Raw genomic sequence first — 72089 nt, 5'->3', positions numbered from 1 at the left:
TTTGGGATCCAGAAGAAGAATATGTGTACCAGGATGAGGAAGAAAGATGGGAAGATTATGCTGGTGACCAGCTGGATGATGTCTATCATAGTTGGAAATCTGACAAGCACACTGGATCCTCTGAGGATGAATTCTAAAGTCATAGCCAGATGCTACAAAAAAAAAATCACCTCCCCAGTTGGCTGAGCTGATTGATTTTTTTAGGCATTCTTGGCTTTTTCTTCCTCCATAAACCTCAGACTCTGTCTGTCATAGGTCCAATCCTTCAACTTTTGGTTTCTGGGACTTTAATAGTTTTTAAGAAAGGCATATGGTGAAAATAAAAATTAAATGCTCTATAATAGTCTTAAATAACCTGTGATTTTAATATCAATAAATCATAACTATCTCTAGGCTCTTCTGAAAGGTATTTCAAATTGTAAAGTCAAATTATAAACCTTACAAAAAGTACAAGAAACAGTTACTAAGCACTAATTTCTCCTTGGTCTTCTAGTCTCAGATTAAAAACTGAGATAAAGCATCATCGTCATGGCCTCTGGAACATTGCTTATTTTTCACTCATAAAACGTATTTTTTATCCATTCACTCAATAATATTCATGTTTACCTATTAGAGCCCACAAAAAGCAAAAACAAATCCTGCTTTGTGCTGCTGTGAAAGACACCTCTAAAACAAAATTTCTCCAGTTAAAAGTCAAAGGAGGGACAAAATAGATTACACAAATGCAAGCAAACTAATACAGCAGAGGTTACAATATTAAGTTCTAACCAGTAGAATTCAACATAAAAGCAATAAATGAATCCATTCTAATTATCAAACAGTACAATCCACCAGAATGATAAAACTGTCATTCAGTCATTCTACAGCTATTTATTGAGCAACTACTATGTGTCAGGCACTATCCTAGGTGTTGAGGATAAGCTACAAACAAGACAAAGCCTCCCCACCATGGAGTTTACAGTTAGGTGGACAGTCGTGTGTCAAATATGCCCAAGAATACAGGATCCAAATGAAAAACAATCAAGCTAGAAATACAAGGAGAGACTCACAGAAAAATAATAGAAGAGGGGACATACGTCTCCATCTTTAGCAGGAAAATAGAAAATAAATAAGTTCAAGAAAATTTGTTTAACATTGTCAAGAAGAACATGGGCTTTGCGGGCAAACCAACCCAGCTTCGATTTGTGGCTTCATCACACTCCTTTTATGAGGTTGGGCACGAAAACTTTTTTTTTTTTTTTTTTTTTTTTTTTTTTTTTTTTGAGACGGAGTTTTGCTCTTGATACCCAGGCTGGAGTGCAATGGCGCGATCTCGGCTCACCGCAACCTCCGCCTCCTGGGTTCAGGCAATTCTCCTGCCTCAGCCTCCTGAGTAGCTGGGATTACAGGCACGCGCCACCATGCCCAGCTAATTTTTTGTATTAGTAGAGACGGGGTTTCACCATGTTGACCAGGATGGTCTCGATCTCTTGACCTCGTGATCCACCCGCCTCGGCCTCCCAAAGTGCTGGGATTACAGGCTTGAGCCACCGCGCCCGGCCACGAAAACCTTTTAAATACTAATTTTCTCATCTTCAAAATAAAAGTGATAAAAATAATATTACCTACTGATATAATGCATTAAATGCTTCACACAATGCCTACCGTGTAGGAAGATAACTATCAATATATGTTAGTTAATATCTTGTTAAATATTTTTATCTAATATAACGAACTCCATTCACTTGAGAAAACACATATTTTTAAGTAGAATGAAAGAGTTTAAAAACTGATCATAAGGCAATTAAAACTTCAATAAATTCCAAAAAGCATGTCAGGCACGGTGACACATGTCTGTAATCCCACCACTTTGGGAGGCTGAGACAGGCAGATCACTTGAGGCCACGAATTCGAGACCAGCCTTACCAACATGGTGACACCCTGTCCCTACTAAAAATACAAAAGTTAGCCAAGATCATACCCCTGCACTCCAGCCTAAGAGATGGAGCAAGATTTCTTCTCAAAAATAAATGAACAACAAAAAAAAATTTTTTAATTCCAGAAAGCATACATAATGCAAGTAACATGTTTGATAATAATGCAATAAAATAGAAATTAATAATAGATGAATATATCAAATATATTTGAAATTTTTAAAACACTCCTAAATAACTCAAGTTAAAAAAGAAAGAAAAACTGCAAAATACATTACATTCTTAAAATAACAATTCAAAGTCACTAAATATTAAAATCTATAGCTGCAGCCTTAAACTAACTAAATTTACTAAACTAATTTACTAAACAAGAGGAAGTAAGTAAGGAATAAACTAAGTATTCAATTCAATCAGTTAGAAAACTAAGACACAAACAGACTTAAGAAAAGCAGGAAAATGTAGTATTAGCCAGCTTTTAAAAAGAAGGAAATCTGGTCGGGCTCAGTGGCTCACACTTGTAATCCCAGCACTTTGGGAGGCTGAGGCAGGAGGATCATTTGAGCTCAGGAGTCTGAGACCAGCCTGGGCAACAGAGCAAAACCCGGTCTCTATATAAAATAAATAAGAAGAGAAGGAAATCCTGCCATTTGCAACAACAACATGGATAAAGCTAGAGAACATTACAAATACTGCATGATTCCACCTACACAAAGTATCTAAAAGAATCAAACTCATAGAAGCAGAGAATACAATGATGATTGCCAGGGACTGGGGGGAGGGAAAATGAGTAATTATTTTCAATGAGTATAAAGTTTCTGTTATGGAAGATGAATAAGTTCTAGAGATCTAGGTACAACATAGTACTTAGAGTGAATGATATGGTATTGTACACTTTAAAATACATTAAAAGAACATCTCATGTTAAGTGTTCTTACCAAAAATAAACCACAAAAGAACACAAGGAAATTTTTGGAGTTGATGGATGTGTTCGATGTGGTTATGGTGATGGTTGTGGTGTATGCATATGTCCAAACTCATCAAGATATATACATTAAATATGTGTGTTTTGTCAATATACCAATTATACTTCAATAAAATTTGTTTAAAAAGAAAAGCAAGAAAAAGAATTTGTTTGAAGTAGAAATTCATGAAGTAGAAAACAAGATATTGTGGCCAGGTGGTTAAGGCAATGGACTAAAAAATAGAATAGCCATGAAATTGATGAATAAGCCAAAGAACTCAAGACATTAAATAAACAATTAAAATAATTAAAGAAAAAGATTAGTTACCTAGATAGAAAAAGAAGTGGATAAATAGATGATAGACAAATAGATAGACAGAGGTCTATATATTTACAGATAGATATATAGATACCAAAAACATTTAGCTACAGATACAGAAGAATAGACTTGTAACAATTATTCTTAGAAACATGGAAAACAAGAAAAAGAAAAAGTCTGGAAAAAATGGATTCTTTTAGAAAAATTAATTCAAAAGAAGTGTAATCATAACCAATTTGAAAAAGTTGTCAAATAACTACCCTCTTACCCTTTAGGCAAGACAGTTTCACAGGTGAACATTTTCAGACATTTATGGAACAAATCATTCCTACACTATTTAAACCATGTCAGAGAATACAAATATCAAGAAAGATTTACAGTTTTTTTCCCAAGGTAACACAGCCCTAATATCAAAATTCCAAAGCTCCTCAATACTACAGATCAGTCCTACATGTAAATATAGATGAAAACCCCTGAACAAATACACAAGAGCAGCGTTTCTTTTCACTTGGATTCCATGAGCAACACTCCATGCTACCATGCATGCTTCATTTCAGAAGATCCCAGTTCTCTAAGAGAAACCCATTCATGCAACGCATTCTAAACTTAGCAGAGGAGAAAGCCTGTGCGATCATCTCTATGGAGACATGAAACTTTAAAAATCCATGTTATATGTTTTAATTTAAAATTATGAAAGTGCCAGGTGTGGTGGCTCACACCTATAATCCTAACACTTTGGGAGACCAAAGCAGGCAGATGACTTGAGTCCAGGAGTTCGAGAACAACCTGGGCAACATTGTGAAAACTCTCCTCTACAAAAAATAAAAAATTTAGCTGGGCGTGGTGGTGCAAGCCTGTAGTTCTAGCTACTCAGGAGGCTGAGGTGCGAAGATCACCTGAGCCTGGATAGGTGGAGGCTGCAGTGAGCCGTGATCGCACCACTGCACTCTAGCCTAGGCAACAGAGTGAGACCCTGCTTCAAAAATAAATAAATAAAATTAGGAAAGGAGAACTCTATCTAACATTAACAATGGTAAAACAAAGCACTAATTTTAAAATTAAGAAATTTCCTTCATTCCACAAATATTTTATGCAGCACCTGCCATGTGACAGGTAATGGCAGTGCACAGGCTACACGATGATGGAAGAAGCAGCTTTGCGGCTGGCAGACTAGTAAGGACTGCCATTAAAATTATAAACTATAAGAGTTATGCAAGAAAAAGAGTGGGTGCTATAAAACAGAAAAACAAGGAGAATAAAATGCAGACTGGAAAGGGAGCACGTTTCACGCCCACAGGATTTTTCACTAATGCTGAAAGAACAAGAAGGAAAGAAATTAGGTACACAAATTGGAAAGGAAGAGGCAAAATGGTCATTGTTTAAGACGCCAGTATTTCTACTTAGGACATCTAAGGAATTGACTGAAAAGGTATGAGATCCAGAAAATTTAGTAACATGTAATTATAGAACAAACTTCCCCCCAAAAAACCAGTAACTTTCATATATATCCATAAAAACCTGTTAAATAATATCAGGGGAAGATTCTGTTTATCACAATCATAACGACAATATAATATAATATGCACTTGGGAGTAATTAATGTGAAATGCGCCTCTGATATAAAACTGGTTTAAAGAACATAAAGGAAACTCCGATTTATATTTCCTCTCGTTATGTTCACAGAGCCACCTTTTTCTTGGATGGGAGAATTTACCACCAAAAGAATGTCAATTATCCCCTTTTTAGTCTACACCTTGAACAGGAATGAAGTGTTTGGAACTGTATAAAAATGATTCTAAAAGTTATCAGAAAGCACGTATAGGAAACAGTAGTCAGAACAATTTGGGGAAAGGTGTCAATAAAAGAACTCATCCTTCACGCCTGTAATCCCAGCACTTTGGGAGGCCGAGGCGGGTGGATCACGAGGTCAAGAAATCAAGACCATCCTGGTCAACATGGTGAAACCCCGTCTCTACTAAAAATACAAAAATTAGCTGGGCGTGGTGGCACGTGCCTGTAGTCCCAGCTACTCGGGAGGCTGAGGCAGGAGAATTGCTTGAACCCAGGAGGCGGAGGTTGCGGTGAGCCAAGATCGTGCCATTGCACTCCAGCCTGGGTAACAAGAGCAAAACTCCGTCTCAAAAAAAAAAAAAAAAAAGAACTCATCCTATTGTATATTAAAAGGATCACAAGCTAAAGTCATTAACATAGTGTGATAGCCGTGGTAATATAAACGAGAGAAAAAGTCAGTGGAACAATGAAAAGGCCAGAAACATATCCAAGTCTAGCTGTGAGAATTTAGTATTAAATGATGGAGATATTTCCAAATCTGGAGGCTCAGTCTTCGCAGAAGCTTGGCTGGAAAAGAAGCGGGAGACCCGGACATAGCTAAACAGAGTCGGTAAACAGAGTCGGGGTAGGGAGAGGGCTGATGGGCTGGCTTAGGGCTATTTATTTGGTGAGGAGAAAAATGCAACAGAGAGAAGAAAGCAGAAGATGCAGGAAAGAAAGGGGATAACTGATGAATGAAGACTGAGGAGCTAGGTAGGAGGGCGTGGGGTCCAGGGCCCCGGGGAGGAGCAGGTCCCCTCTGCAGTGGGAGAGCGAGTGCATATGGCGAAGGGAGTGCAGATGACAAGGCTGGATAAATGTGTCGCGCAGGGGCAGGAAAGAGCTGGAGGAGCCGCCTAACAGCTCTGTCTTCCCGGTGGTAGAGCAAACAAGGCCATCTGCTGAGAGACAGAGCAGTGAGGAACACACTGAATCCTGAGGAGAAAAACACCCGAGTCGCCCTGAGACTTGAAACCACACTGGGGGGCAGCTTTGTTTCCTCCTGCCCCTGCCCTCTCGTGCCTCCACCTGAGGAGGAGACCAGTCCCAGACTTTCTGAGTCCCCTCCTAGTTACATGTGTGACAACGGCGTAAACGATACCAACCTGCACTGAACAAAATCCAAGAATACGAATCTATTCTATGTCCATTATTGCAGTAATCTTCTGTAGAAGGCAAGGGAATGACATTAAACTTCAACTCGTTGAAGGAGTTTCTTGGGGGTTTGGTCTGAGTAGCTGGGACCACAGGCGCGTGCCACCACGCCCGCCAGGAGTTTCTAAAACACCCTTCCGGTGCAATCTTCTTTCCCGCGCGGCAGGGGAATTGCAGGCATTCGTTCCGTAGATATCGTTACTCTAGTGAATGAATCCTAACTTCTCTCCCTGTCCGTGCTATACAAACCCTTTCCCAGCTACTCCACGAAATCTGTCTTTAACAGGCCCAGCCAGCTCACCTGCTGTGAGTTAGCCGCTAAATTCCCCATTAGCAGCCATCTGGAAAGAACCCGGTCTTGGAGCTGCGCGGCCCTCAGAACTTCTTGCCCATGGCTTGTGCGCCACCTGGTGGTGACTGACTGCAATGTCTCATGTAGATCCCGTATTAGGCAATAAGGAGTGGAGGAAAAAACCTCACTTCACCACCCTGGCCTGGGCTGACTGTGATGGGTTAAACCCTGTGTTCCTTCTTGGAATTTCTTTTTTTTTTTTTTTTAATTGAGACAGGGTCTCGCTGTGTTGCCCAGGCTGGTCTTGAACTCCTGGGCTCAGGCGATCCTGTTGGCGTGGCCTCCTAAAGTGCTGGGATTACAGGCTTGAGCCACCACACCCAGCCCCTTCTCGGAATTTCAAATGGAAATTCTCTCCTTCTCATATTTATCTGGAACTTAGATTTTAAGGCAAAGAGTGCTGCACAAGCTTAAACTCAGTTCCTTCGGGGATACAGGGTGGTGTTCCTACTGCATTGTTAGATTTTAAAATGATAAGAGGCATCATCAACTAAAAAGGAGCAGTTGAGGGCAGGAGGTGACTATTATATTAAATGAACACTTCAATTCTAAGACACGCCTGGATTTGAGAAACGTTAAAACATATGAATAAATACGTATTAGAATATGGCTTTCATCGGTGAAATCCGAACGGGAGTGCAGAGTCTACTACATGTTTACTTCAGCATCAATGATTCTATATTTTGGCTAGCTCTGGTGGGCAAGTATTTAAAAAATCACTACCCAGAGGAGTCCTCCTGCCAGCTATCCTGCTGAAAAAACAAAAGGACCAAGAGAGAAACTGTAAAAATAGGCTGGGCACAGTCCCTCACACTTGTAATCCCAACACTTTGAGGGGCCGAAGTGGGAGGATCACTTGAGCCCAGGAATTCAAGACCAGCTTAGGCAACATAGGAAGATCTCATCTCTACAAATAATAATAATAATAATTTAGCTGGGCATGGTGGTGCACACCCATCGTCTCAGCTACTCAGGAGGTGGTGGAATCGCTTGAGTCCAGGAGGTCAATTTTCAGTGAGCCATTATTATCATGCCACTGCCCTTCAGACTAGGCAACAAAGCGAGACCCCATCTCAAAAAGGCTGTAAAAATAACTCAACCTTCCATTAATGGAATTGTGCAGAGCTGACAGTTGGCAGTTCATTTGCTAGTGACCAAGATTGTAGACTGAGAATGGGCTACCATCTCCAGCCTGCAGTTTGCTGAGTGGGAACCCACAAGCCAGGAATAAATGCCTCTCCTCCCCACCCCACCCCTGCCACAGGCACAGGCTCAAGCATGTACCTTAGAAAGGAGGAAATGTTATTATAACAAACTGTCTCTTCTTACAGAGTAGGACCGCCCAGAAAAATGTCTCGACATGAGTTCAGGGTGGAGGGTGACACCCAGAGGACTCACACAAGCAGTGAAAGATGACTGATAAACTGCTAGTCATGGGAAGAGAGGAATCTGGGCTGCTGGACAGGGGAGGAAAAGAAGTGAGGAGTCCCACAGGTGGTGGAAGGCTGTGTGAGGCCTGACATGACCATGCCCAAGACCCCCAAGTCCTTAACACACACACACACACACACACACACACACACACATTTGCATGGTTTTTTGGTGGAAATCTAAAAGAAGAGACTTAATTATCCGTGTCAAGCAGGCAGATAGCCTACACTAGGAGGAGACAGCCATGAGAATGTGAACCCTGGGGACCCACTGAGATCACCCAGAAGGACTTGGGACTCCTGCTGGCCATGGATGTAGCAGGATGATTCGTATTAATTTTATTTACTCTTGAAAGTCAGAGAATCTCTAGATCACACATGGGTAATATATAGCATGGGCTTTTGCAAACTCTCATACGCCTTTGACTTGACACCTTTAAGCCAAACTGACCTGCCTATGGATCAAGCACTCACCAGCACTGCTGACACTAATTGACAGATATGGCTGGGACTTCCTTCCTCCCAGCTTCCATCCTATTCCAGTTCCTCCTGTCTGCTGACTTTCAGTTTGATCTCCTTGTTTCAAACACATTCCTGCCTCTTAGATTTGGTATGGTATTTTCCCTAGCTCTGACTCCAACAGTCCTTCATACCAACTTAAGTTCAACCCTCTGATTCATTCTGTAAAGGCTTAGTGTAGCTGAAACCACCTTACCCTGAGGGGGCTCTAACTCCCAAAGCCTTCATGAAGTGGAGCAGAGAGTTGTGACCCTATAAAGTGCTATTCTATAAGTCATACCAAAGAGCCTCACAGTGGGCCCTGGGGACCACCTCCCTCATAATCCCCTGGTTGATGAGTGAGAATTATTAACATGCAGACTCTTGACCAGCTGAATCAGAATCTGAGTGTGGTGTCCAAGGACCTGAACTGTTAAGCTCCCAAGGTGAGACTGGTGCACACTAAGGTTTGACAACCACTACCCTAAATAAGCATGATGTGTTTTAGTTTTGACACTTGCACAGTGAGGTACGGGGTACTCTTGGCCAATTTAAAATTCTGATAAAATAGATTCCAGTGACACCACAAAACCATTAAAAATGACAAGGTAGAAGAATATTTAATGATATGAAAAGGTATTTATGGGCCAGGCATGGTGGCTCACGCCTGTAATCCCAGCACTTTGGGAGGCCAAGGCAGGCGGATCATCCGAAGTCAGCTGTTCAAGACCAGCCTGACCAACATGGCGAAACCGTATCTCTACTAAAAATACAAAATTAGCTGGGTGTGGTGGCGTATGCCTGTAATCCCAGCTACTTGGGAGGCTGAGGCAGGAGAATCGCTTGAACCAGAGAGGTGGAGGTTGCAGTGAGCCGAGATTGTGCCATTGCACTCCAGCCTGGGCAACAAAGAGCGAAACACCCTGTCTCAAACAACAACAAAAAATCAACTTTTATCCCACTTTAGAGTAAAATATGAATGCTTATATGAGCATAGGACACATGTCAGGAAGAACATACCCTGGAAAATTAACCTGCATGATAAAATTGAGGGAGCTTTATTTTTTTTCTATCTACATCTTCTATGTGTGCAACATGTACATAAGTACATGTGCACATTGTAATCTCCACGGGAGCGAGACTTGTTTTACTATTGCTGCTGTTATCAGTTTACTGCAGCACTTTATTTTTCCTTATATTACCACGTGTTGCTGAGGCTTCATGATCTCACATAACAGTAAAAACCAAAGTCTGTTCTCATGTTTAGTCGTGCAACAGGAAGAACTGCTTCACATAATATTTTGCAAGAACCTGAATCATCCCATTTGGCTCAAAAGGTATGACATTATTCTTCATTTCTGACAATGTTTACACACCAAAATTTACTTGATACAGTTCATAAGTGGACTAATGCTAAAAACAGATGTGTGTAACAGGGTGATTAGAAAAAAAATAGATGACAGACATAAAAGCATTCACTGGACCAGCCATTTTAATTAATGTTTATAAATCTACAAATGAAATATTTTGCAACTATGGAACAAAGAATGTGGTCATCATCTCTTTAATAAAATTATAAGTCATTGAGGGTTTTTAAAGTATTGCATTTTAACAATGCAGATGCAACAAGAACCAGAAGTAATGCTAAGCTAGAACCTATTACAGATGTATCTGAAATCTGGAGTCAGCTATTTACAAAATGGATATGTGCCAGGTTCATGCATGACAGCTGATGACCAATTAACTGCATCCAAATACACACAAAATAAGCAAATATGTGTGTAGCTTCAGGTTTGCTATATCTAAATTCTTATTGTTTTTTTTGTTTGTTTTTTTTTTTGGTTTGTTTGTTTGTTTTGAGATGGAGTCTCGCTCTGTCACCCAGGCTGCAGTGCACTGGCACGATCACAGCTCACTGCAACCTCTGCCTCCTGAGTTCAACTGATTCTCCTGCCTCTGCCTCCGGAGAAGCTGGGATTATAGGCGTGCACCACCACAGCTGGCTTAGTAAAAATGGGCTCACCACGTTGGCCAGGCTGGTCTTGAACTCCTGACCTCAATTGATCCCCTAGGCCTCCCAAATTACTGGGATTACAGGCATGAGCCACCACACCCAACCTATTATTTCTAATAAAGTTGTTTTTTTTTTCTATTCTTACTTCTGTAAGTTATTTATAAAATGAATCAAAAGATAGATGATAGACAGGCAGACACAAATAAATAATTAAGGGTCCCATTGGACCTAAACGGTAAAAGGTGATTATTTTTCCTGGTATTCTGAGGGTTAAGGCCTCACATGACTGCTGTAACTCAACAAGTTCCTTATTAGTTAAGTAAACCTGAAAGAGATTAAGAATTTGGTGGACTTTGTGAGGCACGGGCCCAACCTCCCCACCAGGCTCTGCAGCTCTCCGGGACTCCAGCCACCTCCTCCCTCCCCCTGCCCCTAGCTGGTGAAGTCACCGGAACTGCCACCCTCTGGGACTGTGGGGCAATGAAAGTGGGTGGAGGGAATGAGGCACCACAACAGTATTTCCCTCTAGCAGCTTCTGGGACTGGGTTTTCTGGCATTTCTATTGCCCCCAAATATCTGTAACAGGCGGTACTAATAAATCTAATTCAGAGTTCTGGCTACTGAGGTAGCAGGACTGCGACCGGGGCTGGACCCGGACTGAGACCCATGAGCCAGCAGCCTCTAGCGGCTCCACTCGCAGGCACAGCCCAGGAACCCACCCCCACGCCCTCCTGCGAGATAAAGGAAGCAGCAACTCAGACCTCAGGATGGATGAGTCACTTCCTGGGCCGTGGCTCAGGGCCTCCACTCTGCTCCAGACCTAAAACCCCCTTTTCACTCAGATCACAAAAACCACTCATTTCCTGTCCACAGCTAGATTTCTTTACTGGCCAGCCTGGCTTGGAGGGAGGAGCAGAGCAGCCAGCCTTAGAAAGGATACCATCAGGGTTCCAGGCGACCAGCTCCCGAGGCTGCAGGCAGGGTGTGCCTTTCCGCTGCCCAGCACCCCCTTAGGTCCAGCACACACTGTCATCTTCAACCTGCTTTATTTGTGTTTCAAGTTTGCCATTTAAAACTCAAACTTGCTCTAGAAGGGCATTTGCTTTTCTCTCTTCCTCTAGACAGCGCCCACCAAACCACAAGGAGAGGTCCTGAAAAATAACTGGGAAGTCACAGACCGTTCTGGCAAGCGGAGTTGATGAGAAACAGGTAATTCCTGTTCATGGGGCTGACTGGTTTTGTGCTTTGGCTCCCAATCAAGAGGTGACTGAAAACAGAGGAGAATTTTATCAGGCCCCAGAGACTCAGAGTGGAGGGAGAGAGCTCCACGGGCTTAGCTAGGAAATGAGGCACAAGGAGCCAGCCAGGACAGAGACCCCTGCAGAGGTGACAAGCGCCAGAACCGCCTCCCACCACAACATTCAATGCCCTGGCATCTTTTGATGTTTTGTGTCTCAGCCAACTTGCTGACTCACAGACTTGAGAGGTAACTTGCTTTTCCTATCAAAAAGTACTAACCCTTGAGGCGCAATTTCGCAATAGTTGTCAACATCTTCAAGGCTCATATCTGGACACCATAGATTCTGCCTACTTTCAGGGGTTTTTCCTCAGATATGCCCAGACATACACAGGATTTCTCAAACAATAATTAGGGAAAAAATGAAACCCTCTAATTGTATTTCATTAAGAACCCACTATTTGGCCAGGTGCAGTGGTTCACACCTGTAATCCTAGCACTTTGGGAGGTGGAGGCAGGTGGATCACTTGAACTCAGGAATTTGAGACCAGCCTGGGCAACATGTGGAAACCCTGTCTCTACTAAAAATACAAAAAATTAGCCAGGTGTTGTGGTGTACACCTGTGGTCTTGGCTACTCAGAGGCTGAGATGGGAGGATCACTTAAGCCTAGGAGGCAGAGGTTGCAGTGAGCCAAGATCATCCCACTGCACTCCAGCCTACGCAACAGCGTGAGACCCCACCTCAAAAAAAAAAGAAAAAAGAAAAAAAAAACCCAATATTAGATATTTGATATTCCATCTGTATTATAGAATACTACGTAGTCACTAAGAAGAAGGTAGAGAGATATGCACCGGTATACAGATCATTAAGTGAAAACAAAGCAAGTGGCAGATGAATGTATACAGTGTGACTCCATACATGTAAATCAAACAAAACAGTCTTTTAACAACAGAGACACTCTCTGAGAAATGTTGTCATTGTGCGACCATCATAGTGTGCTTACACAAACCTGAATGGTATAGCCTACTACACACCCAGGTTATAGAGTATAGTCTGTGGCTCCTAGGCTACAAACCTGTGCAGCATGTGACTGATGTGACTGTACTGAATACTACAGGCAATTTAACACAATGGTTAGGTATTTGTGTGTCTAAACAGAGAAAGGTACGGTAAAAATATGGTATAAAATATTTAAAATGCTACACCTGACATCACATGGCATCAGCTGGACCAGCTCCACTGAGGCTAAAGTATCCACTTCCAAGACTGCTCACTCATATGGCTGTCACTTTGGTGCTTGCTCTTGATTCCCTTCTACTTGAACTTCCTCACAGCATCATGGATGGGTTCCAAAAGTGAGTATCCTAAGGGAAAACCAGGAAGACAGCATCTCACCTTTGAACATCAAGTCTAAGAAATCATGTAGCATTACTTCTGAAACAGTCACAAGCCTACCCAGGTTCAAGGGGAAGAAACATAGAACCTACTTCTTGATGGAAAGAGTGTGAAGGTCACTTCATAAGAGCATGTGGGAGGCAGATATTGTTTTGCCCATTTGGGGAAAATACAATCTACCAAGTTGCTCAACATTGATTCCATCCCAAACAATTCATCTTAGCTAATTAAGGCAATTTCATCTCTTTGGCCAACAGTTGGTTCAGGGCTAGGCAGGACTGAACAGTTTTGAGCAGTGAGACTCAAAAGAAGCTTCCTCAGGGTTTTTGGGAAAAAGAAGTAAGTTTCTCCCACTTGAACAAGAAAATACATGCTCCTTATATGCCATGTGCCACCTGCATCTGGTGGCCGTCCTATGATTACGAGGGAAACGTGGATCTCAGGATAAAAAGACTGAAGAGCTTCATCCCTGATAACATCACTAAGATGCTGAGTCAACCAGCCCTGGAGACTGCTCTGCCCTAAGACCTACTGTTATGGAGAAAATAAATAGTAATTTTATGAACACTCAACCCTTCTATCTCTTTCATCCAAAATCTCCTTAGCTTATCCAATGTATTCCTAACATTCCTAACATTGCTAAACTAACCTGCCATTGCCAGGCCTTCCAAGAGTGGGAGGTGAGGTATAGGAGCCAGGGAAAGGTGAAACCAGAGGAAGTCTTCTAGCACAAAAATGATAAACCATCTAAAAGACCATAAGAACCTTTAAATTCTTCATCTGTCACATAAAAGTCCTCATGCCTGGTACCAATCCGTCACGTCCTTGTCCTACACCCAAAGTATGAGTAAGAAGGTCTTTGAATGCCCTCTAGAAGGTAGGTGGTGCCACTCACAAAAGACAGGATGAAGGTGCTAGAGCTTGTCCTTAAGGAGCTGACAGCCTAACAGAAAAAAAGGCTATAATTCAAAATTGCCTGTATTACTCAACACAAGAAAAGTGCAGATACAGTGCTATATATCAATGAAGAGACAAATTTTTTTAGTTGGAAGAGATCAGTAAAAGCCTCACAGAGAAGGTGCTTTTTGAGTTGAGTCTTCGTATAGCTGGAATTTAGATATGAGAAGATGGGAAGAACATTCTAGATGGAAGGAAGGATCACAAGAATGAAAACCAATATATGGGAAACTGTGAGATTCCTAAAGGCTGGAAGATATTCAAAATGTGAACCAGCACTGGCCAATTAAGCAGTGACTAGTCTACAGGGCTGAAGCAAGTCCTAGAGACCCTCTGTCAAGACATGCATTAACCCTTATGTTACTTGGTTATGGGAATTGGGTGGACCAGGAGAGAGACTGGGATAGCTGGGGCTTCAGGCAGATGGCACTTAGGGGTTCAAGAGGCTATTTAGCAAGAGATAGAGAAGAATTTCCATATTTTAACAACCAGTGTGGCTGGAGACCAGTGAGAACCAGTTCTTACTAATGAGAACCGGCTAGAAAATCAACCCTACCTACAGGCAACAGTGAAAAGTTCCACTTCACTAGAGTTCACAGTGAGTGAAAGGAAATGATGAAAAAAATAGCTGGAATTAGGCCACAAAGGAGTTTGAATTCCAAGATAACGAATTTGGATTTAAAAATTAAGTAATACAGATCCACTGATAATATTTTGATGATACGTTCAGATCACAACGGATTGAACATGTATCTGACATGGTGTGGCTTCCCTGGAATAGAAATTTAGCATATATGTGACAACTTGCTGTGGGTCATTGTGAAAGAGAAAATTTCTCAGGTCTCCCTAACTACAATGAAGACCTAAAAAAACTATGAGGGAATACTTTAATGGCTTCCAACCATAAGCATGAAAGATGTCTAGAAGAAAATAAAGAGAAATGTAAATGTGTGCAGACAATGGCAGAAAGCAAATGGTTAACTCCCACCAGCAAGACTCCCTGCTCCAAGAAGCCATCCCACAGAACACCTGAGAGAGCCGAGGGCCAGGGATTAGGGCAGAGGCAGCAGAAAGTGAGAGGCACTCAAAGGGATAACAATCATGACCCTCCATATTTGCAAAGTGCCATTTACAAGGCACACTTTCATTTAATCCACACGGCAATACTGTGAGGAGTAATTAACATTTGTATAACACTACACCATTGAAAGAGCACTTTTTATCCATTATCTCCTTAATTCGCCCCCTCTTACACCTGAGAAAACTGAAGCCATTAGAAAACAGCTTATCTAGCAGGGGAGAGAACTCAAACTCAGGCCTTTAGATTCCTTGTCCAGCATTTCCATTTACCCTAGTGTGGCCTCAGGGACTCTGGGGTTATTTGTTAATCTTACAAATGTGGCGTCAGTGCTCCAGGCAGCAGCTGTAGATTGTGAAAGAAACCTAAGTATCTCCCCTTACAGTTCTTCAAGGGGTAAACCTTCTCTCCCAGGACTTAAAAAGAAAGAGGCTCACCCTAGAGATCAGGTGCACACCTCTGGGTGCAGAGGGCTCAAGCAGTTTCTAGAAAGATCCCATCCCAACCCTGTTTTGTTCATCAAATTAGATTTGGGAATCCAGAAAACCAAGAATCATGACTTTTTGAAATCTTCATATCCTTGGACCAGGATCTGGTACTTAGCAAATACTTGTTGAGTAACAATGAATATATAAATGAATATACATGTAATACCCTTGGAAATATCTTGAGATTCCCCCTCTGCCCAGAAAAAGAAAAACAATACAAACAATTCGTGACGCAACAAGTTATCTAATGTTAAGTCATGAGTTTTTATTTTGTTTTTTGAGACAGGGTTTCCGTCTGTTGCCAGGGTGCAGTGGCATGATCACAGCCCATTGCAGCTTCAACCTCCAGTGCTCAAGCGATCCTCCCACCTCAGCCTCCCGAAGAGTTGGAACTGCAGGCGCACTCCACCACATCTGGCTAATTTTTTAATTTTCATAGAGATGAGGTCTCACCATGTTGCCCAGGCTGGTCTTGAACTACTGGGTTCAAGCAATCTGCCCACTTCGGCCCCCGAAAGTACTGGGATTACCGGCGTGAGCCACTGCATCCAGCTTCTTAACCTCCTTAATGCCCTCTCCACTTAAACTGGAATCATTTGTCATATAAAAGTCCTCATGCTAAGATTTTGGCATCATTTATAAGGGCTCTGCCTACAACATGTTAAACTCACTGAAAAATTAGACTATACCAATAATTTCTTATTTCCCAGCTCTCTCCATCCCTCTTTTCCACTTACCTTGTTCCTTGATTTTGTGGAGCCTTCCTGCCCACCCACCTTCTGTGTTCTTGCTCCTTCCTTCTTCGTCCTGTGTGCAGTGCCACTCAAGTGAATTCCTTTCTCACCCACAATCTCAACTCCTTCACCCCTTTGTCCTTGGTTACAGCCATGCAGACACCCCAACCCTAAATTCATTCCACAGCCCGTTCTCTTGGATTGATGACTAAACTCCAAAGCACACCTGGAAGAAGCCATACAGCCACACAATCACACAACCATGTGGACTGGAGTCACCACAAAATGATAGCTTCCTTTCAGCCATTCTGGATCAGATCCTCTTTCCATTTCCTCTGAGACCACACGAACTCCTCAAGTCCCCTACCCAATGCCTATGCCCTCCATGCCCCCTACCCAAAGCCTACACTTACAGATGCCTTACTTCCTGCCTCATGGCATCGAAAACAGCATGAGAAGGGATGCCCCTCTGCAGCTCGCTCAAACCTACAAGTTATCTACAGCCTCCCTCCTGTTCTTCTCCTTCTCCACCTTTGTGGAGTAACTCCCTTTGGGGTCTTGCTTTATTGTTCTTATTCTTTCAATCTGGAATTTTTGACGTCTCATTCTGATAACTCCTTCTCCACAGCTTGTAAACCTATATACTTTTGAATCTACCCTTGACCCTAGATCCCCTCTAGCTGCCACTCTTTTTCTTCATATTCAATTTGATCAAATGACTGATCCACACCCACATCTCTACTCTTCATCTCCCTTTCCTCAGTCCACTGCCATCTTTCTTCCTACCACCACATTAAAACTGCTCCAGCAAAGGTCTCCAAGGATATGACTGCCAATCCCGTGGACACATCTCAGCCTTCATCATACTCTGCCTCGCTGAAGTCTTTCACTTTGTTGACCACTCCCTCTATCTTGGAAGTGTCTCTTCAAGGGCTTTGATGACACCAGAGAAGCCTCCTCCTGCTTCCCTGATCATCTCTTCTTTCTTCTATGCTGGATCATCTTCCTCCACTTGCTCTGTAAATATTGTTTATTCACCCAGGTTGAGCTGGTCGAGCAGCGTCTGAACAGAGACTTCATCTGTCTCATTAACTACCACAGCCTCCATGCTTAGATAGCTCTACACACATGAAGACTCTTCTTACGTGTTGTCTGCTGAATGAATGAGTGGATGTTGGAAATACTAGAGTGAACAGGGCACCATCTCCGCCCTCAAGCAGCTTACAGTCCAGTGAGGAGGACGATTAAATAGACATAAAATAACAGTAGAGTATCATAGGAATTATGATACAAGCAGCTATGGGAGAAGATGAGATAGATACTGGACATGCTTAATTCCTCCAGCACCAAATTGTCCTGCTTACCTCAGACTTAATTTGATCAATATCGAAACATCATCTTCCTTTAAGCCCCCCAAAATGTTATTCAGTTTATGTTCTCTACCTTGGGGAAGGTACCACCACCACGGGGCCATCAAGCTAGAGTCCTAGGATTCACCCTAATGCCTCCTTTTCTCTGATGCTCCACAACTGAACAGTGGCCAAGTTAGGTTGGTTTTGCCTTTTCAGTATTTGGCAATTCCCTCTTCCCATCTCCATGGCCATCTCTCCTTGGTTATTGCAATAATATTGTAATATTTTTTGCTTCTAGTCTTTCTTCTTTCTAGAACATGTTTTCTACACTTCCAAAAGTGAAGGGGATCACATCACTGTTCTGCTTAAAAATCTTCAGTGTTCCTTGATCTATAACCCTCAGGTTACAATCCAGACTTCCAAGTATATATCCTAATGAGCTGACCCTTGTCTCTCCCATCGATATCCCACATCTTCTGCCTCACATTTACCATCACCCCATACCCTAAAGTCTGGTTCTACTGAACCACCTGCAAGTAATGAGAACACACACAATGTTTCATCCCATCTTACTTCTGCACAAGCCACTCTGTAAAACTTCCTCTTACTGCTGTAAGTCCTAAGCGTTTTACATGAATTAACTCTTACTCCTCACAACAACTACTATTCTCTCCATTCTACAGATGAGGAAACTGAGACACAGAGCCAGCAAATAACTTGCTAGATTTCATATAGCTAATATGTTGTGACACTGGGATTTGAACCCCAGTCTTTTGGCAGAGTCTGTGGCTGTAAATACTGTGCTATCCTGCCCGAGTTCACCTTGTTTCACTACCATGCTCATCCACCTGGTGAATTCTTATTTACCCTTCAATACCCACCTCAAGCAGCACTTTCCCTGCTCTCCCGGAGTTCACCTCTCATTTTTTTTTTCCCAGCATTGTCACTGTGTCTTGGTGACACACCTACTATTGCATTTGTCACACTCTACTGTGTCCATTTCAGAATCAACCCAACCCTACACAGAGATCAGATTGCACATTTACCTTGAGCCATGGGAGTTCCTACATTTATTACCTGATAGCCCTTTTGCTCATCTGTGTATCATTTTTGTCTCTTGCCGTCAGTTTACCAGCTCTCACTCATCCTCAGCTCCTTGCTGGCTCTAGCCCTTCAGTTTGACTCATTGTTTGCCTACTTTGCCAAATCTACCCTGCTTGCTACCTTTCCTGAACTCTTCCTTTTTTGACTGATAACCTAGAAATGAACCCCTTTCAGCGTGAACCTGGGGAGCGGCTGCCAGGCAGCCCTAACTGGGTGGGGCTGATCCCCCAACCTAGCTCTGGACAAGTCATACTTATTTAGTTTAGCTTTTTTATTTGGTTTCATTCAAGCTACTTCATGGGGATAGAGTTATTGAAAGAATAAATGTCTTAGAGAAAATAAGAAAAACTAACACCTAGGTCTAGGAAGAACAAAAGCACTAATGGAGTCAGACTGCAGGCTCTGGCTCTTCACTCCCAGTGCTTCGCCGTTTTCACAACTCAGCAAACACCCAAGTAGCCCTTTCTTTAATTTACAGTTAGCAATTGGCTTATATTCTCCTCTGTATATGTCTTCCAAATTTCATAGCTTCCACTTACTCTCGATGTCTTCTCTATAATTTTTATTTGCTATGACTTCATGGTTCTGTCTATGCAAATGTTCAGCTTCAGCTCTTCTAAATGCCTAATTCTCTATGTGCTTCTAATTTCAGCTTCCCAAGAACAGAAAGCTTTTTGGCCCTAGTTCGTCTTTCCACGTCACATCATGAAACATCCACTACTGGCCATCCTATAGATTGGCAGTGCTTGCGTCCAGAGCTAACCTCAACCCAATCCACTCTAACAGGGTCACAGTGTGTCAAAACACGCAAAACTTGGCCACCTGGGCTGCCCCTTGAACTGAGCAGAGGCTCTAAGTGAGGCATTTTCTCTTAAAAAGAACTGTAGTGGCTGGGTGCGGTGGCTCACGCCTGTAATCCCAGCACTTTGGGAGGCCAAGGCAGGCAGATCACGAGGTCAGGAGTTTGAGACCAGCCTGGCCAACATGATGAAATACCATCTTTACTAAAAATACACAAAAAATTAGCCAGGCATAGTGGCGAAATCCCAGCTACTCAGGAGGCTGAGGCAGGAGAGTCACTTGAACCCAGGAGATGGAGATTGGAATGAGCTGAGATCGCACCACTGCACCACTCTAGCCTAGGCAACAGAGTGAGACTCTGTCTCAAAAAAAAAAAAAAAAAAAAAAAATATGGTGTGAAAGGCCCCATGATTGAGCTACAGAGTAATTCAGACAAATTATTCTGTAATATTTTGGGATCATAAATTTTTCTGAGAATCAGATGAAAGATATGGATTCTTCCCCAGAAAAACTTCTCTGATGCAGAAAATTTACATATAACTTTAAGGTATTAAGGAACCCCAGCAGCCGTCCATGTAACACCCAAACCTCTGGTGGTGACCAGAGGTTTGAAGTCTATTACCTAGCACTTGATAAGAATTGCGAGTAAGAAAGGCATTTATACTCAGTGGCTCCAATGCTCTCAAGCTGGGAAAATGGAAGAGTGATAGTACCCTTAGCAGAGAAGAAGAGAGAAACAGGTTTGGGAAAATTAGTTATTCTTGAATTACTGATTCTGAAATGCAGGCAGGACTCTCAAGTGGATTCATAAACAAGCAACTGAAAATGTGGGTCTGTAGTAGCTGTGAACTGAGATGGAGATTTGTCTCACGTGCTCAGGGCACCTGTGAGAGCAGGTGCAGGGAAGCAGTTCACACAATGCCCACAGCCCGTTATCTTTCATTCGCATCTACTCTGCAGATTTTGGAGACCTTTCGAAGCCCTTACTTCATCTGACAGTCCTAACAATCTTATGAAACAGGAAAGGCCTATCTCAAGACCTATTACAAATAAGGAAATGGAAGCTCAAAGGGGTGGGTGACAAGTCTTGTCAAAAGTATTGCAATGAAGAGCTGGGCGCGGTGGCTCATGCCTGTAATCCCAGTACTTTGGGAGGCTGAGGCAGTGGATTACCTGAAGTCAGGAATTTGAGATCAGCCTGACCATGACAAATATGGTGAAACCCTGTCTCTACTAAAAATACACACACACACAAAAATTAGCCGGGTGTGGTGGTGTGCACCAGTAGTCCCAGCTACTCAGAAGGCTGAGACAGGAGAATTGCTTGAACCCGGGAGGTGGAGGTTGCAGTGAGCCAAGATTGTGCCACTGCACTCCAGCCTGGGTGAAAGAGTGAGACTTCCTCTAAAAAATATATAAATAAATAAAAATAAAAAGTATTGCAATGAAGTAACAGACACAGGACTGGAACCCAGGGCTTCTGATTCTTAATACAACTACCAATTTCATTGCAAACTGCACACAGATAAATGCCTTATTAGCACGAATCAATTTTTAAGTGTAGTAGTTTGGTTTCCGGTTTTTGTCTTTTTGGCCGTCCTCAGTTTATAGAAAAGTTTGAGAGAGAGGAGTGGCAATGATCCCTTGACAATAATCCCCAATAATCCCGTGGCAATTGATTTGGCAATACTCACCACTATTTACTGTTAAATATCTTCCGCGTGGAGCAATAGACAGCCCCGGCTCCTAGGAACTTGTCTACAATTCTGATACATACTCTGTCCTAACACTCTTGGTTTTATTTTTTGTTCTTGTTTGTTTTTTGAGACGTTGTTTCGCTCTTGTTGCCAGGCAGCTGGAGAGCAACGGTGCAATCTCGGCTCACTGCAACCTCTGCCTCCCGGGTTCTAGTGATACTCCTGCCTCAGCCTCCCAAGTAGTTGGTATTACAGGCATGTGCCACCACGCCCGGCTAATTTTGTATTCTTAGTAGAGACAAGGGTTTCACCATGTTGGTCAGGCTGGTCTTGAACTCCTGGCCTCAAGTGATCCACCCGCCTCGGCCTACCAAAGTGCTGAGATTACAGGCGTGAGCCACCGTGCCTGGCCCACTCTTGTTTTTAAAAGGGACCTTTCTGCCTATCTAACCTAAAGGCCCAGAATGAGCTCATACATGGGAAAGACCCACAGACATGAACAGACTTCCCGAAGACTACTGGGCAAAACTTGTAATTCTGAAAAGTCAAAAATCTTCAATATTTACAGGACTTTGGGGAGGGGAGGGCGCCAGGCGAAGAGGAGGAAGAGGAGGGAAAGGAGGGAGAGGGAGACTGGTTAAACCTCTGGAGAGGAAGGTGGGTTTCTGTGAGTCTTGAGGCGCAGCTCTGCGGTTACTGCAGGCCTCAGTCCCAGGCCCAGCCCGGGAGGCGAGGCGGGGCGAGGAGGCGAGGCGGGGCAGGGCGGCGCTGAGGCCGTCTGAGTAAGGCTGGGCCAGGCTGGGCCCGGAAGGGCGTGGGTCGGGGAGAGGCTCCAGACCCGCACGCTGCGCCCCAGAGCTCTCAGCGCCACTCCCAGCCACAGCCTCCCGCGCGCCTCGCTCAGCTCCAACATGGTAAGCCTCACTTTTCTTCTTCTTCTTCTATGAAAAGAAAAAGAAAAAAACCCCACATACTTTCCGGCAGACTTTATCTTTGACTTACGTGTGGACGTGGCAGGAAACAGCAGGAAAAATCAGCCTCGAGGGAGGGAACTGGGGAAGAAGGGATGGAAGGAACAAGCCCTAAAATCATCCCTGTGGTGACCGCCTAGGGTGGCAGCGGAGGTTCTCTGGCTTTCCCCAGTCACGGCGAGGCCTGGGGCCGGGAAGCGCTGGCCGCTCTCCGAGCGGGGGCGGGGGCGGAGGAGGGGGAAGGGGGCGCGTCCTGGGTCGGAGCCTGCAGCCCCCTCGCCCATGGTCTCCCGGGAGCCCGAGGACGCCTGGGAGCAAGTTGAAGGCCGGGGGCTGGAAAGCTGCGAGGGGTCATTAGTTATTTCTATAGTCCAGAAAAAGGACATTTCTGAACTTGGTCGTCTAGCAACGGGGAAAAATCAAAGTTTCAATAAGCAGCCGGCAGACGGCCAAGACCCAACGGGACTGAAACTTTAGCGCGTCGCCGCCTGCAGCGCCGCGGCCAGGAATGTGGGAGGAACCCGGTCCCAGCTGAGCCCCCTCCTCCTTCCTCTTTTACCCCACCATCTTTGTAGGCACCCACGGCATAATTTACTTTTCTCTTCTCATCTCCTTTCATCTCCCCGTTGAACTCATGTTTTCCACAAATCCACCTCCAAAATCTGCCTGTCTTTATACCTCTCCTTACTGAGGAGAGTCGGCAAACTTTGGCCCACAGGCCAAATCGGGTTTTCTGTTCTGCCCACAAACTACAAGTTTACCTTTGTAACTGGTTGAAAGAAATCAGAAGAAGAAAAATACTTTCTGACATGTGAAAACTGTGGAAATCAAACTTCAGCGTCCATAGATGAAGTATTGGAGCACAGCCACGCCCGTTCCCTTCCTTCCATACTGTCTGGGGTTCCAGTCCTGCTACAGCAGGGACGGAAAGCTCAGAGGGTGTCGGTTAAGAATGAGAAAACAGTTGAAGTTTTTTAAATTGCTACTTCTTTTTCATTGCATTTTTTTTCTTTCCTCAAATGTTGAGTGCTTAGCATGCATTTTAAAAATTGTTTCACAGTATCCATTTATCATAATGGTCTCTCCTTGTTATCGCCATCTCCACCAAATAAGACTCCAAGGGTGCTGTGAGGTGTGCAGAGTGCCGGCTCTCCTCTCCTTCAGCTACTGCGCCACCCTGGGCAGAGCCTTCTGGTCTCTGGGCGTCCTCAGGACCCAACTCCAAAGTGCCCTGGAGCTCTAAAATGATGTCATTCCATTTCAGTAATTGCATAATTGTGTTTCTTTCTTTTGCTTTGGAGAATTATACCTCGGAGGGGAATGCAAAGAGGTTTTAGTTTTCTCCTTGTGGCTGATAGCAACAGCAACAGTTTTCAAAAGAAAATAATCTCTAAATACCATCTAGACTGATGTTAAGGAGAGAAAAACGTGAAGCAGAAAGGCACTTTGAAACTGGAAAAGCAAAACTGTCTGCATTCTGCAAGGAAAAGGGGCAGGGGGAGAATCTGTAGTTCCAGAGAAAGTTGACAAAGCCCAAACTCCTCACCCTGGTGTGGCCTCCCACCCAGCCTCCTTCCTGTCATCTAATACCTTAGTAAGACGGGGAGATTTCAGTCCTGATAGGAAGGGCATGTTGTAACAAACAAATACATCTGTTTCTAGGCTGTGGTATTTTGTTCCTCCCCTAAAGGCCCCTGAACTACCAACACTTTCCTTTTTCCTTAAGGAGAAGTTCAATTTAGGGCAAAACAATCATCCTCCAACAATGTAATTCTTGCGAAAAAGTCCACCTCTGTTAGGATTCCCGGGTTCTAATGTTCTATGATGCAATGGGAAGAAGAATCTTAGCTAGGATCTCTGTAGCATAAGGGCTGCACAGGAAGGAGTGACCAACCTGCAGCTGTGCAGCTAAAGGCTCAGATCAGTTCCTAGAACGTGTTAATTACGGAATGTGAAAGCCTTTAGCTCTGGGCTCCAGGAAGTCCATCCTAAGAACAAATGGAAGGTTAAATGCTAAGTTGCCAAAGTCACCATCCAAACATAAATCATTGTTAATGCTGAGAGGCGAAGCCTCAGAGGAAGGGTGTGGCCAGGCCGGTCTCCCGGAAAGTCTGTAATTGTGGCTTCTATCCACCAGAGGGAGCCCAACAGCTCCTCACTTTGGGATTCCAAGTCCCTGCTGGAATGACTGGATGACTGGGCCCTATAGAAATTCCTTGAAGGATTCTCCTGTGAGGAAAGAAGAGCCCAGTACAGGATTTCAATATCTTACATTGTACATGCTGTGTAAGCAGCAACCTGAGAGCCTCAAAATGAACCTCCTGCTTTGGAGTGACCTCCAGAGAAGCTCCACCTTCTCTGTCACTGTTTTCCACCAGGAAGTGGAAGCCACCAAGGCTAAGGACTGCAGAAAGGAACTGGGAGGCCCAGATTTTAGGGCTGGCTCTGCCATATCCATTCCCTTCTCCTGTCCGTTTTCTCACGTTTAAGATTAATGGTTCCTAACTCTGAAATATGAAAGCCATTTTCGAGCATCTAAAAAGTTCTGTCTCCCACTGCATATACAATGATAGCTATAGTTTTAGTTTTCTCTAAGGAAATGTGTGAGTCCCAGGAATTCAGTATTGCTTTAAAAAGAGCTGACATTTCATTAATCACAAAAGCCTCCATACAATCTTGGAAAATAGCAAATTATTAACCTATAGACAGTGTTTGGTGTGCATATGGATTTGTCGATACAGAGCTACACATGTATTTATCCACACATTCCAAAAATATGAGTAAGCCTTGCCACCCTCATTCTCATCTAGGCAGTCTACTGTTTCTAAACATGCCTGCAATGCTCCACATTACCCTCATATATTTCACCTGGAATAAACATGTGGAGGAGGTAGGATGGAAAGTCACAGAGTGTGACTTTTTGTGGTTGTCTTGAACCCTTCAGTCCCCCGAAAAAAATGACTCAGTCTTTTAGGAAACTGCTTTGACTGGAAATAAGATTCCCTGCAATTTTATTCGGTATCCAGCCCTTGACATCTTCCCTTGTTTTTTTTTCTCCAAAGGCAAAAATCTCCAGCCCTACAGAGACTGAGCGGTGCATCGAGTCCCTGATTGCTGTTTTCCAGAAGTATGCTGGAAAAGATGGTTATAACTACTCTCTCTCCAAGACGGAGTTCCTGAGCTTCATGAATACAGAACTGGCTGCCTTCACAAAGGTACTGGTCCCTATCTCCCCTATTTCCCCAAACTACCCACAGCATGAAACAAGACCCTGGAAGAATGACCAGGAATGAAGGACCAGCAATTGACGTCCTGCACTCACTCCATTTTAACTTACTCCAAGCCAGGAGTTTTTCCTATTTAGGAAGACATCTATGAAATGATATATGACATAATGGAATCGTTTTCAAATTTTATTCTTCCACCCCAAAGGTTCTAGGACATCCCTGTCCAATAGAACTTTCTGCAATGGTAGAAATACATTCTAGAGCTACTCTATCCGATATGGTAGCCACCAGCCACATGTGCCTACTGAGCACTTGAAACGTGGCTAGTGTGACTAACAGACTGACTTTGTAAATTAGTTAATTTAAATCTATTGTAACCAGTGGCTCTAAGTGTGTGTCTGCATTGGCAGCTTGGGCAAATGGAGGAAGAGATTGATTAGGCAGGGCCTGCGGCCTCTTTCCACCTGAACCCGTTGCACTTTTATATAGTTGATCTATTGGAGTTGCATGCAACACTTGAAAGAAGTGTTCCACTGGCTTCACAAAACTGAATAGCCCCTGGTGTCATAGAAAAAGCCCTGGACTAGGAGTGAGAAAACCTTGGTTCAAGCCCCAGGTCTGCCCCTTAGGTAGATCACTTCACCTCTTTGAGTCTGTTTCTGCATCTAGAAAATGAGAATATTAATAATCCCTATCCTGTATCTTATAAGCCTGTAAGAATAAAATGTGGCAGCATATTTGAAAGGACCTTAGAAGATGCAATATAAAGGTATTATTATTATCTCTGCAGAACCAGAAGGACCCTGGTGTCCTTGACCGCATGATGAAGAAACTGGACACCAACAGTGATGGCCAGCTAGATTTCTCAGAATTTCTTAATCTGATTGGTGGCCTAGCTATGGCTTGCCATGACTCCTTCCTCAAGGCTGTCCCTTCCCAGAAGCGGACCTGAGGACCCCTTAGGCCTGGCCTTCAAATCCACCCCAATTCCTTCCAGCCTTTCTGTCATCATCTCCACAGCCCACACATTACCCCTTGAGCCCAGCACACCAGCCACCTCATGTAGGCCCCACCTGCAGATAGTAATAAAACAATGTCACTTTTTTAAAACATGAACTGGAGAGTTGCTGAATTTGTGCAAAGGAGGGTGGAAAGTGGGAGGAATGTAAATGAGATTGATAGAAGCTGCACAGTAAATAAGAACAATGCATCTTGGTATACACATAATCATAACTAATGTTACAACCAGAATCATCTCATTACGGACTGATAGAGAGATGTCACTTACTGTCATTAGTCACTCACTGCTACCCCTGTTGGCACTGTCAGAGGTCCTGAGAATACAACCAGCAAGACAGACAAGATCCTGCCTTCACTGAGTATAAATTCTAGCTAGGGGAGAACAGTCACTAAATAAACAAAGGACTATCAGAGTATGATAAATCCTAGGAAAGACAGATTACAATTATGTTACGGATTCATGGGGACTATGGGAGGGCACTATTCTGCAGACATGACATTTGTGCTGAGATCTGAAGAACTAGAAAGAGCAAACGTGAAAAGAAGGAGAAGGATTTCAAGAGAAGCAACAGGAAGGGCAAAGGTCCTCCAAAGCCGAGAAGGATCTAGGATGTTTGTGGAAGAGAAAGGAAGCTGGTGTTGCCAAGGTCTTTCTGTTTGGCTTGGCTTAAGCTAGTGTTAACATTAGGGTTTTGTTTTGTTTTGTTTTTGAGACAGAGTTTTGTTCTTGTTGCCCAGGCTGGAGTGCAATGGTGCGATCTCAGCTCACCGCAACCTCCGCCTCCTGGGTTCAAACGATTCTCCTGCCTCAGCCTCCCGAGTACCCGGGATTACAGGCATGTACTACTATGCCCGGCTAATTTTGTAATTTTAGTAGAGATGGGGTTTCTCCATGTTGGTCAGGTTGGTCTCGAACTCTCGACCTCAGGTGATCCACCCGCCTCGGCCTCCCAAAGTGCTGGGGTTATAGGTGTGAGCCACTGTGCCTGGCCTAACATTAGTTTTCATTTTCTAAGCCCTCTGATAAAGCAGAAGGGAAAGAGAGCCCAGAAAGAAGGTAAGAAGATTGACCCAGGGTTAAAGATGACAGGTTAGAGCAGAGAGAGAGAAAAAGAAGGGCAGGTTTCCGCAATGTGCAATTATTACTAAGAAGCACCTGGAAAAAGTGATGTGTTTCCAGAAAGCCTCTAATTCCTTATCCATTTATGTGAGTTTTAACTTATTAGCAAAAATCTCTCTAGATCATGGTTTATTCCTTCATAAATTCGGTGAGATGGATTAGGCCACATCTGAGGTCATTTTGGGCTCTGACGTTCCAAAATGAAGGCCAGTGCTTAGGGTGAGCCACTGCCTCAGCCATTTCCAGTTGTCTCAGCTACACCTGCGGCAGCCGCAGTTATCTTCAGCACATTTGTCTCATCGAGTCTTTGAAAAGAATTCAGTTTAACTTTCATAAAGATAAAAACTATCTTTTCGCACCCATATTTTATTGGCTTGTGGAATATATAAATAAATTGTACCTTACAAGAAAAACAGAAACAGGTTTGGGACAAATTACAAATCCACTCTTAGCGAACACGTAATCCCATTGTTGGGTTGGCAAACGGTGTGTGGACTGTTAGAGTTATCCACAGGCCTTGGACATTCATGGTTCTGTGGCCACCAGTCAACATTTTTTTTTAAGAGAGAATGGGGAGATGGTAAAGTGGGTCAGTTAGGAATCTGACGTAAGGCAAAGAAGCAGGAGGGGAGGGAAAGAGTATATGAGAGACAAGAAATGATGACCGCCTGAATGTAGTGGTGAGAAAGAGAAGCCTAGGAGGACAACTGGATGGATGATGATGCAATTCCCTGAAATCAACAATGAAGCAAGGGGGTTAAGCTTTAGGAGCAAAAGGTAGAGTGGAGTCCAGTTTAAAACATGTTGTATTTGGCCAGGCATGGTGGCTCATGTCTGTAATCTAAGCACTTTGGGAGGCCGAGGATGGAGGCTCACTTGAGGTCAGGAGTTCGAGACCACCCTGTGCAATATGGTGAAACCCCATCTCTACTAAAAATACAAAAATTAGCCAGGTGTGGTGGCGCATGCCTGTAATCCCAGCTACTCGGGAGGCTGAGGCAAGAGAATTGCTTGAACCCGAGAATCAGAGATTGCAGTGAGTCGAGATTGCGCCATTGCACTCCAGCCTGGGTGTCACAATGAGACTTTGCCTCTAAACAAATAAACAAATAAAACATGTTGTCTTTGACGTGTGTTCCTTGTGTGTGCCTGCTCCTTGTTTTTGCAGCATGCATTCTTGAATCAAGCCCTGCTCTGCACTCCCCATCTCTTGGTGTTCTGAGTTTGGGTAGAGTTCTTCCCCAGTTCTGAGAGTCAAGGTCACACCTGTACCGAAGCCAATGAGTGCCCTGCATTCCTTTGGACACAGCCATTGGCCTAGAGTGGTCATTGTGATCTAAGCTGGTCAAAATAAAGGGACTTTCAATACCTTTGCTGAGAATTCTGGGATAAAGGTAATTGTTTATTCCTCCTCGGTGGATTCTAATCTGGGAGTTTGTAGCCTTAGACATGCCGATAGCCATCTCAAGACCACAGGGAAAGGATCTGAGGGTGGAGCCAACATTGGAGAAACAGAGCCAAGAAATTGTAAAAAGATACCAGCTCCTTAGTGCTATGCTAAGACCCTTGACCCACAGAAACTGTGAGACAGTGAAATTGTGTTGAGTAATTATGTTTGGTAATTTGTTACACAATAATAGCTAACATACAGTTGTAATTCTTACGCTGTGCTAAAGCTAAATCTGTCCTTTGACTGTGCAGCTACATGAGTCAGTATATCCCTGCTTTTGCTTAAAACAATTTAAATTGAATTTTCTATCACTTGCAACAATAAGAATCACAGCTATGGGATAGCCAGGTAGAGATGTTAGGTTAAACAGATAAGCTGGGAATTTGAGAAAGAGAGAGTCGAGCTGAAGATAAAGAATTATATGTCATCTGCACATAGACCAAAGCCATGAGTTTGGAGGTTACCCAGGGAAAATGAGCAGAGAAGAATTTCCCAAAATATGGTCTGTCAACCACCTGCATCAAAATCGTTTGAAGGGAGGGTTTTTTAAAGGGCAGATTAGGAAGTAAAGGCAGTACAAGGTAGTCTACTCCTTTGAAGGATTGTGAAGTGATGAGAAAGAAGAAGGTAGAACGTAGGGGTGGGAAGGTATCTTTGTAACTTTCTTCCAGTTCCTATGATGTCAGTGTTCCCATTCTCAGAGCTACACTTACTCTTAAATTCTTGCAATACATCTTGTGGTGAGTGAATGCTAAGACAGCCCCCGGTAATCCCCTACTCTCACATTCACATTCTTATGCAATCTCCTCCCCTGAATATGAGCGGGACCTATGACTTGATTGTAACCATTAGAATACAGCAAAAGTGATGGTATGTCACTTCCACGATTTGGTTACGTAGGACTGTCTTCCATCTTGACAGCAGGGTCTCTATTCCCTTCTCAGCTTGTACATTTTAATGAAGCAAGCCTGGAGAGGCTGACAAGGCAAGGAACTGAGGGTGCCTCTGAGCAACAGCCAGTTAGAAGTTAGTGTCCCCAGACTAACAGCCCTCAAGGAACTGAATCCTGCCAACAACCACGTGAGTTTGGGAGCGATTTTTTCCCAGTTGAGCCTCAGATGAGACCCCAGCCCTGGACAACATCTTGACTGCAGCTTTCTAGGAGACCCTGAAGCAGGGAGCCCACTTAAGCCATGCTCAGACCCTTGACCCACAGAAACTGTGAGACAGCGAAATTGCTGAGCGATTAAGTTTGTGGTAATTTTTTACACAATAATAGATAGCTAACACACAGTTGTAATTCTTAAAATATATTCCCACTGATTCCCTAACAATTCCTGTAATGAATGTTATATTCCTTTACAAACATTTTTAATCTTCTTAAGTTTATACTCTTCTTTAAAGCATTATCTGTTCTCTGCAACCAAAAAAAGTAAAACAAGACTCCTCAACACTTCTACACCCTCGAGTTGCTGCCTTAGACATTTCCCTTTGGTCAAAATTATTACGTTTTTATATGTGTCTACACCAAAAGTTTCTATTTCCTTTCTTCCACTGAGTCCTGAACCCCTTGAGTTCTAACACTCACCCTCAGCACTCTACTGAAACTTCTCCTCTACCAGTCACTGGCTCAGCAGCCTTTGTTCATCCTTCCTGACCACTGCATCATGCAATGGATATTTGAGTCTCTATGATGTTCCAGACACTGTGCCAGGGCAAAGCCAAGAGTATGAGCAGGAAGCTGCTGCAGTATCCAGATCAGAGGTGGGGGTGTCCTGGACAGCGGGTGGCTGGGGGTGGATTCAAGGGATATTTGGGTGGAGGATCAGATGGGCTTGGAGATTTGGTTGCATGTGAGGGATGAGAGAAAATAGTCTGATGTCCAAGGGCAGGAGGAACAGAAGGAAGCATCCAGCACAGGAGAAAGATGAAAGCCAGAAGACTCAGGAAGCCAGCTTCTTTGGTCTGCTTTGTTCTAGCCATGCTGGCAGCCAATTAGATGATGCAGACCCAAATTGAGGATGGGTCTTCCTCTCCCAGTCCACTGACTCAAATGTGAATGTTCTCTGGCAACACCCTCACAGACATACCCAGAAACAATACTTTACCAGCTATCTAGGCACCCTGCAATCCAATCCAGTTGACATCTAATATTAACCATCACACTACCCCATCTCCCTAATGTGGACACATTCCCAGGCCCTCCTTTCTTTCTCTCTCTTCTCTCTCTCTCTCTCTCTCTCTCTCTCTCTCTCTGTCTCTCTCTCCCCTCTCTCTCTGTCTGCTTCTCAAGCTAGATCTTCTCTCCAGACTCAAGTTGTGAATGCAAATACCTACTGGGCATTGCCAACAGGACAAACACAATATGCCCTCACTGGGCTCATTATCTCCTCCCCAAACCAACCCTTCCTGCTGGTGTCTCTCTCCGCCACTCACTTTGCTTATAGGGAGTACTCCATAGGGGTTTGTTGATCTGAATCTTGAGTTAGAAGCTTGGTATTGATTAGATCTTACTTATCAAAACTTGAGGGCCCAAGCAAGTGAAGGCTTTCTGGTTAGTACTCTTTAGCCCAGTGTCTTAAAGCCATGGCCAGTGATTTCTTTCTTTCTTTTTTTTTTTTCTCTGAGATAGTCTTGCTCTGTTGCCCAGGCTGGAGTGCAGCAGCACAATCTCGGCTCACTGCAACCTTCACCTTCCAGGTTTAAGGGATTCTCCTGCCTCAGCCTCCCAAGTAGTTGGGATTACAGGCATGCGCCACCATGCTCAGCTAATTTTTGTATTCTTAGTAGAGACAGGGGTTTCACCATGTTGGCCAGGCTGGTCTGCCTGCTTTGGCCTCCCAAAGTGCTGGGATTACAGGCATGCGCCACCATGCCCGGCTAATTTTTGTATTCTTAGTAGAGACAGGGGTTTCACCATGTTGGTCAGGCTGATCCGCCTGCTTTGGCCTCCCAAAGTGCTGGGATTACAGGCATGAGCCACCATGCCTGGCCCGATTTCTTGGTAAAGTAGCAAACAGAAACAGTAGAGTACCTAATATTTTTCCATCTCTTTCCTAGCTCACTGTTTTTTGGGGATAGTGATAGATTTTTTTTTTAATACAGGGTACACCTGCTAAAGGAATAATATGGAGATTTACTGACAACTGATATATTTTCCCTCTTCTGCTGCTAATGAATTAAGGAACACATCCAACAGGCAGCTACAATTGTACTAAAATCCACTGTGAGTGTAATTTATGCAAGAAAGATAATATAGCAAAATTTTGGCAAATATATATGTTTTAAGTTAAATAAAATACCCTTTTTATAAATATCAATTTTCATTTTGATATTGAAATGACTTTGCCCCTCCCCAGGGCTCATTTTGTGTCTTGAGAGGTGGTGGGCTGAGCTTTCCAGTTTCCATCAGTGACAGAGCAGCTCTTACTAGATATGTGATTTGCAAATATTTTCTACAATTCTGTGGGTTGCCTTTCCACTCTATTCATAGTGTTCTTTGATACACAAAAGTTTTTAGTTTTGATGAAGTCCAAATTATATTCTTTTTCTTGTACTGCCTGTGTCTTTGTTGTCATATCTAAGAAATCATTGCCAAATCCAATGTACATTTTTAAATAAAGAAAAACAAAAAGAAAAAAATCAAGCAAATATCTATCTCTTTTGATGGAGATTTGGGCCATGGTGGTAGGACTTCTGCCAAGATTTAGTCTGGAGAAGATACAGAAAACCCCTTTCCTACCACAAATAATGCTGGATAACATAAAATCTTCCCCTTCCCCTCAAAAAGTCAAAATATTTGATCAATTAAAAGGCAGAAAGATAATTATTCAAGTTCCAGAAGCACAAAGGGAACTGATAGCTGATACAGTGTCCCAGAGTGGAGGCCGCATGGCCCAGGCCATGGTGGAGAACTAGAAGTGAGCTCTTAGTGAAAGGGGAGAGCTGCCTGTCACTGATGGAGATCAGAAAGCTCAGCCCACCACCTCTCAAGACACAGAACAAGCCCTGGGGAGGGGCAAAGTCATCTGAGAGAAATCAGAGCACTGCACCTGTGTTCCCAGAAGGCATGGGGTTCAAACACACACTATTAAAGAAATAAACCAAAAACTGCTCCAGAGTTGTAAGCGTAATAAAAAGCACCTAGACAAACGCAAAGCCACCTCGTGGAGACACCTCCAGACATCTGCAGGGTGTCCACAGGAGATAAATTCTCTTAAAATAAGCTCACAGACACAAGAGGGATGACAAGTACAGGCAACAGACTAGAGACTTCGAACTGGGTAACAAGAGGGAGAGCAATCTGGAAGAACATTAGCATGACTGTGTTTAAAATGGTCAAATAAATAAAGCAATAAATCAAATGCATAAAACAAGAACAAGAGTACATTAAAGAAAGAACCAAGTAGAGATTCTGTAACTGAAATATACAGCCGTGCAAATGGACCCTGAAGCTGGGCATTCTACCACCAATTTGTGGCCCAGCTCCAGTGACACTGGAGAGGATCTCTCCCTGTCGCACTGCACCTCAGGAAGACCTCAGTGACTCACTGCACCTACCCACCTTACAACGACCCTATTGTACCATCCAGGAACCTGGTGAGAGATTTGTTGAGAATTCAGGCAGAGAGACTGAGAGGACCACACCTGTATAGCAACCGCAATAATTCATGCTTTGTTTCATGGCCCTCCCTTATCTCTTAGATCTTCCCCTTCCCCCAACCCGTCACCAGCAAGAAAGAAGACTGGGAAGGAGAGGCAAGTCTGTACTGGCTGCAAACTGGGTTTGGAGTGATTTGAGCTGCCTGTAAGGCTATACAGTGAGGGCAGAGAGAAGCCGCAGCAGTCCTGGTTCCCGGCCCCACCTGTCTCCACCGAAACGTTTCTGTTACCAGATTCATATTTTACCCTCACAACGAGTTAGTGTCAACATTATCATTAAACATGATCTGCAGAGTCACCAGGGGTTCTGGTAGGAATGCAAACAAAGACAACGACTCAGGAACATTGCAAGTCCAGTCCAGACTCACTTCTGACTAGGGACTAAACCCAAATGTGAAAGTTGGGAAAAGTGTAAATACCAAGTAGGGAGCAAAGCTTGCTTCATAAATGCTAGCTCACCCTTTTCCTCATTTCCTCACTACTAAGCATCCTCAGCTCCCTGCAGTAAGGCTCCTTTCTCCTCCCCACTGCTGATATTGCTTTCTTCAGAATCAAACAAGTCCTTACTTATCGTATTGCCAAATCCAGCCGGCTGTTAGCTTTCATCATCCTTGATGCTCAGCACTCGTGGATGTGGTCGACACCATCTTCTTGATGCCTTCAGAGGTGGGCCTCCACGGGGCAATGAACTGAGGTTTGCTCACAATGGGGCCCCTAGCCCAGAGCAGGGCCTGGCACCTAACAGCCACCTTGTGCATGCTCAGTGAAAGAAGGCGTCTACCACAAGGTCCTGAGGAACCAAGAATTCCACTGTGGCCCATCAGTTTTAAGTCCTACACGATTCTAGAATGGGAGCTGTGAAAGGCCTTCAAAAGTGGCCACTCTTTGAAACCCTTATACTGGCAGCTGAGCCATGTTTCCCCATCCCGGACACACCTAGATGGCACCACCTAAATCCAGACACATCTCTTCACCGAGGACAGTGCAGGGGCCTTAGCCTGGGAAATGTGGGAGTGGGGGAAACCATGAAAGCTGAAGAGGTGAAAGCAGGTGAAAGCAAATAGCAAGGTGGAAAGAGAGAGAGAAATGGGGACAGAGACTGGGGGGTGAGAGGGGAAGAGAAAGGAGAGGGACGCAGATCCAGCCACTGAGGAAAAGTCCTGAAGAGAACTGTCCTCTACTGAAGTCAAATAACTTCCACCTGACCATGCACTGCAGTTCGTGGGTGGCACGTGCTGGTCATGCTGTGATATTTAGGGCCTATGGCATCTCCCCTTCTCATCTGAATCCCAATAGAGGGAGGACTCTCTGACCCCATCTGGCTGGCAGTGCCTCATGATTTTTACCTGTTGGATCTGGCAGCTCTTCATGTCAGCCCACACCGTATGAGGCTGCTCTTGGTGCACAGAATGGGGAAGATTCTACATCAGTGCCTCGGAGAGTCCACTGGAAGCCTGGACAGCAGGAATCGGTGGTGCCCCAGCATGGAGGCCCAGAGCACACGGCACTGAAGCTCCAGACACCCTCAGGAAGATGGTAAGGGACAATCTGCTGGTGAGAGTCTGGGTCACCAGGAACCTTCGCCTGGATCTAAACATGATTTGCCTTCATATTGGCTATGAGATAAAAGAGAGAAATCAAGGTTAACATTGAGATTCGGGGCTTGGGCAATTTGAAGGATGGAAGTGCCACTTACTGAGACTGGGAAGATGGAGAAAGGAGCAGATTGAAAGGGGCCGGGAACTAGAGTGGGTTGGTTTGTGTCATATGCAATCAACTGTCCTGACCAGCCTGGGCAACATAGTAAGACCCTGTCTCTGAAAATAAAAAAATTATTAGCGGAGCATGGTGGCACACCCTTGTAGTCTCAGCTACTCTGGAGGCTGAGGCAGGAGGATTCCTTGAGCCTTGAGTTAGAGGTTACAGTGAGCTATGACGGCACCACCACACTCCAACCTAGGGTGTGGGAAAAAAGAGTCCTGACTAATTACTTGAGTAGCCAGAGAAAGTGCTTACTTTTCAAAAAGTACTATTTGAGGCAGATCTTAGTGAACAGAAATTCCATTCTTTCTGTTAGGAAATTAAGAGACTGTAGGTGTAGTTAGTTAATGCTGATTGAACTATCTTTGGAATCTCATCTACTGGTGAGATTTTGGGGCTTTTGTTACTGCAGCATAAACTAGCAAAGCTCAACAAGATAGCAGGTAGAATATACATATATAAATAGACCAGACAGAGCAGGAGATGAGATTCCAAAGATAGGTCAACAAGCATTAACTAACCACACCCACACTCTCTTAATTTCCTAACAGAAAGAATGGAATTCCTGTTCAGTAAGATCTACCTCAAATAGTACTTTGTGAAAAGTAAGCATTTTCTCTGGCTACTCAAGTAATTAGTCAGGACTCTTTTTTCCCACCCCCCAGGTTGGAGTGTGGTGGTGCCATCATGGCTCACTGTAACCTCTAACTCAAGGCTCAAGGAATCCTCCTGCCTCAGCCTCCAGAGTAGCTGAGACTACAAGTGTGCACCACCATGCTCGGCTAATTTTTTATTTTCAGAGACAGGGTCTTATCACGTTGCCCAGGCTGGCCAGGACGGTTGACTGCATATGACAGAAACCAACCAACTCTAGTTCTACACATAAAAGGGTTTATTTTCATTGACATTTTCTTTCATGGCAGGTTGACTGTGGCTCTGCGCTATACAAGCTATTTTATTTGTTAGATGGTAAAAGCTGTGATATTCGGAGAATTGTTGAATGTGGTATCAGTATGTTCATTCATTCATTTAACAAATATTTAATCAAAATCTGTTTCATACCAGGCAAGGTCAAGTATTTAGAATACAGTAACGAATAAGAGACAAGTTCTCTAATTTCCAAGAGCTTATATTGAAAAGGACATTAAACACATACAAAATAATCATAACAATAATGAATACTATATTAATAAATAATAGATTTTCGTAAATATTTTAAATTAGAAAAATGTAAAAATTATTAAAACTAAAATGGCCAGACGTGATGGCTCATGTCTGTAATCGCAACATTTTGGGGTGCCAAGATGGGAGGATTATTTGAGCCCAGGGTTTTGAAACCAGTCTGGGCACCATAAGAAGACCCTGTATACAAAAAATAAAAAATTAGTCTGGTATGGTTGTGCACGCCTGTAGTTCCAGCTACTAAGAAGGCTGAGGTGGGAGGCTGCTTGAGCCTGAGAGGTCAAAGCTGCAGTGAGCCATGATCATACCACTGCACCACTGCACTCCAGCCTGGGTGACAGAGCAAGACCCTGTCTCAAGAAAAACAAACAAACAAACAAATTAACAGATGTAGTCCTGAAACTATTATGTAGAATACTATTGTCTACATCACATCACATCAGCCCTTTACTTTAAGTGGCTTAACACTTAGGTATGATCCATAAAGTTTTCCTGGTAATTAAGTATACCCAAGAACAATTAAGTATAAAAGAGTTACTGCCTTGACAGGAAGATAGTAAAAATTTTAAAAAGACAAATAAATACGAGTCAAAACTGCAGCTCTGTGAGGCCCAAATAACATCTAATTCAAGTCACAATGAACATCTAGCCATCATTCTGAACACCATATAATTCACTTAATACATTTTGCTTGAACACCCAACAGATCTGACTTACCAACACCTGTATGTAGCCAAGAAATTGACAATCATTTATAAATTGCCACCTATGACTCCATCTGCTCTACCCACTTTTTAAAAAAATTTATGTATTTATTATTTACTATATGTTGTAGAGACAGGATCTCACTATGTTGCCCAGGTTGGTCCAGAAACAGACCCACATTAATTTCATAAATCAAATGACCATAGAGTCATCCAATTTATAAAAAGAAGTACACACAGTACAGAAGGACAAGGATGGTCTTTTCAATACATGGTGCTGGATCGAGCAGTCACATCCATATAGTAAAAAGTGAATCATGGCTGGGTGGGGTGGCTCACACCTGTAATCCCAGCATTCTGGGAGGCTGAAGCAGGTAGACTACTTGAGCCGAAGAGTTTGAGACCAACCTGGGAAAATGCTGAATCCCCATCTCTACAAAAAATACAAAAGTTAGCCAGGAATGGTGGCATACACCTATAGTCGCAGTTATTCAAAAGGCTGAGGTGGGAGGATTGCTTGAGCCAGGAGGTGAAGGTTGCAGTCAGCTGGGATTATGCCGCTGCACTCCAGCCTGGGCAATAGAGTGAGACCTTGTCTGGAAAAAAAAAAAAAAAATGCATGAACTAAAATAAAATTGCTATAACGTTAACACAGAAAAATATGTTCATTTTCTTAGGTTAGGCATTGATTTCTTAAAGAGGACACAAAAAGCAGTAACCACAAAGGGAAAGATTGATAAAGTATAATTTCCTTAAAATTAAGAAACATGCCGGGTGTGGTGGCTCATGCCCATAATCCCAATGCTTTGGGAGGCCGAGGCAGGTGTGTAACTTGATCCCAGCAATTCCAGACCAGCCTGTGCAACGTGGCAAAACCCCATCTCTACTAAAAATATGAAAAAGAGCTGAGCATAATGGTGCTCCCCTGAAGGTCCCACCTACTTGGGGGCTGAGGCAGGAGGATCACCTGAGCCTTGGGAGGTCGAGGTTGCACTGAGCTGTGATTGTGCCACTGCATTCCAGCCTGGACAACAAAGTGAGATCCCGTCTCAAAAAGAAAAAAAAAATTAGAGAATCTCCATTCACATAAAAACATCATTAAAAGAATGAAAAGGCAAGCTACAGTTTGGAAAAAAAGAAATGCAATGCATATATATCCTAGAAAGGACACACATCCAGAATAAAGTGTTACAAATCAACAGAAAAGCATATTAATGAAAAAAGGATAAAAAGATTTAACAGGCACTTCACAAAAGAAGACACAAATGGCAATAAAAAATACTCAATCTCAATACCAGGAAAATGTAAAATGAAACCACACTGATATATTACTGTACCTCTACTAGAATAGCAAAATAATTTTTAACTGACAAGCATAAGCAAAGATGTGGGATAACCAGAATATTCTCTGTTAAATGGTACAACCACTTTGGGAAAATGTTCAACAATGTCTAATACTAAAGTTTTATCATTCATATATCTCTAAAATCAAAAATGCCACTCCTGCATATATACCCCAGACCCCAGTCTAGTAATGTTCCATTTCTTGGTCTGTGGTAGTTCACTTAGTAAAATTCACTATCTGTACTTTTTTTTTTGAGACAGGCTCTCACTCTGCCATCCAGGCTGGAGTGCACTGGCATGATCACGGATCACTGCAATCTCAACCTCCCAGGCTCTGGTGATCCTCCCACCTCAGCCTCCCCGGTAGCTATGACTACAGGCACACACCACCATACACAGCTAATTTTTGTATTTTTAGTAGAGATGGAGTTTTGCCACGTTGCCAGGCTGGTCTGGAACTCCTGGGCTCAAATGATCTGCCCACTTTGGCCTCCCAAAGTGCTGGGATTACAGGTGTGATCTACTGCACCGGACCACCTGCACATTTAAAATCGTCCCTCAGGTCCCAAGAGGGAACGGATTTCTGGCCTTAAGGTGGGGCGCAGGGTCAGTGTTCTCCATAGGATTTAGGAGGATGTGCCCCCGAAGCTGCTCCGTCCCTCCACCCCCTGGGCTGCCACAGGAGGACTCGCCGCGAGTTCTTCCCCAGCGCCCACGAGAGGAGGGCGGCGGGCTGCAGCGGCAGGCGAGGAATGGAGCCTGGAAACAGGCCCTGGCGGCGCCGGCGCGCCCGCCAGCTCGCGCAGCAAAACTTGGGGCAGCCCGAAAGCCGCGCCGCGCCCCAGCTGTTCGCCGGCGGTCCGGGACTCACCGCTCGCCCGGCCTGGCGCGGCGCCCTCACCTCGGAAACGCTGGGTGGACTTCGCAGGAAACCTTAACTTCCCATCGAAAGGGCAGCCGCGCCCCGCGCCTGGGCCCGGCTCCCGGCTCCGCTGCTCGCCCGTCCGGCGTTTCCAAAAGCATCGGGCTCACTCAAGCTCAGGCCACCTCGGGACCCTGACCGACCCCTCCCGGCACCGCGGCTGTCTCAACCGCCGCGCAGACCCTCCCACTGCAGCCCGCCGGCTCCTCCGGGTCGCCCCGCCGACAGCCCCAGGCGCAGGCGCTGCGGGGCCTTAAAGGGACCCGCCCCCTCGACCGCACAACCCGGTTAGGGGCTGCGAGGGGTATGGACGGAGTGCAGCGGGGACCGGGAAATCCCTCTCTCCCCCCCGCCTCACGTTCAAAGCACCAGCCCTGGATCCTGCAACTCGCTGATTTCCCCCCACCACTTGAACCGCCCCTGCCAGGTTAAAGAGGCGGGAGACGGCCGGGCGCAGTGGCTCACGCCTGTAATCCCAGCACTTTGGGAGGCCGAGGCGGGTGGATCACGAGGTCAAGAGATCGAGACCATCCTGGTCAACATGGTGAAACCCCGTCTCTACTAAAAAAAAAAAATACAAAAAGTAGCTGGGCATGGTGGCGCAGGCCTGTAATTCCAGCTACTCAAGAGGCTGAGGCAGGAGAATTGCCTGAACCCAGGAGGCGGAGGTTGCGGTGAGCCGAGATAGCGCCATTGCACCCCAGCCTGGGTAACAAGAGCGAAACTCCGTCTCAAAAAAAAAAAAAAAAAAAAAAAAGAGGCGGGAGACGCAACCCCCGGCGGCCTGAGCGATCCCGGTCCCGATCCCGCTATTAGGGCTGAAGGCCTCACGCTGCGGCACCGCCCTGAGTCTGACTTCCAGACCCAGGCACGCGGTGCAGAAGCCAGGCTTCAGAAGGCAGCCCCCAGACCGGAGAGGTGGCCTTAGGTCACTCTCAAAGCCGGCAGGGTGAGCAAGTGTCCGGGACTTCGTACTGCTAAGAAGCTCCGTAGCCACCAAGGACACCAGAAGTGGCATGATAAACAGTACAAGAAAGCCTATTTGGGCACAGCCCTGAAGGCCAACCCTTTTGGAGGTATTTCTCATGCAAAGGGAATCCTGCTGGAAAAACTAGGAATTGAAGCCAAGCAGCCAAATTCTGCCACTGGGAAGTGTGTCAGCGTCCAACCCATCAAGAATGGCAAGAAAATCACCGTCTTTGTTCCCAGTGATGGTTGCTTGAACTTTATGGAGGAAAACGAGGAAGTTCTGGTTGCTGGATTTGGTCGCAAAGGTTGTGCTGTTAGTGATATTCCTGGAGTCCGCTTTAAGTTTGTCAAAGCAGCCAATGTCTCTCTTTTGGCCCTATACAAAGGCAAGAAGGAAAGACCAAGATCATAAGTTTTAATGATGAAAACACTGTACTAATCAATTTTCATATGGCAAAAAAAAAAAAAAAAGTCAATGGCACTTTTAGTTATTTTCTAATTTAAATATGTAACAGATTTTGCAGATGGACTTTCACTGAAATAAGCCTTTCAGAAAGAGAAAAACTTTTTTTAACAAGATTAGGAAATATCAAGAAATAGGAAGTAAAGCCATGCTGTCCACCCAGCTAAAAACTTTAAAAACGTTGCGTTTTATCTAATGGAAATGTTTGCATAACTTTAAGTTATGAACAATTGTATGCCAAATTGGATAACCTAGATAAAATGGATAGATTTCTAGAAACAAATCTAAACCAATAACCTATAACTAGCAAAGAGACTGAATCAGCAATTAAAAATCTGCCAACAGAATAAAATGCAGGACCAGACAGCTTCACTCATTAATTCTACCAAACATTCGAAGAGAAAGCAGCACTACTCTTACTCAATGCTTCAAAAAATTAAAAAGAGGATACTGCCAAAAGAAAAGAGGACACATGAATTCATCCTCTGAGGCCAGCATTATCCTGATGCCAAAGCCAGAAAACCGTACATCAATATCTCCGATGATATTGAGGGATGATAGAAATCCTCAACAGCACATTAAAAAGACTATACACTGTGACTAACTGAATTATTTCTCAAATAACCAAAACAATCTTGAAGAAGAAAAATGAAGTTAGAGTCACACACTTCCTGTCTTTAAAACTTATTACAAACAGATATGGTAGTGCATAACTGTAGTCTCAGCCACTCACGAGGCAGAGGATAGAAGATACCTTGAGCCCAGGCATTCTAGACAAGTCTGGGAAACATAGTGAGACCCTATCTCTAAAAATAAAAATAAAAATAAATTAATACAATTTATTACAACGAAGCAACTGTAATGAAAATAGTGTGTTATTGGCATAAAGATAGACACATAGGTCAATGAAATAGAAGAGTAGAAGAGAACCTTAAAATAAATAAACCCTCACGTATATGGTCAAATAATTCTTTTTTTCATCCAGAAAGAAGATCTTGCTATGTTGCCCAGGCAGGACTCAAACTCCTGGACTCAACCTATCCTCCTGTCTCAGCCTTGTAAGTAGCTGGAACTATAGGGACAAACCCTCACGCCTACCTAATCAAAATGATTCTTGACAAGGGTGCCAATACCATTCAATGGAGAAAGGACAATCTTTTCAAGAGGTGGTGTTGGGAAATTTAGATATGCCCATGCAAAAGCATGAAGCTGGACCCTCAGCTTACACCTACACAAAAATTAACTCAATAAGGATCAAAGACATAAACATAGAGTTGCAGCTACAGGCCAGGCCCAGTGGCTCATGCCTGCAATCCCGGCACTTTGGGAGGCTGAGTCAGGTGGATAATGAGGGCAAGAGATTGAGACCATCCTGGCCAACATGGTGAAACTCTGTCTCTACTAAAAATACAAAAATTAGCTGGGCATGGTGGCGCACGCCTGCAATTCCAGCTACTTGGGAGGCTGAGGCAAGAGAATCACTCGAACCTGGGAGGTGGAGGTTGCAGTGAGACGAGATTGCACCACTGTACTACAGCCTGGGCAACAGAGTGAGACTCCGTATCAAAAAAAGAAAGAGTTCTAGAAGGAAACATAGGAAGAAATCTTCACAACATTGGATTTGATAATGATTTCTTGGATACCGAAAGCACAGCCAACAAATATAAAAATAGATAAATTTGATTATATAAAAATTAAAAAGTTCTGTGCATCAGTGAACAAAATCAATACCATGAAAAGGAAATCTTTGTTATGGGAGCAAATATTAGCAAATCATATATCTGGTAATGGGTTGCTATCCAAAATATGTTCTCATTCATAATTAGATTAAATTATTTAAAGTAAAACCCACAATGAGATACCACCTCAAACCCAAGAAAACAGCTATTATAAAAAACAAAGCAAAACAAAACAGAAAATAACAAGCGTTGATGAGGTTATGGAGGCATTAGAACCCTTGTGCATGGTTGGTGACCGGGTAAAATGGTATAATTACTATGAAAAATAGCATGCTGATTTCTCAAAAAGTTAACAGAATTAACATATGATCCAGCAATTCCACTTCTGGGTATATATAATACAAAGAATTGAAAGTAGAGTCTTGCCAGGGTACATGCACACCCATGTTCACAGCATTATTATTCACAACAGCTAAAAGGTGGAAGCAGTCCAAGTGTCCACTGCTGAATGATTACAGAACCAAAAGGAGGCATATACACACAATGAAACATTAAATGGGCTTAAAAAGGGAAGAAATTTATGTACATCCTACAATATGAATGAATCCCAAAGATATGCTAAATTAAATAAGCCGGTCACAAAAAGACAAACACTGTATGATTCCACTCATATGAGACACGAGGAGTACTCCATTTCATAGACACAAAGTAAAATGGTGGTTGCCAGGGGCTAGGGAGAGGGAGTAAGGGAGAACTTGTGTTTAGTGGGTGTAGAGTTTCAGTGTTGCGAGAAGACAGAAATTCTAGAGATTGGTTACACAATGGTGTGATTTTATTTAATATTACTGAACCGTACACTAAAAAATGATTAAGGCAGTGAATTTGGGGTTATATATTTTGCCAAATTTTTTTAAAGGGTTCACTGCAAGAATTTAGGAGTGTTCAGTACAGCTGCAGTATAGGATATCAATATATTAACAATTATAACAATAATAGCAATAAAGATATTTTTAAAAGAATAGAATTTTCTTCTAGAATTTAATAGTTTTTTCATCACTGTAATTGTTTAAAGGTTTTGTAGCTTTGGAATGATCAAAACAAAGATTACTAACTTAACTTGTTACTGGTTATAGAACCCACAGAAAAAAACTATTCTGTTTGAATTGTATCTGGTTAGATGTCAGCAGTATTAACTCACATCCCATAAGATGGTGAAATTTTGACTATGTAAAAGATAAAATCCTTGACAAATAGGACATTTCAGAAAGTCAACACTTTCCTGGACAAGGTATCTTATTGACTTAATAGCTAAGTCATGATATCTCACAGCTAAGAGTCAAGTTCCAGTCTTCCTAATACAACTATGTTGCTGACTCATCACCTACATCCCAGTCAGGTCAGCTGAGGGCTTGGGTGTTGCCCTGCGTAAAGACAGAGGCATGGACTAGATGGCATCCCAGCCCCATCATCCTAGGTACCAGGAGTTGAACTTCTGAGTAGACCTGCCATTGTGACAAGCTGGTAACCAATGTCCAGACCACTCCCTCATTACTAAGCCCTTTGGAACAATCTGAGCAGGAGAACAAATGTCATACCCAGGAGGGAAGGTGGCAGATCTCTCAGGGTGATGTGGCCCACACACCTCACTGAGCCTGTCTCAGAGTATGTCTCCTATGAGGGTGGTCTGAGTCATAAGGAATAGCTATTTATAGACTGTAAATCAATGCTAATACCAATAAGAGGATTTAAAAGTCATTAAACATCCATTGTGCATATAGCCTTTTGTTGAAAAATAGAGGTAAAGGATCATAAAACATCCAAGGCAGACCATCAAAGAATTTACTATTATCTCAGAGTGATATGCCACATGAAGGTTAAAAAAACAAGTGGAATTGAGCCACAGTGTCCTGGAAGGGCAGAGGCCATGACGTGCATTGCAGGGAGAAGCATAATCAAAATACAGAATATAATCCCGTTCAGCTTCAGAACATTTCTGAGAGTAGATGGCAAAGGCTTAAACTAAAGGGAGGACGTAAAGTCTTATTTCACTGCAGGAATTTGGACATTTACGCTTATACAGTGTCCAATCATGAACAAGACAACTAATAATGTAGTGTTAATTCTGTACAGGGATGGGAGACTGTTTTCTTGGACGTCATAAAGGAACAGAAGCAAAGACACACTACAAGTGTTTGGAGCGACTATGTTGTCAGGGGAGTCTGGGCAGCTGTTATATTGATGCTCTGAGAAAGGAGGTACACACACACCTCTCTCCAAATATGTAAGCTCTGTACATGTGTTTATAAATACACACATATCTCCACTATGTTTTGGTTAGGGTCACCATGTCCATAGTGACCTAGGTATCATTCCCAAGCTCTGGGCATATCCAGAGTCCGTCAGGGGCTGGGAAGAAGAGGACTTGTCCCTCATGTGATTTAATCTGGCTTTTCTTGGTCATCATCTGAAGAAATAATTTAATTTGTGGATTACCTTGCAGTCATGGCTGTCTCAGTGGCCACCGTGTCCTAGAATGAATAGCAGTGTGTTTCATTAATATCCTAAAAATGTATAAATTCAAAACACTCCATTCATATAAATCCTGTGGACACGTAGAAAGCTAGTGGCCCCAGGGGAGAGAGAGAACAGGGGCTTCCAAAGTAGCAACATAAACACATTCACATTAAATATTAAGGACTCTTGTTCTTAAAAGGCACCTGTCCCCCTATGATCCGGGACAGGGTCCCACCAGCCATTTGACCCCACATGGAGGAGTAGACTTAGAATGTCTCACAGCCATGTCTCTTTTCTTCCTCTTTCTCATCTGTGACCATCATCCGGTGCTCCCAATGTGACCCTAGAAAAGTCCTAATTCTCACACTAATACAAAGAGCAGAGCTGCTGCTTCTCGTTTCTCTAATGAGCTGCTTCCGGGTTCACATCTCAATGCTGACACATCAAGGTCCCCACCAGAAGAAAAGGGTTATTTAAAAGCAAACAGATCACCAAACAACCAGACTCACTCTCATCAGAAAAAAAGCTATGCTTCTTTGTTAAACAAACATCAGTATCTTCACTCTGTATTCAGCAAAGTACGAATGTTTCACTTATTCAGAGCCTACAACGTTTCAGTCTCTCTGTCAGGCACCCTTTCTCTTTTTTGGGTTACTTCATTGATTTTCACAACCAACTAATTCTTCTTTAACTAATTCTTTTTGATCTTCCAGCTTTAGGGTTTTAAAAACAGAAAATGATACAGGCTAAATAGTTTCAACAGTCCCACCTCACAGGGCCTGGTCCTGGGCTGGGTTCTACTTCCAGGGTTTTACTTGTGTAGATGTCCACACTGCACCCACAGCCACACAGTTTAGTGATGCACAGGGAGAGAAATAAACAAGCATGGAAACCTCAGGGATTAGTACTTCAACTTCAAGCCAGGCTACATGGAGCATCAGGCACTTTTGGAAGAGACAGAAGTGAGATAGGCCTGAGTTCTAAGACAGAGAACTGAGAGGCTCTCAAGGCAAGCAGCCTTCAAGTAAATGAGGTGGGTGATGGTAGGAGTTATCCTGGAACCCCATTTCAAGTAGGCACTTTCCTACGTGGGAGTGACTGCCTTGAGCCTGGGGAGAGAGTCACCCCCTGTCACAGGACCCACGTGCTGTCAGGAGGCAGGTCCTCTCATGCCCAGGCCCTGTCTCACAGCTGAGGCAGAGCCCAGGCCAGGATAAAAGGGCTCAGGACCAGAGCACCCCATCCGCTCACCTCCTGAGGTGCTGAAGAACCCTGTGCTGCGTGTGACTCCGGTAAGAACAGGAGCAGGGATGCTCAGAACAGGGAAGGAGGGGAGGCGGGGAAGGGCCTCTGGGCTACGGCCATGTTGTCAGAGGTAGAGAGTTTAGAAAAGACTGAAGAGGTAGGGGGCAAAAAGGGGTCTGGGCGCTAACTGGGAACAGGAAGGAGAAGAAGAAAAGAGCTGGCTGGCTGTGCCATGTGCCTTTGAACTCTAGAGGAAACAAATTGCTGTGGGATGAGGTGGGCCTTCCAAGATGGGAGCTTGAAACACAGAGACCTGCTCCACTCTGGCAGGTCACAGGAGGGAAGCCTACCTCGGAAGATACAACCCTGTCTCTGCCTGCAAGGGAAGAGCTAGAGCCATGGACATGGGACTAAAGGCTCTTTTGGGCTTATGAACCCCATATTTTTATGGATCTGAGACTTGTTCACAAACTTCCTAGGTTGGTTAAGACACACCAAGCCTGAGAGCCACCATGTCAGCCATCAGCCTGAGCAGGTGGTGAGCTGAGGAAGTCTGAGCTCCAAACTGAGATCAAGAGGCCAGGTTTCCAGTACTAGATGTGCAGCAGTAGATGAATTTATCTGTCTCTATTGAAGTGAGTTTACTGACCTAGTAGTCTCCAAGATCCTGTGCAATGCTGACCTTCCAAGTAAAACTGTCTTGCAAGTTATGACAAGAGAGAATGACTGCTTCTTTCCTTTTAGAAATAATTTTCCCTTAAATGACTTGTAAATTAGACAATTTCCATCTGAAGACATATTTGTAATACTTTCCTCCTCCACTGACAACACATTAGAATCTTAGACGCATTTTGCCATATTGTTTAGTCTTAGTTTACAATTGTCTGACATTCAAAGATGTCCTAAGCTTGAAATAGATGATATGAGAGTTTGAGGAAGTCATTGGAAGTAAAACTACTGAAGATTATGTTTTTATACTTGAGTGATGCTAAGAGTGTCACAGGGACAGAGGTGACCTCTACTTGGGTCTGATTTTCTGTCTGATTCTCCCTCAGCTCCTGAACACCCACCGCCGAGATGTCCTGCCAGCAGAGCCAACAGCAGTGCCAGCCCCCTCCCAAGTGCACCCCCAAGTGCCCTCCCAAGTGCCCTGCCCCTAAATGCCCCCCAAAGTGTCCCCCTAAGTGCCCTCCAGTGTCTTCCTGCTGCAGTGTCAGCTCTGGGGGTTGCTGTGGCTCCAGCTCTGGGGGCTGCTGCAGTTCTGGGGGAGGTGGCTGCTGCCTGAGCCACCACAGGCACCGCAGGTCCCACCGCCACAGACCCCAGAGCTCTGACTGCTGCAGCCAGCCCTCAGGGGGCTCCAGCTGCTGCGGAGGGGGCTCCAGCTGCTGCGGAGGAGGCAGTGGCCAGCACTCTGGAGGCTGCTGCTGAAGTGGACCTTGACTTCCTCTTTCTTCTTAGCCTGCCTGAAGGGCTGAGAGGTTCCAGCAAAAGCTTGAAGCCTTGCCTGGAGGATCTCACTGGTCTGATGTCAGGAAGCCCAAAATCTTTCACCTTAATGGCATTTAGAGATTTCCTTCTGCATATCCATGGCTGCCCTGGGAGCTCCAAAGCACACACCTAGTTCCTCCGCAGCTCATGCTGCTGTATTCTGCTGCCTGAACTGAAGAAATAAAATCCAGAATCTGCTCCCCAACTTGTTACTAGCCTGCTTGGTTTTTCTGTTTGTGTCTCCTTGTTCTGTTCTCCTGTATCTGCTGGTGGCTGCTGAGGCCTCGGTGGACAGAGGGTGGGGAAAGGGTCAGGAGGAAAAAGCTTGCATTTTTGTGTTTTGTGTTTTTTCTTCTTTCTGTGTTTTCATTTTAAAGCAAGGGACTGAAGTAGCATTGGGAAGCATTGTTCTTTCAACTTCTGGTTCCCTTCATGTATGTAACTGTGTCCCCCAACCATGGCCAGGAGGCCAACTTCATTCTCCTTCCCACTGTCACCACTTCACTCTTGTGTTCCTAGTTCCCCATTCCTTCCACCAACAAGCTCCCTGGACTCCTCCTTCAGATTATATGTACATGTAGTAGACATATGAATAAAAGTGTGTATATAGGTGTATATATACACACACATATTTACATATGCACACATTATATGGAATAAATCGTTATATTTTAAATTTAAATCACTTTTATTGATGTATAATTTTCACAGAATAAAATCTCTTTGAAAATATACAATTCAATTAGTTTTGCCAAATGTATACACTCTTGTAACCACAATTGCAAGCAACACTCTAAAAATGTAGTCGATTATTTATTAATTACTATTTGCAGAAGGTTTAAAAATAGGCTATGTGTTTATGATTTATTTCTGGATTTTGTGTTTTGTTTCATTGGTCTATATGTTTGTTTTTATGCCAGTGCCATGCTATTTTTGTTACTATAACTTTGTAGTATAATTTGAAATCAGGTAACATGATGCCTCCAACTTTATTCTTTTTTGCTCAGGAGTACTCTCTTTATTTGGAGTCTTCTGTAGGTCCATAAAAAATTTAAGCCTTTTTTTTTCTATTTCTGTGAAGAATGTTGTATTAGTCACCATTCTGCAGAGGGACAGAACTAATAGGATATATGTATCCGAAAGGGAGTTTATTAGGGAGAATTGACTCACATGGAATTTTGACAAAGATTGCATCGCATCTGTAGGTTGCTTTGACTACTGTAGACGTTTTAACAATGTTAATCTTCCAATTTATGAACCTGGGACATCTTTCCATTTGTTTGTGTCTTCTTCAATTTCTTTCATCAATGCTTTTAGTTTTCATTGTAGTTCTTTCACATCTTTGGTTAAATTTATTTCTGGCTACTTTATTTTTTGCAGCTATTATAAATGAGATTGTTTTCTTGATTTCTTTTTCAGATTGATTTCTGTAAGTGTATAGAAACACTACTGATTTTTGTATGTTGATTTGGTATCCTGCCACTCTACTAAATTTATCAGTTCTAAGAGTTTCTTGGTGGAGTCTTTAGTTTTTCTAAATATAATATGTTATCTGCAAAAAAGATAATTTGACCTCTTCCTTTCAAATCTGTATGCCCTTTATCTCTTTTTCTTGGCTAATTACTCTGGCTAGGCCTTCTAGTCTATGTTGAACTAAAGTGGTAAAAGTGGGTATCCTTATCTTCTTTTATACTTAATAGAAAGTGCATTTTTTCTTCATTCAGTATGATATTAGGTGTGGGTTTTATCATGTAGATGTATGTTCCTTCTATACATAATGTCTTGAAGGTTTTTAACCACGAGGATATGTGGAATTTTATTGAATGCTTTTTCAGCATCTATTGACAAAGCTTTACCTAGATTAAGGAAAAAAAAGCCCCAGATAAATAAAATCAGATGAAAGAGGAAACATAATAACTTATATCACAGAAATATAAAGATTAATTAGAGACTGTTATGAACAACTATGCACCAACAAACTGGAAAACCTATAAAAATACAGATAAAATTACTGGACAACCTCCCAAGATTGAACCATAAAGAATAGAACAGACCAATAATAAGTAATGAGATTAAAATAGTAATAAAAAGTTTCCCATCAAGAAAAAGCCCCAGATCTGATAGATTTTTTGCTGAATTCTACCAAACATTAAAAAAAAGAACTAATTCTGATTCTACTCAAACTGTTTCAAAAAACTGAAGAAGACCGAATACTTCTACAAGGCCAGAATCATCCTGATATCAAAAACAGACAAAATAGAAAAAGAAAACTACAGGCCAATATCTCTGACGAACATAGATGCAAAAATCTTCAACAAAATACTAGCAAACAGAATTCATCACTCCCCTAAAAAGGCTATTCACCATGATCAAGTGGGATTCACCCCAGAAATGCAAGAATGGTTCAACATATGCAAATAAGTTAACATAATGCATCCACAGCAGCAGAATCAAGGATTGTCTTCTTTTTCAAGGCTGAATAATATTCCTTCTGCTATATAGTATTCAGAATTTAAAAAATTCATTCATCCACTGACAGACATTTTAGGTTGTTTTCAGATCCTGGTTATTGCAAATAATGAAGTAAGGCTGGGAGTACAGGCATTTCTTGAAAATACTGATTTTATTTCCAGAAGTGGAATTAGTAGCTCATGAGGTAGTACTATTTTCCATATTTTTAGGAAATTCCATACAGTTTTACAAAATGGTTGTACCAATTTGTATTTCTACCAACAGTGTACAAGGATTTCCATTTTGCCACATCCTTGCCAACAGTTACTATGTTTCATCCTTCTGATAATAGCCATTTTAACAGGCATGAAGTGGTATCTCATTGTGGCTCAGATTTGTGTTTTCCTGATGATTAGTGAGATTGATACCTTTTTCTGTATACCTGTTGGACATTTGTTTTAGACATTTGAGAGATATCTATTCAGTCATTTGTTCATTTTTAAATTGGGTTGTTTAGTTGTTGCCATTCAGTTGTATGAGTTCCTTCATGTACAATTATTAAGAGTTTGTCAAGATAAGAAAGCAAAAAAAGATCAACAGTTTCCTTGGTGCTGGCTCTGATGCAGAGATAAAAATATAACTCAGCTTAAACTATTATATTTCCAGTTAGATCTCAGTAATGTTTTCTTCCATCCTATGTTAGGATAAAATATTGATGATGTAAAAGATAAATGCCTTGACCCTCAGAAAGTCAGTGCTTTGCTGATCAACATGTCTGTATTGACCTGATAGCTAGTCTATGACTTCTCAAAGCCAAGACTTGAATTCCAGTCTTCCTGATACAACTATGTTGTTGACTTATCACCTACATCCTGGTCAGGTCAGTTGAGGGCTTGGGTGTTGCCCTGCACGAAGGCAGAGGCATGTACCAGATGGCAACCCAGCCCCATCATCCTAGATATCAGGAGTTGAGCTTTTGAGTAGACCTGCCATCGTGACAACCTGGGAACTAATATCGTGACCACTCCTTCATTACTAAGCCCTTTGGAACAATCTGAGCAGGAGAACAAATATCATACCCAGGAGAGAAGGTGGCAGATCTCTCAGGCTGATGTGGCCCACACGCCTCACTGAGCCTGTCTCAGAGTGTGTCTCCTGTGAGGGTGGCCTGAGTCATAAGGAATAGTTATTTATAGACTGTAAATCAATGCTAATACCAATAAGAGGATTTGAAAGTCATTAAACATCCATTGTGCGCATGGCCTTGTGTTGAGTAATTGAGGTAAAGAAATATAAAACACTTGAGGCAGGTCATCAAAGAATTTACTATTATCTCATTAGAATGATATGCCACAGGAAGGAAAAAAAGTAGAATTGAGCCACACTGTCCTGGAAAGGCAGAGACCATGGCTTGCATTGCAGAGAGAAGCATAACTGAAGTACAAAAAATAATCCAATTCAGCTTCAGGTCATTTCTGAAGGCACATGGCAAAGGCTTAAACTAGAGGAAACACACAAGGTCTTATTTCACTGCAGGAATTTGGACATTTACCCTTATATGGTGTGCAATCCTGAGCAAGATTTTACTAATGACTGAGTGTTAATTATTTATGGAGATGAGAGAGTCTTTTCCTGAATCTCACATTGGAACAGTATCAAGGAGGCCCTTTTATCCTGGCCTTGGACTGTGCCCCCGATGGGTGAGGCAGCACCTGGGCATAAGAGGACCTGCCTCTTGGCACCTACATGGGTCATATGACCAGGTGATAACTAGCAGCTTCTCACCTGGGATCAGAATTGTTCACATTAGTGCCACCTCATTCTCCTTGGAGCTGCCTTAGGTCTTTTCCTTGGAGTTTGGCCACCCAAGCGCTCTTTTTCTATATCCCTGATAGTATCATTTAAACCAAAATTTTACAGAAATCTTTTAATGTCACTGATGTGTCCCAGATTCTGTGTGTGTGTGTGTGTGTACAAATACGTGTCTATACCATCACTTTTACAAGCCTGGTAGGAGTCAGACACACCTGGGACAGAATCCTGCTTCTGTCACTTATTAGCTGTGTGACTTCTGAAAATCCCAAATTATCTCATCCTCTGTCTCCTGAAATTTAAAGGAGAATAATAAAGATATTTAAATTTAAAGTAGAATAATAAAGAATAATAAAGATATAAAGATAATAAAGATTAGTCTCCAGGATGTCATGAGAATCAATTAAATTATAGAAAGAAAATGCTCATTAAAGTTCCTGGAACACAGTGACTCCTCATATGAAATATCTGTCTATCAATAATTTTAAAGGGAAGGAATATTTTTTGAGATGGTCCAAGTCCGGGGCACTATGCGAAGGACCCCTGGAAAAGAGACCTCTAGTGGAGGAGGCTGGAAGACCTGAAAAAGCAGGAGGACTTGAAATGCGATGGGAAAGTTTCAGTGTTATTTCTTTGTTTCAACATGAACAAAAGTTCTTGTCTGAAGGTCTATTTAAAAACATTTTTAGGAGATTAAGATTTACCAATGTCAATTTGGTATATAACAGGTGTTCCTTCCATATCTTGAGGGCAATATTATTTAAAAAAATAAAATAACTAATTAGATGAAAGCGAATTAGACCAGGGAGTAATCATGTGAAAAAGTTCTCTTTTCAGGAAGCGTCAAAAGCAATTCTTCAGAACGTGTGATGAGTTAAAATTGCCACAATAATACCAATATCCAGGTAATAATGGGTATAGAAAATCAATATCTGAGCTATGTATATGGACATAGGCATAGATACAGAAGTAGATTATATAGATATAGATATATAATCAACCTAGTTCTATTACTACAGTATCATATATCTCAAGGTACGTGACCTTCCCTGAAGTTACACTGCCTCACTTCTCTAGGGTTTCTCTATGATTCTAATCTTCATTGGAATCCAAAAATAATCTTTCCACACCATCCCCCACTCCAGAAATAATGACCCCTGACCATTAATAAAGTCTCATCCCAGGGCTCTGCACTGTGTTCAGGATCAAGGTCAATGCCCGCTGACTGACATTCAAGGCTCTGTGCATAAGACCCTGTGCAATTCCTCTAATTTATGCTTTGCTAAGCAGGACTGCCCATTAGCTATACTTTGAAGATGTCTCCTCCTACTTTACCTCTATGTTTTATTTCAGTATATATTTTTTCTTTCTGAGACACTGCAGTTCAAATCTCACTTGCTCAATTTTCCTTTTTTTTTTTCTTGACATACCTCATGAATCAAGTTTTAATGAAACTTTTGACAGCACAGCTTGTGACTTATATTGTGTAGTCCCCATCAGCTACCAGTACAAAGTATGGCCACATGGGTGGTTAAGACTTTTTAAATCCTGTCAGCAGCATTAGTGGTGGGGTTTCATGGGAGGTATGAATGGTAAACCTTAGAAAAGAAGTGGGAAACACTTTCTGTTAAGTCTTAAATGTAGTACTTAAGAAGCACATGCATTTTTTTTCTACAGGGAGTTGCTGTTTTTGCAGAAGTGGAGTGGCAAGTTGAGAAATATAGTATTGGAAGTGTGTTCTGGAACAAAGTGTAGATAATTTAATGAAGATAGAAAAGGAAGAAAGCAACAAGATTTGATGGAAGGTTAATAGAAAAACAATTTTTATATGTAAATGTGCCTAGAACTAAACTTATTGCAGAAGTAGTCAGTGGGAAAACTGTATTTTCAAAACATATTCATGGGTTTTGCTCTTTTTCATGTATACACATGCATATGTGTGCATGTTTCTGTGTGCACCTGAAAATGTGCAGAAGTATGTGTACTTGCATGTGATATGTATGTGTGCACACACACATATATGTGAGGGAGGAAGGATCTTGGGTGCAGCTAGGACCAGTCTCTCCATGCTTCTCTCCTTTTGTGAATGGGACTACACTCACAGAGAGAGAGAAGTGTGGTGAGACTGGTTAGGCCCTTGAAGGGGACCAGAGACAAAGAAGCTGTGCTTATAAGAGACAGTTCAGATTTGGTCAGAAGCAATGCTGCTTCAGGCTACTTGACATAGGATAGACAGAGTTGGGAGCAGTGATCCCTTCCCACTCCTGCCCCCATTAACCCCAATTCACTCCAGAGCGCCCCACTGTCCCCTGAGATTCCAAGACCACCACCAGCAGAGGACAGAATGAAGAGAACAATAGCCACTCAAGGAGAATAGGGTTCTCATAGAACAAGACACTGAGCAGATTCCTTGTTTTATTGTTTTCATCAGCAGATGCACACTGCAAGAAGATACGACATGGAGTGAGCTAGGAGCTTACACAGAGGGTGGGAGGGTGGCCACAAACGTGAAGTCCAAGGCCAGTGGATGGAGATCCAGGAGATAGATCATCCTGAGGATGGAGATCCAGGAGATAGTTTCTGGACTCCAGGGAGAAGATATGCTCTTGGTAAGTTCAGAGCATTCCCTGGGAACTGTGAGCCTCTCAGGCAGGCCTAGGAGGAGAAGGGGGATGTCCTAGAACAGGATTCCGTTCTTCTAGGCTCAGGGTCCACTTCAGCAGCAGCCTCCAGAGTGCTGGCCACTGCCCCCTCCGCAGCAGCTGGAGCCCCCTCCACAGCAGCTGGAGCCCCCTGAGGGCTGGCTGCAGCAGTCAGAGCTCTGAGGTCTGTGGCGGTGGGACCTGTGACGCCTGTGGTGGCTCAGGCAGCAGCCACCTCCCCCAGAACTGCAGCAGCCCCCAGAGTTGGAGCCGCAGCAGCCCCCAGAGCTGACACTGCAGCAGGAAGACACTGGAGGGCACTTAGGGGGACACTTTGGGGGGCATTTAGGGGCAGGGCACTTGGGAGGGCACTTGGGGGTGCACTTGGGAGGGGGCTGGCACTGCTGTTGGCTCTGCTGGCACGACATCTCGGTGGCGGGTGTTCAGGAGCTGAGGGAGAATCAGACAGAAAATCAGACCCAAGTAGAGGTCACCTCTGTCCCTGTGACACTCTTAGCATCACTCAAGTACAAAAACATAATCTTCAGTAGTTTTACTTCCAATGACTTCCTCAAACTCTCATATCATCTTTTTCAAGCTTAGGACATCTTTGAATGTCAGATAATTGTAAACTAAGACTAAACAAATAACAAGTCAGACCCAGGCTGACTTGTCCTTTCCAACATTGTTTCTATTTCCTTAGTTTGAAAAACTGTTTAACTGTAGTGGTAGATCATTAATCACTAAAAATTGTGTTATTTCTTGTGGTTTGGCAAGTGTTCTCACACTATCTTTTGAGTCCCACAATTTCATCTTAAGACAAGAATTACTGTATCTTTTACAAAGAAGGAAACTGAGGCAACACGCCATATGAAAATTATCTGTAAAGATTAAACGTTTAGTAAATTAAAGAAAGCAATTTTTCTCATTGTGTCAAACAGAACTCTGAAACTGTTCAGTATAGAAACCTGGAGATATAAATATTTTCTTGGAAAAAGATAATGAAGAATTTTCTCTTAAAGTAACTTCCTAGGTGACTTTATCTTGTAAAAACCTGCACATGTAGAATTGTAAATGGCTTTGGAGACAGGCTGGTCTCACAGGCTCCCTTTGTTAAGGAAGATGCTGAAGAACAGTATTTTTGGTGCATAGAGGGGATTTGAACTCAGGAACCCTGGCTCGAGGCTGGTGCACTGCCATGTTCAGCACACAAAGGCCTCACGGTAACATCTCGGCACAGTGATCCTCAACTTGCTATGTCTAACTACTTGAAGAGATTCTCCATTCAAATTTGAATCTAGAGATAAGTGGGTTTCCAAAAGCCCTAAAAGATCCTGTAATTATCTCTACTCCACTGATTGAGAGCTACTATCTCTAGCTGAAATTTATAAGGATTGTCACAGTTTTGCTCTGAAAAGTAAGTGTCCTCTTTGAAACTGTTCTAGCAGAGTCTGGCTGCCTGGGCTTCAACTCCCTCTGACTTTAAAACTCAGCCAGTTGAAGCGCAAAGACAGAGACATCTAATTCTACTTTGTGTTACTATTTGGCCCTCTTCATGCCTCCTGTGCACACTCTCCTTTAATCTTCCTGAGGTCTTGACTTCTACCCAGATGGATCCCAACCCCCAAGGCCCTGCCCAGCCTCCCCTTCTGCCCTGGGCTGAGCAACTCTCTGTGGAAGCCCCTGCTCCTATTCTCAAAGGACACTTACCAGGATCACAGGCAGCACAGGGTCCTTCAGCACTTCAGGAGGTGAGTGGATGGGGTGCTCTGGCCCAGAGCACTTTTATCCTGGCCTGGGCTCTGCCTCCAGCTGTGAGACAGGGCCTGGGCATGAGAGAATCTGCCTTTTGACACCCACGTGGGTTCTGAGGTGGGAGGTGACTGGCAGCTCTTCACCTGCCTTCCTCCCTGGGGATCAGGAAAGCTGCTCCCAGCTTGGAATATGGCCACTTAAAAATAGAAATGGGGTGGGAAAATCCCGACCATCGTTTCCTGTCTTGCTTTCTGTGGAGAACATTTAATCTGTTTAGTTTTGGAGCTTGAGTTCTCTATTTTGCTAACTCCAAAATCTTGCCTCTGTTGCTCTGGGCAACCTGGCTTAACTCAAGTTTTACAGAATGCTCCAACCCTCAACTCTCTTACAGTGGTGTGTGTGTGTGTGTGTGTGTGTGTGTGTGTGTGTGTGTGTTCCTGCATTTCTGCCACTTACTGCCTGCATGACCTTGTGAAAAATATGAATAGCTCATCGCCCTTGTTCTCATGTCAAGTCTGCAATAGAGATAATATAAAAAACATTGTCCAGGGATGGCTGAAAGTCAATGAAATAAAGCAAAGGAAGTTTCTGGTGGAGAGTTTATAACATGTCATTTTCTCCAAACAAATGCCAACGCATTCACATTTTTAAATTATAACTGCTTTCTAAGGAGAATGGATTTGGTTAGAAAATATAAGACCCTTTTGTTTTGTTGAGGTTTTAATGAGACTATATAAAGGAATGAAGGAATAAATGAATAAAGTTTTACAGAGGAGGTAGAGAGAGATGACTTGATCTGCTAATGAGAGTGAGAATTAAGATCTTCCAGGGAAGGGGTTATGTGGGTGGGCTTAAGTAAAGCCCACTGATGAAGAAGGGGAAAGGTGGGGGAGATGGTGAGATTGTGTAAAACGGGCTCTGCCTGGTGTAGCGGACCAAGGGGAAGGACGTTCCTGGTGGGTGGAGACTGGAACATGTTGAAGATCTGGAGTATCGAACATTTTATAGAACCTTTTCTTTGTGCCTTTAAGCCTGTCTCAAATGCTGGAAGGTCTCAATTCAGTTATCTGCATGAACGCAGGCTTTGATTTTAAAAATATTAGCATTTTTACACTTTCAGGAGATTAAGGGAAGGGGCTAGAGCTTACCTCTGATAGTAATTTAGATAATAACAATCCCATATATGGTATTGTAAGGTTATTAAACAATGAAACTAATTTATCAGATGAAAGCAAATTAGAGTTGGAGGTGATATGCAAAGAAAGCCTACTTCCTTCCAGACTTGGAGACCTCTGGAACTCCCTGGACCCTGAGTGCATGTTGACTTGATAATACCTGAGTCACTTTGTGCAGTAGGAACACTGGTAGCATGTGGCTGAGATGTGTGTATTTCTATATATTTCTACTTAAAGATATTACAGAGACTATGAAGGGAACCACATATGCAACTGTGTGTGCATATATGAACGTATGTGTATGTTACCGTATCTGTCAGTATCTTGTATTGTCTTGTGTTCCGCCTCTCTGAAATTGTTCTGCTTCTCATCTCTCTTGTACTTCCTTTTCTCTATTCTTCACTGAGTTCCTGAAAAGCTCTCTCTCTGTCTTTCAAGCCTCTCAAACATTTCCCCAGATCATTAAGGAAATACCAACTTCATGTCCCCACTGGGTCCACGTGAGCTCCAATCTCTATTAACTCGTGTTTGAGGCATATGCAATACGATCCTTTGCTACATCTCCAGTGTAGGCTTTGCTGTCTCCCTGTAGAAATGCTCTTCTTAGGGTGAGATGACCTGTTTTCTCTCTTTTGTTTTGTTTTTAACTTTTATTTTAGGTTCGGGGTACACAAGCAGGTTTATTATGTAGGTAAACTTGCGTCATAAGGGTTTGTCGCTAAGATTATTTCATCACCTAGGCATTAAGCCTAGTACTCAGTAGTCGTTTTCTTTTTTTCTGCTCCCTTCCCTCCTCCCACCACTTGCTTTCAGAAATGCCCCAGTGTCTGTTGTTCCCCTCTTTGTGTTCATATGTTCTCATAATTTAGCTCTCACTTATAAGGGAGAATATTCAGTATTTGGTCTTATGTTCCTGAATTAATTTGCTGAAGATAATAGCTTCCAGCTCCATCCATGTTCCTGCAATGGACATAATTTTTTTTTTTATGGCTGCATACTATTCCATGGTACATATGTACCACATTTTCTTTATCCAGTCTACCACTGATGGGCATTTAGGTTGATTCCATGCCTTTGCTATTGTGAATAGTGCTGGACTGAACATACACATTGATGTGTCTTAATGATAGAACACTTTATATTCATTTTGGTATCCCTCCTTCTCCAACATCCGGGTTTTATTCCATGACCTATGCATTTCTAAAACAGTGCCATTCGACTGTAACTTCTTTATGAATCTTAATTTTCAAATATGACTACAATAAACTATCCTTGGTTTTGCAGCTTGGTTCTTATATTTATGTACCCCTCAACAGTTTCTAAAACAGGTGAACTCCATGGGTAAGCAATTTAAAAATGAATTGATTACTATTCACATCATCTTAACTTTGTGCATGACTTAAGCCATCATCATTGGAATTCTCACTCTGAGATACTACATTACATTATACTGGCCTTATCATGCTGCGCAGATCAGCCACTGAATTACCTGGCTATAGCTTATGATGTTCCAAAGAATGCATTTAATGAGAGAGTAATCAAGATATTGATTACTCAGCTTACATTGGCATTTCTGATCTAGAAGCCCAGCCCATTCATTCCAAGGATCATGAGGATTAGCAGCTATTCTATCCATGACTCTGATACCACAAAGGGTAGCACCCAATCTGTCAATTAATCTGACATGCATTGGGTTAATAAGGTAGCAATATGATGTAACACCATAAGGATTGTTTCCCTATGTTTGGTGCCAGATTTCAACAGCATTTGAAATTTATTGAATTCGTTACCATTTTAATACTAACAATATGCACTAGCAAAGGAGTGATTTTCTGAGAGTATATTTCTATGTTGTCAGGCTCTCATATCACAAAAGATAGGTTGGAAGAATGCTGAGACCTTGTAAAAATTAACTTAGACTTAGTGGATTTTACTCTGTGTCCCAGAGCCAGCACCACACATAAGTGATTTTTAATTTTTCTTCCTCTGCAACCCCTGCATAGAGTGGTAACAATAAACTGATACTCCAAAGTCATTAGAAGAATATACAGCATGTCTAATTATTTCTTTATAAGTAATTGGATAAAATATTTAAGCATAAAAAATTGATAAATCTCATCACATAGTAAATGACAACTGTGTGTCAGAAAGCATAATTTTAAAAGGTGGAAAATATAAATAACCAGCTGAGAAAAAGTAAAATATGTAAGTCAGGAATAGTATTAAAATCTATGATAAATGGTACATCCTTACAACTTTATAGAAAAGAAATAAGCCTGTCTACAAACGAATGGGCAAAATGCATGAGAAAAACTGATGGCTTGGAAAGAAATACAAATGACCAAAACATTTTGAAATTTATCATTTCATATTTGCTTATACAAGTAACCAAAGACTTGTATATAAAACAAGGATGGTCTCTCGAGGATGAGGTCTGAGTCTGCCACCGAATTACCTGGCTGTGGCTTATGTTGTTCCAAACAATGTATTTAATGCAAAAGTAGTTACGATATTGGTTACTCAGCTCACATTAGTATCTCTTATCTAGAAGCACAGCCCATTCATTTAAAGGACGATAAGGATTAGAAGCTATTCCTTTGTATCAATTAGAAGAAACTTAAAATCAATAACCAAAGAGTATTGCTGAAGGTGATAGGAAACGGGTCTTCTAAATTGGCACAATAATGAAAATTCGGATGAAATTTGCTGACCCATTACTCAACAAATAATCATTTTGTGTATACAAATTAAAATTTAAAATGAGCATACTCTTCATCCAACAGTTGTACTTCCAAGAACTTAAGGAGAAAAACTTTGAGAAAGAACATATATAGACAAGAATAATTACTATAGAAAATTAAAATAACATTGAGTTAGAAAAGCTGCAAGATGTAAGAATAAATCTATATTAACTAGCAACAAATAATTCAGAAATATAATTTTAAAAGTTGCTATTTAAAATAGAAAAAAATACATAAAATCTAAAATATAATTTTAATGTAAAATATATTTGACAAAATGAGAAGACTATTAAACAGCATTACAGAATACCATAATGGAGAGATACACCATATTTTTGGGTGAGTAGAAAAAAGTTACAATAAAATATGACAATTGTCCATAAATTAATGCATATTCTTAATGAAGTTTTCATCAAAATTCTAATGTTTTGCTTTGCTTCATCTTCATTGTGTAGGGCATGACAAACTGGCTCCAGTTCTTACATAAAAGAGCAAAGGTTATTAGTAATCACCAAGCCAATCTTAAAAAATGATGGAAACTGTGTGATTTAGATATCGCAGTTGATTATACACCTATGGTAATTAAGGCAGCCGGATGTTCTCAGAGGTGTCGACAAACTGACAATGACAAAAATTGTCCACCCAATTATAAATCTACAGAAATGTGAAAAATTGATTCTGACCCAGAGGTATTTCAGATGAGTGGGGAAAATGGAATATTTGATTACAATACTAAGACAATTGGTTATCCATTCAGAAAAATGTTTAAAATATATTAAAATGTACAAAAATTCCTTTCTTGATTGAATAAAAACTTTATTTTTAAAAAGAAAAAAATTTCAACTTTTTAAACATAGGGAAAAGATTTCTGAACTTACAAATGGTTGAGATTTATTAAAATCATGAAAAGTGCAAACAACATAGTTATTGTTGCAGAAATTCAACTATGTTAAAAATAAAACACTAGTTTATCAAATGACATCATTAAAATGCAAACAAGAACATACTTTCTTAGAATATATATTCACAACACATATAATAGCAGTACATTGGAACCAGATCGCATGGGCTCATTAACATTGGAGAGACAAGAAGGGCAGTATTAGGGTGAAAACTTCAAGGCTCCAAAAAGGAGAAGTGAGAGCCTTAAAAGCAGGTGCCCTCCAGAGATATTAAAACAGGAGATGATGGTTGGGATTTTCCAACCCCGCCTCTATTTCAAAATGGCCATATTCCATGATGGGAGCAGCTTCCCTGAACACCTATGAAGGCAGACATGTGCAGAGCTGCCAGTCATCACCCGTCACAGGACCTACGTGGGTGTCAGGAGGCAGGTCCTCTCATGCCCAGGCCCTGTCTCACAGCTGCAGGTAGAGCCCAAGGACAGGATAAAAGGGCTCAGGGCCAGAGCACCCCATCCATTCACCTCCTGAGGTGCCAAAGGACCCTGTGCTGCTTGTGACCTCCGTAAGTGTCCCCTGGGTACTGGAGAAGGGGCTTCCACAAAGGGATGCCCTGATCAGGGCAGGAGGGGAGGCCAGGCATGGCCTCCAGGACTGAGGCGGTGCTGGCATCCATATGAGTAAAAGAGGGAGTCTCAAAAAAACTGAAGAAGGGCAATGGGGACAGACAGTGGACTTGAGAAGAGGAAGTCCTGTGATGGTGACTTGGTGCTCTGGAGAAACGAGATGGATCTAGAGTTCCTGGGTCTCTCGTCTGAAGGCATTGCAACATTGTCTGTCATGTTCACCTGTAGCTGTTTTTAGAAAGGGATATTTATCTTGGAAAATATAACTGTTCTTTCTTGAAAAGTTGAGATGGAGACAGTGGTTCCCAGGTAGTGTAGAGGGTATCGCAGCTAACTGACTCGCTTAAACTCACATTTAATGGTACTTGGTGAGACAACCAAAGTAGACAAAAAAATATGTAAGTGCTGAGCATTCGGTACAGGTGTTTGTCTGCTGAAACTGTCAGAGCACTGGACTAAGTCAGGAATCTGGATAAGAGTCTCAACTTAATTAAATGATATTTTTCCTCAGTTCTCCAACATTCTTTACAGTTCTGAACTTCGATGTCCTTACAACAAGATAATCTAGAAAATCCTTTCAAATAGAATAACGGTTTTCCCTTGAAAAACCATTTTATTTCCAAACCCCTTTCTAGACCGTTTTCATGATTCAGGCGCATAGTTGAAGAAGAATGTCTCCTCCTCATGCTCCACGCTTGATTTTGAGAATGCTTTCTTAATATCTTTTGGGCTCACTTTTCTAATTATACAATAGTTGAAAATGCTTTATGATTTTATAAGTATATTAAGAGCATTAGGTTCAAAACAGAGACTATAAGTGTAGTCAATTATTAGAAATAATGAAACTTCCAGAGATTAATTAGCTACAACTACACTTAAGCAGTTCATCGAAATGAAGGGATTAGAAGTTATGCTGAAAGGGAATAACTTTCTAAGAATTAGCAAGAATGGTCTCTTTCTGGGTCTAACTTGCTGTCTGACTCTCCCCCAGCTCCTGAACACCCGCCCCTGAGATGTCCTGCCAGCAGAGCCAGCAGCAGTGCCAGCCCCCTCCCAAGTGCACCCCCAAGTGTCCCGCCCCTAAGTGCCCCCCAAAGTGTCCCCCTAAGTGCCCTCCAGTGTCTTCCTGCTGCAGTGTCAGCTCTGGGGGCTGCTGTGGCTCCAGCTCTGGGGGCTGCTGTGGCTCCAGCTCTGGGGGCTGCTGCAGTTCTGGGGGAGGTGGCTGCTGCCTGAGCCACCACAGGCGCCACAGGTCCCACCGCCACAGACCTCAGAGCTCTGACTGCTGCAGTCAGCCCTCAGGGGGCTCCAGCTGCTGCGGAGGGGGCAGCGGCCAGCACTCTGGAGGCTGCTGCTGAAGTGGACCCTGTGCCTAAAAGAACACAAATGGCCGAATATTTCCCTCTCCTCTTCCTTCTCCTTCTGAGCCTGCCCATGTTGCTGATAGATCTTGGTGAGGGCTGAGCTCAAGCACAGAGGATTCTTCTGTCTTGGAGCTCAGGGGCTCAAAACTTCTCCCACAAAACCATTTACTGACCTTGTTTTGCATATGCGTGGTTGCTCTGGGAAGCCCGAAGCACAGACCTACGTCCCTTTGTAGCTTGTCTTTTTGCATAGCTCAGCCTGATGTAAAACAATAAAACCAGAAATACGCATTCCTTTTTGCTTTGACTGATTGTTATTTCTTCATTGTTTTTCACACTCTGTCCTCATCTCCAGGCTCTCCAAAGATGTCACTATCTACAGACCTTATTCAAATTTAGCCATTCTTCTTACATGTCCTTTATAGCAAAAGACAATTTTGTTGATTCAGAAGCCAATCCAGGATTCTTCATTGCCTTGACAGTAGTTGCCATGATTCCTCAGTCTCCTCCAATTCGAACAGTTCTTCACTCTTTCTTTGTCTTTCATGACACTGACTTTTTTAAAGAACCATCGGTTTTGTAGAATGCGCCTCAATTTGGGTTTGTCTGATGTTTCTTCTTGACCAGGTTCAGATTACGCACTTTTGCAAAGATCCACAAAAGTGATGTTACCCTTAGAGCATGATATCAAGCCTCACATGGTGTCTAATTGTCCCATTCCTGGAGATACAACTTCCACCACTTGGTCTGCCAGCTTTCTCCATTGCAAATTCAACATTTATTTCTTTGAAATAAAATTTTATGAAGAAGAGAATATTTCAGCTTTTTTTTTTTTGAGTTGGAGTCTCACTCACTCAGGCTGCAGTGCAGTGGCACGATCTCGGCTCATTGCAACATCTGCTTCCTGGGTTCAAGCATTTCTCCTGTCTCAGCTGCCCGAGCAGCTAGGATTTTGGGTGTGCGCCACCATGCCTGGCTACTTTATGTATTTTTAGTAGTGATGGGGTTTCACCATGTTGGCCAGGTTGGTCATGAACTCCTAACCTCAAGTTATTTGCCCACCTCAGCCTCTCAAAGTGCTGGGATTACAGGGGTGAGCCACAGCAGCCAGCCCAAACATTTATTTTTTCCTCAGTTTTTAAATATAATCGATGTTCTTAAATATAATCGATGTTCTGTTTTAAAATATAAACATTTTCCCAACACTTTTTAAATATAATCGATGTTCTTTTACAAAACTATTATTACTGTAATGTTGCTGGTAACATTGAGTATAGATTTTTAACTATATCTCATACCCTGAGTCTATGTATATATGTAAAGCAAAGAGAGGTGGTGAGGATGGGTCCTGAGAAGAATCAGCAGTGTCCTGCAGTGCAACTACTTGAATGAAGGCGATTACAATTTCTTCTTGTTGAACTCTTATTATATCTAATTTCCTGTGAGGACCATTCTTATCCATTTATCTCTTCTATATCACAACTCTATCTTCAGGTAAATTCCTAGAACACGATGTTTTTGTGTAGAAAGATATGCTTATTATAAATTTAAACTCATTACACCTCAATAACTATCAAATTGCCATCCAGAATTGTTATGCCAACTTATATTACCATCTCAAAATATGTGTATTACCACAAATTGTCACACGCTATTTTGTTAGTCATTAAAATATTTGTCATTTTGAAATAACTAAATGAATCTGTTAGCCTCCTTTCTCAAATTCAAGATATTTCTTTTTTCTTTTGTTTGCATTTGTTTGAATATCAGTAAAGTTAAACATGTTCTTTGAGTGTTTTGTTTTTTGTTTGTTTTAGACGGAGTTTTGCTCTTTTGCCCAGGCTGGAGTGAAATGGCGCGATCTCTGCTCACTGCAACCTGTTCCCCATGGGTTCAAGCTATTCTCCTGCCTCAGCTACCCACGTAGCTGGGATTACAGGCACCTGCCACCATGCCCTGCTAACTTTCATATTTTTAGTAGAGACAGGGTTTCACCATGTTGGCCAGGCTGGTCTCGAACTCCTGACCTCAGGTGATGCACCCACCTAGGACTCCCAAAGTGCTAGGATTACAGACATGAGCCACTGTGCCAGGCCTTTTTGAATTTTATTTGCCATTATATTTGCCTGTGTGTGTGTACCTATGTGATGGTTAATTTTATGTGTCAACTTGGCTAGGTTATGGTTCCCAGTTCTTGCTCTAGCACCAGTCATCAGTCTAAATGTTGTTGTGAACATATTTTTTTAAGATGTGACTAATATTTAAGTCAGTAGAGTTTGAGTAAAGCAGATTACCCTCCATAATATGGGTTGGACTCAGCGAGTCAAAGGTCTTAAAAGACTGATATCCAGTGAGGGAAAAAATATTCTGCCTCCAGGAACAAGGAATGCTTATATGCTCTTGATGGGAGTGTAAATTAGTCCAGCCATTGTGGAAGCCAGAGTGGCAATTACTCAAAGACCAGAAATATCATTCAACCCAGCCATCCCATTACTGGGTATACACCCAAAGAAATATAAATTATTCTATTATAAAGACACATGCACACGTATGTTCATTGCAAAACTACTCACAATAGCAAAGACATAGAATCAACCTAAATGTCCATCAATGATAGACTGGATTAAGAAAACATGGTACCTATATACCATGGAATACTATGCAGCCATAAAAAAGGATGAGATCATGTCCTTTGCAGGGACATGGATGGAGTTGGAGGCCATTATCCTTAGCAAAGTAACACAGGAAGAGAAAAACAAACACTGCATGTTCTCACTTATGAGTGGAAGCTAAATGATGAGAACACACGGACACATGGAGGGGAGCAATACACACGGGGCCCTGTCAGAGGGTGGAAGGTGGGAAAAGGGAGACGATCAGGAAAAATAACTAATGGGTATTAGGCTTAGTACCTTGGTGATGAAATGCAACAAACCCCCATGATACAAGTTTACCTCTGTAACAAACCTGCACTTGTACCCCTGAACTGAAAATAAAAGTTAAAACAAAATCTGCCTCCAGAATGGTTACGGACTTGAGACTGCAAGATCAGCTCTCCCCTGAATCTGCATTCTGCCATCCTTCCCTACAGATTTTTGTTTTGCCATCCCTGATAGTCACTTGAGCTAATGCTGCAAAATAATCTTCTTTCCATCTTCCTTGCTCACACTCACTTTACCAAAACCTAACAGAATCTAAAGGAAGAGAGTTTTAAGGATAAGTTTTCTGAATGAGTTCTGGGATTTCTGGAATTTGTTCTCTGGCCTAACTAGATTTAAATGCACGAATGAACTCTATTTCCCAATAGTGAAGGGAATACTGATAGTAAATGTGGCTATAGGGATTTGCAAAATATCACTTTTAGATGCTTCTGATCAAATGCTCATAAGAGACAAGGTTTTGAGTGGCTATGGATTTGCTACCTGAGAATATTTTTGTCAAACTAATGAATATAAAGTGAGTGGCTGGCTGCCCCTCATTGTACTAAGTGAGGTGGGAGAAGAAAATGACGGGGTCCAGGAATTGAATCCTCGGTTTGTGCACCACATAAATAACCTGAAACTTTCTATGCCTGTCCTGAAAGACACCTTTATCTTCTGTAGTTTCAGAGCTGAGACTGCTAAAAACTAAACCCAAAATCTTATCAGTGGGTGGCTGAATTACAATGCAAATTAAATTTCCAATTCTCAGCATGTATACAGTTAAAATGAGGCCATGGATTAAGAAGAAATGGGGACTGGACTCAGTGGCTCATGCCTATAATCCCAGCACTTTGGGAGGCTAAGGTGGGTGGATCACTTGAGATCAGGAGTTTGAGACCAGCCTGGCCAACATAGTGAGGCCCTATCTCTACTTAAAAAAAAAAAATTAGCCTGGCATGGTGGCATATGCCTGTAATCCCAACTACTCTAGAGACTGAGGCTGGAGAATCACTTGAACCCAAGGGGCAGAGGTTGCAGTGAGCCAAGACTGCACCACTGCACTCCAGCCTAGGCTACAGAGTGAGACACTGTCTCAAAAAAAAAAAAAAAAAAAAAAAAAAAGAATAATAATAAGAAGAAATGGGGCCCTGAAAATTGAAATGGGGACCAATGAGAAAATCCTGATGACAATGGAAACACTATACCCCCGAATTTGGTTGAGTCTTTTTTGCCAGTAGAAGCAGCCTTTCCACCCCCACCTGAGGAGATTGTCGCTGATTTTCCTAAGGAGACTGTAATGGGCTCCTGTGAGGCAATTGTCTTGCAAGACATTGATGACTTTTCTCAGGACCCCTCCCTTCCACCTCTTTTTGCTTCTAAACTAAGGTCCCAGCAGGCCTCCAAAGGTGAGGTACAAGTGACCCATGACAAGGTACACTACACTCCAAAAGAACCACATGGTTTTTCCAGGCTGTACAGACAGACATTCAGGGAATACGTGTGGGAATGGATATTAAGAGCATGGTACAACTGTAGAAGGAATGTAAGATTGGATGAGGCTGAACTGATTGCAGAGATTCAGGCAATGTTACAGTTTAGGGAGTAAGAAAAGGCCTTAACCGTTACTTTGATTGGCTGCCCAAAATGTGGACCAAAAGGTGGCCCAGTGTGTGTGACCTAGAAATGACAGACCTGTCTCGGTTTGCTGCAGAGGAAGAGACTCAGAGCATTAGGGAGATTGGAGTATTAGAATTAATCTGTCATTAAATGACAAATCACCCACCTTGGAAGGTCCAGATGATTCACCTTTCATCACAATTGTGAAAAATACATTTGTGAAGAAAGGCTCAGCGTTCTTGAACAGCTCAAAAGCTTAGATTGGCCTGGCACTGCTGTAATCCCAGCAGCACTTTGGGAGGCCGAGGTGGGCCAATCACGAGGTAAAGAGATCGAGACCATCCTGACTAACATGATGAAACCCCATGTTTCCTAAAAATTCACAAAATTAACCAGGCATGGTGGCATGAGCCTGTAATCCCAGCTACTCAGGAGCCGAAGGCAGGAGAATCACTTGAACTTGGGAGGCAGAGGTTGAAGAGAGCTGAGATTGCACCACTGCGCTCTAGCCTGGGGCAACAGAGCAAGACTCTGTCTCAAAAAAAAAAAAGCTTAGATGGCCCTTCTGTCTGTAGATCAACAATTTCAGTGGGATCTGCCATTACTGAATTGGAAAACCTAAAAGATATGGGGAAACTTGGATCCCTGGGTGTCAGGGGCCAAGGAAGGGCACCTAATCACCAAAGGCAAAGTGGGTGTGGGTACCATAAGGACACCAGAGTCCAAGCAGTAATCAGAATATTCTGACTCACAGGCATGTAGAATGCTGGCTCTTTTTTTCTCCTAAAGGGACCTACAGCTTTTTAACAGGGTGGCTGTGCATTGGGAAAAAGGAAATAATCAGACTGTTTTGGATAACGGGATACTGGTTCTAAATTGACACTGATTCCAAGAAACTTAAAATGCCACTTTGCTCCACCGGTCAGAGTAGGGGCTTATGGAAGTTAAGTGATCCATGGAATTTTAGCTCAGTTCCACCTCACAGTGTGTCTCTGAACCCATTCTGTGGTTATTTACTTAGTTCCAGAAGCCTAAGTTTAACAGGCATACTCAGCAACTGGCAGAATCCTCTTATCAGTTCCCTGACCTGTGGAGTGTTGGCTATTCTGGTAGAAAAGACCAAAGGGAAGCCTTTAGAACTGCTTCCACCTAGGAAAATAACGAATCAAAAGCAACACCATATTACTGGAGAGATTGCAGCTTTAGTGCCATTATCAAAGACCTGAAATATACAGAGATGATTATTCTCACCACATCCCTGCTCAACTCACCTATTTAACTTGTTCAGAAAATAGTTGAATCTTGGAGAATGAAAATGAGTGTCTATGGATTGATCTATGTTCCCCCAGAATCCATATGTTGAAGTCCTAACTTCCAATGTGACAATATTTGGAGATAGGGCCTTTAAGAAGGTGATAAAGTTATGAGTGAAAAGTTATGAGACAGGGCTTGTGCTCTTATAAGAAGAGAAGCAGATGCCAGAGATTTCTTTTCTAGCCATGTGAAGACACAGTGAGAAGGTGGCCATCCATAAGCCAGAAAAGGCGCTCTCATCAGAAACCAAATCCACTGGCACCTTGACCTTGGGCTTCCTAGCCTCCAAAACTATGAGAAATAAATTTCTATTATTCAAGCCACCTAATTTATAGTATTTTGTTATGATTGCTCGAGCAGATGAATACACCGAATTATTATAAGCCTAGCCAGGTGGTGACTCCGTTTACAGATGTTGTACTAGATGTGGTTTATTTGCTTGAGCTAATTAGCACATCCTCTATTATGCAGCTATTGATCTAGATTTTTTTTTCCTCTTACCTATTAGTAATGACTACCAGAATCTGTTTGTTTTCAGCTGGCAAGGGCAGCAATACAACTTCACTGTCTTACCTGCCACCATGGCCACCGTGTTCACGAGCTCACTGGGAAATGACAGGAGAGGCTGGGCAAAGAGTCTGACTGGTATCCACAGAATAGATTATCCTACCCACGTATCTATTAAAGTCTCTGCTAAGGTTATTGTTTAGTAAACTTGCATATGGAACACAAATATCTTACATTTTTTGCTCATTTAAAGAGACCTATGTACATACCTCCTCCCCTATTCTCCTTGAGTGTCTACTGTTCTCCTCGCCCTGTCCTCTGTGGGTGATGGCCTTGGAACTTCAGGGGACAGCAGGGCACTCTGGCTTGAATTGGGGTCAATGAGGGCAGGAGCGGGAAAGGAACTCCAACTCTCTCTGTCCTCTGTCAATCGGCCTGAAGCAGCATTGCTTGTGACCAAGTCGGAAATGTCTTTTGTAAACACAGTCCTTTGCCTCTGGTCCCCTTCAAGGCCCTGACTGGTCTCTTCATGCTCCTCTCCCTCTGTGAGTGCCATCTGCTCCTCCTGATCTAGCCCCAGTCAGCATCCTTCCTCCCTCACACGTGTATGCACATACACACACGCAAATACACTTCCACACATGTACAGGTGCACACACACATGCACACACATGCATACATGCATATGTGCATACGGAAGAAAAAAGGAAAGAAAAATCGATGAATAGATTAATAAAACAGGAAGAAAAAAACAAATATATTTTGAAAATACACTTTTCCCACTAACTACTTCTGCAATCAGTTTAGTTCTAGGCACATTTTTATGTAAAAATTGCACTTGTACTTACCTTCCATTAAATCTTGTCTCTTTCTTCCTCTTGCATCTCCATTAAATTCTTTGCACTTTTTTCCTGAACACATTCCCTATACCACATGTTTGAACTGTCACTCTATTTCTGCAAAAACAGTGGCTTTCTACAGAAAAATGCATGTGCTTCTTAAGTATTACATTCGAAATTCAACAGAAATTATTTCCAACTTCTTTTCTAAGGTTTACCATTCAACTTCCCATGACTCCCATGTTCTTGCTGCACTGAGCAACTCACCTTTGCACAGATATAACTTACACTTGTATATTTTCATGCGCTTTTTCTTTTTCTGGGAAGCTGTAAGTTGAATTTACTATCCATAGCTCCACATCCAGAATACTGTAAGTCTTCAATAAAGAGTGGCTCACACCTGTAATCCCAGCACTTTGGGAGGGTGAGGTGGGCAAATCATGAGGTCAGGAGCTCAAGACCAGCCTGGCCAACATGATGAAACCCCTTATCTACTAAAAATATTTTTTAAATTAGCTAGACATGGTGGCAGGTGTCTGTAATCTCTGTTACTCGGGAGGCTGAGGCAGGAGAATCACTTGAACCTGGGAGGCAGAGGTTACAGTGAACTGAAATCATGCCACTGCACTCCAGCCCAGGCAGCAATGTGAGACTCTGTCTCAAAAAAAAAAAAAAGAATAGCTTCTAAGTGTTGCCATTACTACTACTGCTACTGTTAGTACCACTGCTAACTACTGTAATCACTATTTACTATTGCTATTAACAGGATTACTTGCTATTTCCTCTCTCTGAAGTTCCTCCAAATCTCTCTCCACCATCTGAACATTTTATAATTCTGCCGTTCTCTTAAGGTTCACCTCAAATGTCATCCTTCTATGAAATCTTATCTGATTGTGTGTTTTCTTAAACTGGTGTATGTTAAATAATCTATCTATAACCCTCACATTGAGCAAGCTTAGCTTGGAGTATGTAATAAAATTATAGTTTTTAAAAATTTAAGAAATTTTTGAAGTAAAATTGTCCTTAAAATTTTACTCAGTGAGATGGTTTTCTGATTCCTAAATGAAAAGTTAAAAGGCTGATTTTATAGCTCTTTCCAAGTAATGGGAAGTGATTTGTTACTTGAAATCACAAACCTAGGCCCAGCGAAGTGGTTCATGCCTATAATCCCAGCAATCCGGGAGGCCCCGGAGGGACAATCACTTGAACCTAGGAGTTTGAGACCAGGCAGGACAACACAGTGAGACCCTATCTCTAAAAAAAAAAAATTACAAACTTGGTCTCAGTTCAGTAATGAACTATCCAGTTGGAAAAACAATATCAATGCCAAATTTGATTGATTGATTTATTGATTTTTTTTTTCAGACAGAGTCTCACTCTGT

The 72089-nt window shown here is 42.6% G+C and overlaps 3 protein-coding genes and 1 long non-coding RNA gene across 4 annotated transcripts; 3 read left to right on the top strand and 1 right to left on the bottom strand.

Moving 5' to 3' along the window:
- The first annotated feature begins 22136 nt into the window (after positions 1 to 22136).
- On the top strand, positions 22137 to 26631 carry S100A11 (S100 calcium binding protein A11). The gene is made up of 3 exons (XM_012462765.2): positions 22137 to 22231; positions 25351 to 25503; positions 26306 to 26631. Exons 1-3 carry the CDS (start codon positions 22229 to 22231, stop codon positions 26465 to 26467), a joined length of 318 nt encoding a protein of 105 aa, XP_012318188.1. The 5' UTR covers positions 22137 to 22228; the 3' UTR covers positions 26468 to 26631.
- Positions 22539 to 38230, bottom strand: LOC105724294 (uncharacterized). Its single transcript, XR_001109002.3, has 3 exons — positions 37888 to 38230; positions 35114 to 35383; positions 22539 to 23597 (listed from the first exon to the last, which is right to left on the bottom strand). It is a non-coding gene; the product is annotated as an uncharacterized LOC105724294 (long non-coding RNA).
- A 9375-nt stretch (positions 38231 to 47605) lies between these two features.
- LOC105724289 (late cornified envelope protein 1A-like) lies at positions 47606 to 48619 on the top strand. Its single transcript, XM_012462763.2, has one exon. The coding sequence runs from the start codon at positions 47628 to 47630 to the stop codon at positions 47979 to 47981; it is 354 nt and encodes a 117-aa protein (XP_012318186.2). The 5' UTR covers positions 47606 to 47627; the 3' UTR covers positions 47982 to 48619.
- A 13414-nt stretch (positions 48620 to 62033) lies between these two features.
- LOC105724291 (late cornified envelope protein 1E) lies at positions 62034 to 63514 on the top strand. Its single transcript, XM_064370504.1, has 2 exons — positions 62034 to 62084; positions 63137 to 63514. The coding sequence occupies exon 2, from the start codon at positions 63159 to 63161 to the stop codon at positions 63501 to 63503; it is 345 nt and encodes a 114-aa protein (XP_064226574.1). The 5' UTR covers positions 62034 to 62084; positions 63137 to 63158; the 3' UTR covers positions 63504 to 63514.
- Positions 63515 to 72089: the final 8575 nt, after the last annotated feature.

This window comes from Aotus nancymaae, unplaced genomic scaffold, assembly GCF_030222135.1.
Source record: "Aotus nancymaae isolate 86718 unplaced genomic scaffold, 86718_ANA_hifiasm-v0.15.2.pri h1tg000108l, whole genome shotgun sequence".
NCBI lineage: Eukaryota > Metazoa > Chordata > Mammalia > Primates > Aotidae > Aotus > Aotus nancymaae.
The sequence above is the reverse complement of the archived record's forward strand: the minus strand, read 5'-3'. Positions and strand labels throughout refer to the sequence as shown.

Excerpts from the sequence above, each read along its gene's own strand:
- LOC105724289 (XM_012462763.2), top strand. The coding sequence starts at position 47,628 with ATGTCCTGCCAGCAGAGCCAACAGCAGTGCCAGCCCCCTCCCAAGTGC.
- LOC105724291 (XM_064370504.1), top strand. The coding sequence starts at position 63,159 with ATGTCCTGCCAGCAGAGCCAGCAGCAGTGCCAGCCCCCTCCCAAGTGC.
- S100A11 (XM_012462765.2), top strand. Across the intron at positions 25,504-26,305 it reads AACTGGCTGCCTTCACAAAG|AACCAGAAGGACCCTGGTGT; the intron begins GTACTGGTCCCT and ends TTATCTCTGCAG.